Source organism: Trachypithecus francoisi, unplaced genomic scaffold (genome assembly GCF_009764315.1).
Source record: "Trachypithecus francoisi isolate TF-2019V2 unplaced genomic scaffold, Tfra_2.0 Lachesis_group7, whole genome shotgun sequence".
Classification (NCBI taxonomy): Eukaryota; Metazoa; Chordata; class Mammalia; order Primates; family Cercopithecidae; genus Trachypithecus; species Trachypithecus francoisi.
Window position 1 is genome coordinate 35,016,322 of NW_022681472.1, and position 72,089 is coordinate 35,088,410.

The window sequence follows — 72,089 nt, forward strand, 5'->3', positions numbered from 1 at the left end:
AGAAATTTTACTGTGCTTAGTTACTAAAATTTGGACATTATTTGTGATTGCATCTGATATTATCCTAACACAATGATAATATAATATAACTTACATTAAAAACACATGCACAAAGCAATATACGTTTTTGTAGAAAATACACAAATCAAAAAATAGATACATATTAAATAGAATGGTTGCCCAGGAGAAGAGATTCGAGGATAAAAATAGACATGGGGTTACAGAGACCAGCAATGATAAAATATCTTCTAGGGTACAAACCGAAGAAGAACATAACTCTGCTCCTGAGGTGCAAAGGAAGGGGGAAAAGTGTGATTGTGCAAGAAATCTAAAGGAATTTGAAATTTATGTGACTGAGCAACTCTCCAGTGGAAGTGAATAAGCCAGTCCTAGAATTTGACCCTACATGGGGTAATACGAAGCCATTGCTGAAATGCCCTTTCCTCAGAGGGCACAATGGTGAGGGATTATGGAGCCCTCTGGGACTGAGTTGGACTGGGTGATAAAAAACAAAAAGACCCAAATCACAGCTAGGAATACTGGTGGAAAAGTTGGTGATTCCAGTATCAGGGATCTGGGTCTTAATCTTAGCCATCACAGATTTGTGGTGCATTGTTGAGAAATTTACTATATGATCAATACTTTAGTTGTCTAAGCTATAACATGAGTATAATTACTACTTTATCTATTTTAGTGAAATATAAGAGATAGCATACATAAGTCAAAAGTATTTTTATTCAAATGATGATATCTCAAAATATAGTGCTGGTGACAGTGATATGTGTGTATATGTATATAGGGAATGAGAGAAGCCTACAACTTCAAGATGCTCAGTAGCTGCAAGAATCTGGCCACAAATTGGTTTAATTATCTCACAAAATCATCTCATGAGGATAGATATATAATGTCCCTCTGTAGAACTAAAAATAGTGAAAGAAGCCTCAGGTAAGTGTAGTCTACATAATTCATGATGTTTCTGCTGTAGATCACCTAAGGGAGATGCTCTTTAGATGATCACAGAGATAAGAGTAACAAGAGTATTCAGTGAAAGAAAAACCCAGAATTAAAAATATCAGAAGAAGGAGAACTGGCCTGGAGAATATTCTATAAATAGAGTTCCTCTCTGAGCCAGTTACCTAGAATAGTTAATATCTCTAATTCATGGCTTCTAAATATTGGGCCCGTGGCTCACTGAAGTTTCGGAAATAGAAGGCAAAATTACATGTATATGTAGTTACATGCATTTTTCTGGGGGAAAAAGTGACTTTCCTCAGATTTTCAAAACAATTACTTTAAAAAGGCCTAGAATAGTGGTGTTTAATTCCAGTTTAGTAATTTATACATATATTTAGTATGCCAAGCACCAAATGGGAAACACAAGTCCTATTGAATCAAGGGAAATACTGGGCGGAAAAAGATGTCAAGGCCAGGCTGGAGGACTAATTTAGTTAGCCTCTGGTATGGTTTGGATTTGCGTCCTCCCCCAAATCTCATGTCAAATTGTAATCACCAATATTGGAGGAGGGTCCTGGTAGGAGGTGACTGGATCATGGGTATGGACTTCCCCCTTGCCCTTCTCATGATAGTGAGTGAGTTCTCATAAGATCCAGTTGTTTAAAAGTGTGTGGCACCTCCCCTTTCTCTCTTCTCCTGGGCCAGCCGTGTCAGACACGCCTCCTTCCTCTTGGCCATCCGCCATGATTGTAAGCTTCTTGAGGCCTCCCCAGCCATGCTTCCTGTGCAGCCTGCAGAACTGTAAGCCAATTAAACCTCTTTTATTTGTAAATTACCCAGTCTCAGTTAGTTCTTTACAGCAATGCAAGAACAGAATAATACAGCCTCTAAGTAGCATCTATCATCCTGGATTTGTCTGCTTTTCTGTTTAAGTGATATTTAAGGAATCATCCCTGACGCTTTTTGAGTTTTGTCCTATTTAAAGTGAATTGCTATTTTAGGTTTAGAAATTATCTTATTTAATACTAAGTCTATCCTTTTGTCCTTCAAGAATTTTTGCCAAAATCTACACCTATGACCTCAGCTAAGCAGCTCCTCTGAGAATGATGATTTACACTCCCTGCAGAATTTTACATATGGCGATTGATTCACTGATTTCTGCCTTAACTCATTTTTTCACTCAGGAACAAGTTGAGGCTGGGATTTGGGTGATGGTCAAGAGTAAGTTCAGGTGTGAAGTTAAGTCATAGATAGTAATAAAATTTAAGAGAAGCAGCTAACCTCAGAGATGTTAATTAACTTTAAGGTTGGGGTTAAATTCAATGTTAGGTAAAGCTCAAATATATGTCATTGAGGGGTGCATGTGTGTGTGTGTGTGTGTGTGTGTGTGTGTTGCAATTCACTACTTGGTAAAATATGAAGATAAATGGATTGGCTAATTTAAATCCAGAAAAAAGATGGGACTGTCCAAATGTCCTGGATATTAAATCACCAGATACTCCACTGGAGTCAGAAGTAGTATGCAACACAAATATACAGGTGCTAAATGACATGAAACAATTGACATCATTCAGAGAAGTGTATTACAGCTGGAGAATAGGATAAATTTAGAGGAGCCTGAGGAGGTAGGAAGGGAGTGGATCACAAGGTATCTGATATTCTGAGGATCTTTATCTTGATGACGAAGGCAGTAATGGTTACTGAAAGAGGCTCCCCATCTTGCAACTCTAAGAGTTTGCAGCCCCTTGGAAATCAAAGTGAGTGATGGAGGTGGTTGACCTCCAATCTGACAGCACCTGAAGAGACTTGCCAACATCACAGAGACCCTGTGGCACCTAGCCTGCCTCTCAGCCCCATGTTGCCTTCAGGAACTTTATCCTGACTGACAAGAGACAGGTGTCCTGCTCAGTCTGCTATTGTGAGCTCCTGCAACACTGTGCCTTCAGAGGCTGTTACACTCCTAGGTCCTTTCCTGGCCTTTGGTACTGTGAGAAATTCTCTCAGTAGGCTTCTGCTCATAGGCTGGAAAAATCCAATTCCTGTAGTCATTCCTTTTAAAAATTCCAAGTGAAGACAGTTACCCAAACCATTATAGATCAAGGTATCCTCTCTCCACTTCCTTCAAAATTTTCATGTAATAGAATTAATTCTAATTGTGCAAACCTTCTCAAGGAAGCTGAAGCTGTCTGAATTCGTCAGTTATGCTCAATGGAGCTAGAAGAACCAAGCCTGCAACAGGAATACGAGTGTAGAAGGGAATTGTGCCATTGCCAAAGCACAGAGGATGCAGCAGCAACCACAGCTGTGTTAGGCAAAGGAGACAGTAGGGGAAATAAGTACCTGGTAAGAGATATGAAGTAACATGGAGGGTAACCAGCAGGTACTTGTAGACTATGTTTCCGTTCCATTTATTCAATAAATACTTATCGACCATATATTATGTACCAGACACTGTTCTAGAGCTACCAGCTACACTGGTAAACAAAAGAGACAAAAGTACCTTCTCTCCAGGCTGCATTAGAGTCCTGGCAGTTATTTTGGTGGGTTGCCTGGAGAGACAAATGGCTCTGCAAGTGCATAGATGTTCAAAGCTGACACATCCGCAACAAAAGAAACCATGAAAATTTCCTATACACAATACTCCACTGTGCTGAATGCCTAGTATCTTCCATTTACCTTTCCAGAACTACTCTTCACTCTTCTCTACGCACTGTCTACCCTGAGAAGTTTAACCTGCATAAATTCTATCAGTAGGTATAAGCCTGTGCCCACTTGCTTCCTGTTGAGTACTGTTGATGGGAAACAGATTGGAGAGGAAGAAGAGGGTGGGATCAGGTCATTTATTTCCCTGCCGCCTTCCTTCCCAAGTTGTCTAGAGCTGGTGGTGGCCCTCAAAAAGGGGTGCATGCCATTTCTTTCAAGGAAGTCTTCTCTACGTGATGCTCTCCTTCCAGGCTCCAGTAACCAAACCTTCATTCACCCTTTCAGTCCTAACCAGGGAGCAGAACCTATGCTCCTGGCCAGCCTCCTCCCCTGTGGATCTCCTGCTAGACCTTGCCTATTTTATCAATAGTCCCTTCATGTAGGAGGTTGAATAATGGCTACCCATTCATCTCTGGAGCCCACAAATTTTATCTTACATAAAAAAATTATCTGTCAATCTGATGAAATTAAGATTCTGGAAATGGGAGGATTATCCTGGATTACTTGGGTGGGCCTAAAGGCAATCACAAGTGTCCTTGTAACAAACAGAAGAAAAGATACAGGCAGAAGAGGAGGAAGCAAGATGACCACGGAGGCAGAGATTGAAGTGAGGCAGCCACAAGCCAAGGAATACCAGAAGCCACCCAAAGCTGGGATAGGCACAGACAGATTCTCCCCCAGAGTCTCCAGAGCATGACCGTGACAACACCATGATTTCTGTCCAATGATACTGGTTTTGGACTTCTGGTCTCCAGAATTAAGAATAATATTTTCTTGTTTTGAGCCACCAAGTCTGTGATAATTTATTACCTCAGTCAAAGGATCTAATATACTTTGTTAATAAATTCTCCTCAAATTATCCTGATTATTCTGATGAGACCTTATCCTATTATTATTTGATGTGGGGTTTTTATCATAAGTGTTTGGAGAAGAGCAAAGTCCCTAAAATTACATATAAAACTATGAGTATACCTAGGTAAATCTATTAAAAAGAAGCCTGCTAATTCTCATCAGACTCTCAGAAAAGCTTCTTCTAGCTTCTTCTGTCCCAATAGGTTACAAGTTAAAGTGTTAAGCTGAATTTTGTCAGTTACCAGCCCTTATTGTATCAGTGGAAAAGTGGTAGAGCCCTTGACCCCACCTGGTATTCTGGACAAGACACAGTCCGAGGGCCAGGCTGGAAGAACAAGTTGACTTTTTAATGACATTTAGCACCTTAGATTTTATGCAAAACTACTCTTGTGTTTCCGAATTTTCTATTACTCTGACCTTTTCAGGATATTGTCCTGTATCAAGGAAACAATATTTTATGTTCTAGAAAATCTTTTGTTTAAATCTAAATCCATGACTTTCCTGAAAAATTTGAGCCAAACTTAGACCAGCTAAGCAGCCCAGATGGGACAGCCCAGTTATGTATGGTCACACACCCACCAGTAAAACATTTGAGGCATGTGTAGCTCTTCTTTAGGGATTCACACATTCATCTATTTATTCTCGTAGTAGTTGAGAAAATTGAACCAAAGATGAATAACGTATAGTCTTTGTTACAAAATTATCAGCTACACAATTTAGTAAATTGACTTATCATAACAGTGTCCCAAAGTAGGCAGTAATGAACCTTGTGATGGGATCAAAGAGTGAGAGATCACCAAAGGGAGATACCAAGCAGCATCTCAAATATAGGTAAGAGTCCTCCAGGCTGCAGCGCACACCACACCAGAGACAGGAAAAATGCCCCCAAACTTTAAGCTGTCACCATTAAACTCGTTTTGATCAAGTCATAAACTGTGTTTTCGAACTGTAGTGAAAAATGCATGGATATACCACCATGTGTTTATCCATTTATATGTTGTTTCCATTTTTGTCTAATACAAATAAAACTGTTATGGATACTTGTGTACAAATGTTTGAATGGGTGCGTGCGTTTTCCTTGGGTAAATACATGGGGTGGAATGGCCGAGTATATGCTTAACTTTTTAAGAAATTGCCAACTCATTTTCCAAAGTGGTTGTATCATTTTATATTTCTACCAACAGTGTATGAGTTCATGTTATTCCACACCCTTCTCAACATAGTATTCACAGTCTTTTTCATTGTAGACATTTTAATAGATGTGTAGTGGTATCCCCTTTTAGTTAGCATTTCCCTAATGAATAAAGATACTGAGAATTTTTTGTGTTTACTGTATACATACAAAATGTATTTGGTAAGACAACTGTTCAGATCTTTGCCTTACTTGTTAATTGGGAGGTTTGTACATTTATCAATGAGTTGTTAAGTGTTCTTTGCATATTCTAGATACATGTCTTTGTTGGATATATGTTTTGAAAATATTTTCTCCCATTCTGTAGCTTGTTTTTTTTATTTTTTAACTCTTGAAAACAAAATGTTTTTAATGTTGACAAAATCTAATTTGTGTGTGTCTGTGTTTGTGTGTGTTCTGTATAGCTAAGTGAGGATGAAGAACCATCAATAACCTCTTCCTCTGACTCAGGAGAGGAAGTGGTGAAACAGAAAGTAATAATGAATAATTGCATATAACTATAGGGAAGAAAAGCTTAAAAAGCATAACTTAGAGCCCAAATTGTCTCTATGTAATATGATATGCAACTATGCTGCTATATGAAATGGGAGTAGGATATGGGATAAAAATTACAAACATCTTAAAAAGAACTAACATTTAGTGAGAATTTACTATGTGCCAGTGGCTATTCTAAATACTCTTCTTGGCTTAACTCATTTAATCCTAAAACTCTCCAACTCTTCAAATATTTAAGCTAACCCCAACCACTCACCATCACAAATTCATCATCCCTAAATATTTGGAACTTAGCACAAAATCTCATATCCTTTTCTACACTGCTTTATTTCCATTCTGTATCAGCTTACCCATAGAATTCTGGCATGGTAAGATCTCCTGAGCTTAATTTCTGCCTCCTAACTGCTGAGTTTCAGGGGTGGACTTCACCTCTCTGATATTAGAATTCCAGCTCTCTCTTTTATGTATTTGTATAAGTTTGGGGTACAAGTGCAATTTTGTTACATGGATACATTGCTTGGTGGTGAAGTCTGGGTTTTTAGTGTAGCCATCACCCAAATAGTGTACATTGTGTCCATTAAATAGTTTTTCATCATCCACCTTTCTTTCTGAGTCTCATCAACCACTCACCTTTCCGATTCTCCACTGTCTACCATTCCATACCCTATGTTCATGCATGCACATTATTTAGCTCCCACTTCTAAGTGAGAACATATGATATTTTACTTTCTGTTTCTGACTTGTTTCACTTAAGATAATAGCCTCCAGCTTCATCCATGTTGCTGCAAAAGACATGATTTTCATTCTTTTTCATAACTGAATGGTATTTCATGGGGTGTGTATGTGTATACATATACATATTTGCATATACACATATATGTGTGTATATGTATGAATGGTATTTCATGGTGTGTGCATATACATATACATATATAACACATTTATATACATGTATACGTGTGTGTGTATATATATGTGTGTATATGTATATCACATTTTTCTTATCCAGTCATCCATTAATGGATACTTGGGTTGATTCCATATCTTTGCTGTCGTGAGTAGTGTCACGATAAACATACACGTGCAGGTATCTTTTTGATATAATGATTTATTTTCCTTTGGGGAGATACCCAGTAGTGGAATTCTGGATCGAATGGTTGTTCTATTTTTAGTTGTTTGAGAAATCTCCATATGATCTTCCAGCTCTATCTATCTGAATCTTTCTATCATTCTTTGGATAATTTGAAGTCAAGTACATGGATATGAGCTACACAACCACACTCACAACTAAACATCTACCCAGCTTGGTGCTAGGTAAGGCTCAGCTCAGATACCTATGGAACTCAAGCGTGAATGGTTCCCATATCCTGACCACGCTATGCAAACTTTTACCCTGAGACTCCAGTACTCAAGTACCGCTAACATTAATTTGATCCCCATATTGACACATGCTGGGGAACGTAGTAATTCAAAAAAAATCTCCCACTGACCTGACCGTGAAAGAGCATTATGAAGTATCAATGTTCTCCGCCTCAGAATGGCTACTTAGGCCCCTCACATCTAGCTTCTTCCAGCTGAAAACCCAAATAATGTTATTTTCCACCAAAGCCTAAACATACTTAATTTTGAAAAAATAGCAATACTGCATATATGTCTTTTGAGTTCTCCCTTATCACTCAAAAGTGTCTAGTTATAAAAGAAAAAATCTTCATTGTATGATAATCTGTCTTTAAAATCTTAACTTGGAACCTCTTGCTTCTGATTTCTTTATCTTTGCCTCTAACAAAAAGATTGTGCTTTTACAGCGTCAGCAAACAGAGAGGAAAAAAGATGGAAATAGATCACCCCCCTACTGCAAGTACGGATAACATAGAACAAGCTAAAAAAAAAAAAAAAAGGTAAGACATACAAATATCTGTAATGAAAGAAGGAAATGAAGATGAGACCAAAGGATTGGCAGGAAGTGAGCCTACCTTTATAAATTAAGGCAGGGTATTTTAGAGAGAAGAGAAAAAAGAAAAATATATAATTAGCTCTCTGTTTCTGTATCTTGGGTCCAGCTAACAAAGTTTTATTCCAATCAGTTGCTACTCTTACGTCAGGGCTACACTAAACAATAGCAATCCTAAGACTATTTAACTTCTTGAAGGTCAGATTGGCCATGATATCAGGTAGACTGCCACAGTAGGATGGACCCTAGTAGTAACAGATAAAACCAATATCCTAGAAAAGAATAACTGTACATTTTTTTCTATTAATACATAAAATGAGTTCTAACGAGGCTAAAAACATAGCCAACAATAAAGTCACTAGGTTGTTCGGGCGCAGTGGCTCATGCCTGTAATTCCAACACTTTGGGAGGCCGAGGTGGGCGGATCATGAGGTCAGGAGATCAAGACCATCCTGGCTAACACGGTGAAACCCCATCTCTACTAAAAATACAAAAAATTAGCCGGGCACGGTGGCGGGCGCCTGTAGTCCCAGCTACTCGGGAGGCTGAGGCAGGAGAATGGCGTGAACCTGGGAGACGGAGCTTGCAGTGAGCCGAGACTGCGCCACTGCACTCCAGCCTGGGTGAGAGAACGAGACTCCTTCTCAAAAAAAAAAAAAAAACCCAAACAAAAACAACAACAACAACAACAACAAAAACATGTCACTAGGTTTAGTTCCTGACTTTTCTTTTGAAATAAATAAAGCTTTACTTTTAAAGTAAAATAAAGCTAGTTATTATGATCCAAATTATAAAAAAGAAAGAAGGCATGTATTTGATATACAATGAAAAGTTATTTTCAAGAAACGTATTCCTTTTAGAGAACAAGGAAACAGGAGCTTCAAGATCATAGTCTTTTAAACTTCCATGATTTTATAGAAGGAAATGACTCTGACTGATCATTACATGCAAAGAATTGAGTGCCAGGCTTAGAAGCTGTATATTAGAGGCACTCTAGAAATCAGTTTCTGTTTGGTTTTTGTCTTTGGTTTTTGTCCTCAGACGCAACAGATAACAATTATTCAAAGCTAAGTAATGCCATTAGGTACATTTAGGTGTATTATGCTCGTATGCATCAGTCATGTCTAGACCATGTTCACATTCTTCTGTAATGAGTCCCTAAACAGCCTCATAATAATGAAACAACTGCCCAGTTACTAACCAAACAGTAAAGGAGACTGAGCTATTAAGGGGGCTCCTCACCCCAAAATTAACTCTGGAGAAATGTTACAGGAGTGGAAGCAGCAATGTGAGAAACTAACTGAAAACTGTCAATATGTCACTTACAAGAAATTATCTCTTTGTAATTGGGCAAGTAAAAATGTGATTAAAGTGCAAGTGGAGGAATCAGATAAATCTAGGTTAAAATTCAGTCCTGCCTGTGTCCTTGAGAATTTTGCTTAATCTTTCTATGTAAGTTTTCTCAACCATAACATGGATAGACTATTGTAAGAATTAAACAAAAATATTTCTGAAAAATAATTCTCAATAAATATCTGTCCCTTTATAAATCTCTCGAATTCATCCAGGACCTGACAATATCTCACTGATCACAAAATGGTAAATTGAGTAGTTGAAACATGCAGTCTGTGAAAAGGGGTTTCTTAGAATTTTCTTTAAAGTGCCTATGGATGCACATTTCCCCAATCAAAATTCCAGAAAGGCGTTTTTGTGGAAATTGGCACATTGATTCTAAAATGTATATTAAAACGCAAAGTACTAGAAAAGCCAAAACAATTTAGAAAAAGAAAAATAATTGATGAACTTACATTAGCAGATTCTACCAAGTCAACATTGTATTTGGATGTAAAGACAGATATCAATCTATGGACCAAAAATAAACTAATGCATAAATGGTCAACTGTTTTGGACAACACAGTTCAATGGTACTAGAACAACAACTGGATAAACAAATAAAGAGAAAAATTAATTTCTACTGCTATCTCAAATAACACAAATAATGAAATTAATAACACATTTACAATTTGAGATAGATTATATATATAAATGTAAAAGTTAAAATTACAAAGGTTTCAGAACTATGGTATTCAATGCAAGAATCAATAACCACATATTGCCATATAAAATTAAACTGGATCAAAATTAAATGAAATTTAAAACTTGGCTATTCAATCACAGTACATGTATTGCAAATGCTCAATAACCAACATAGCTAAAGGCTACAGTATTGAATAGGACAAATGGAAAATTCTATTGGAAGGTGCTATTCAGAAAGAAAAAATATGAGAATGTCTTTGCAAGCTTAGGCTAGGTAAAGATTTCTTAAGTAGGACAGAAATAACCAACAATAAAATGTAAAATTGATAAATTGGATTTTCTCAAAATGAAAAAACTGTTTATCAAATGACAGTCATGAGAATGAATAGACAACACACAGACTAGAAGAAAACATTCACAACACATACATCTATAAGAGGGTTCTTCATGCAGAATAAAGACCTCCTTCAATTCTAAGAAAGAGGGCAAATAAGCCAATAAAAAAATTGAGAGAAGATCTGAGAAAACAACTCATAAAGGAAGTTATAAAAACGGTAAATAAGGATACAAAAAGTGCTCAACATTGTCAGTCATCAGAAAAATACAAATTAAAATCACAAAAACATCATTAGATCCTCACTATTACAACTACATATATAATGAATGACACATCTGTTATTGAGGAGGATATAGGGCATCCAGAACTCTCGAAAAGTGCTGTTGTGAGTGTAAAATGGTACAACACTTTGGAAAACCGCTTGTCAGTATCTTGTAAAATTAAACAAAGGCATATGTTTGCATGCACTATGAAATAGCTATGACCTGGCAGTTTCACTCAGGCAATATCCTTACCCAATGAAAGCACATTTTTTTCCCACACAAATACTGGTATACAAATCCTCCATAGCAACTTTGTGAATATTAGTTGTTAACTAAAAACAACCCAAATAACCTGCAATAGAAGAATAAATAATTACATTTTGGTATATTCATACAGTAAAATACTACTCAGCAATAAAATGAGAGAAACTGCCCATACGCAGGACAGCGTAGACGGATCTCGAAACTTTATGCTGAGATAAAGAAGCCATGCCCAAATAATAAACACTGTATTATTTTATTTGTAAGTTCTAGAATAGGCAAAATCAATCTATGATGATAAAAATAGGAATATTGGTTGCCGCTGGGAAAAGGACATTGACTGAAAAGGGGTAGTTGTTCATTTTCTGGAATGATGGAAGTGTTCTGTATCTTGTTTGAGGTGATGTGTTCTGGGGTAGATGCATTTATAAAAAGTCATTGAGCTGCATTTCTAATATGTGCATTTTACTGTATGCAAATTATTCCTCAATTTAAAAAAAGTTCTGGAGGAGTAAATAAAAAAAATTATGTGTGTAAAGGTGTATTCTAAATGTGCCTTTCTTCCTGATACCTGCAGTGACTGAAGCTCTAGATACGTGTGCTTTCTGCCTTCTCATACTCAACTCCCCTTGTAAGGAATTCATTATGGAATGCCCCATTATCCAGTTCCACAGCAGAAATTGAGACGTTGCATCCTGCGATTTCCAAAGCCTCAGCTAGTAGAGCCATAGCCCACTACTAATGCCTCTGCATTTGATTTATTGAATGCAGCTCATCACAAAGAGTTTGACAAACTCAACATGTCATACACAACTAGAGCTTTTCTTATTCCAACAGCAGTCAACTCAACGATTAGTCATCTCAGAGATCAAAAATCTACTTTCTCATTCTAGGCTTGTAAAGCTGAGCCCAGACCTCAGCACACATCTTAAAGCCTGTTGTCAATCTACTTTTTTTTCTTTCCTCATCTGTAAGCCTAACAATAAATAAATAATAATACTCAAACATCCACTTTGCATTTGTTTTATTTATTACTGTATGTTTAGGGATATCTTCTGGTTTCCAAGTGACCTGGTTATGCTCAAACATATATTGACATCAAGTAGGTTGCCATGGGAACTGAAGGCAACTGCACATTGAGATTTACAGGCAGGTAATTTAAGAAACCCTGGAGCAAAGGATGAGGGCTTGATAGTGTCCTAGTCGCCCCAGGGCATATCAAAATTAAATAAAGCACTAAGAATTGAAGTGAGGGGTGGTTATTATACAGTGAACAGTAACTGAAAGAATAAAGCATTTTTCTCTAGAGATGTCGTTGTCAGAATCTGCATTATATAATATTAGTTCGTTTGATGTAAAATATCAGATTTGGATTCTCTGTGTTTACCCAATAGATCAGAAAACTTAATAGTTATATAAATATGCTTTATCAACATTAGTTTCCCCCTTCCCACCAAATGGTTTAATTGTTTAACTATTGGCTTAGAATTAAAAGAGCTCTTAAAAGTAACTCACAAATTCGGGTTCAGTGACCTCCTTGATTCCAGGGAAGGGCCCAAGAATCTGTATCATTAAGAGCCCCAATGTGGAAACTACTGATCTTCTCACTTATCCTAATCAACACAAATAAATCCTTGCCAAATCATAAAAAGTGGTTTTCTGACCTATTTTTAAACACATGCAACGACATGAAGCTCACAACCTCAAAAGAACAACAGTTGTAAAATATGACTTCTATAAGATACAGATTGTAGGAGGTTCCATCTTCATTTGGTGTCTTTACTGCAGGTCAGCAAAACTGAGAGGAAGGTGAAACTTACCTTTTTTATGTTTCTACATACTTACTAGTATGTGCATTTCATGTTTGCATAAAACATCCCCATCATCAAAATCAGAATTTCTTATAATGGTATAGCTCCTTATGCTTTATTAAATGTTTCCTGATTCATAAAATACTTCCTGACATAAAAAATATTGCCCAAATTTAGACAAACTACTGTTAAATTTCAAAACATGCCATTCGAATATTTGATTCTTTAAAAAATTTAATACTTCCTATAAGCAAACTCATCATTACATAGTATTCTAGAAAGAATACAAGGTTTAGACTCAGAATAACTCACCTTGAGTCCTAAGTTTGCTGTGTACCTACTGTGCAATATTGGACAAGATATTTAATTTCTCTAAATCTGAATTTCTTTCTTTGAAAGGTGGTGGTGACAATCACGCCCAGCTCATGGGGTTGCTGATTATATTTTAAACAATAAAGTATGTAAAAGCATTTTTAAATCATAAAATAATAGGCAATTATAATGTTTAATATTTTGAAGCTGAAAATTATCTCTTGTTTCCATTATTTCTTCATGAGCAATGAACACTAATCCCAGAAAACATAAAATGGTAATACCAATTATAGAAATAAAGACTGGGAAGGAGGGGGCGGAGCAAGATGGCCGAATAGGAACAGCTCCAGTCTCCAACTCCCAGCGCGAGTGACACAGAAGACCGGTGATTTCTGCATTTTCAACTGAGGTACTGGGGTCATCTCTCTAGGGAGTGCCGGACAATCGGTGCTGGTCAGCTGCTGCAGCCTGACCAGCGTGAGCTGAAGCAGGGCGAGGCATCGCCTCACCTGGAAGCGCAAGGGGGAAGGAAATCCGTTTTCCTAGCCAGGGGAACTGAGACACACAACACCTGGAAAATCGGGTAACTCCCACCCCAATACTGCGCTTTAAGGAAACAGGCACACCAGGAGAATATATCCCACACCTGGCCGGGAGGGTCCCACGCCCACGGAGCCTCCCTCACTGCTAACACAGCAGTCTGCAGCGATCTATGGGCAAGGCAGCAGCAAGGCTGGGGGAGGGGCGCCCGCCATTGCTGAGGCTTAAGTAGGTAAACAAAGCCACTGGGAAGCTCGAACTGGGTGGAGCTCACAGCAGCTCAAGGAAGCCTGCCTGTCTCTGTAGACTCCACCTCTGGGGACAGCCCACAGCTGAGGTCCAACAGGGGAAGCAGCGGGGGCGGTGCAGAGGCGAACGACTCTGTCTGACAGCTTTGGGGAGAGCCGTGGATCTCCCAACGCGGAGATTGAGATCTGAGAATGGACAGACTGCCTGCTCAGGTGGGTCCCTGACCCCTGAGTAGCCTAGCTGGGAGACATCCCCCACTGGGGGCAGTCTGACACCCCACACCTCACAGGGTGGAGTCACCCCTGAGAGGAAACTTCCAAAGGAAGAATCAGACAGGTACACTCGCTGTTCAGCAATATTCTATCTTCGGCAACCTCTGCTGCTGATACCCAGGCAAACAGGGTCTGGAGTGGACCTCAAGCAATCTCCAACAGACCAACAGACAGTCCTTCTGACTGTCAGACGGAAAACTATCAAACAGGAAGGACACCTATACCAAAACCCCATCAGTACATCAACGTCATCAAAGACCAGAGACAGATAAACCACAAAGATGGGGAAGAAGCAGGGCAGAAAAGCTGGAAATTCAAAAATAAGAGCGCATCTCCCCCTGCAAAGGAGCGCAGCCCATCGCCAGCAACGGATCAAAGCTGGTCAGAGAATGACTTTGACGAGATGAGAGAAGAAGGCTTCAGTCCATCAAACTTCTCAGAGCTAAAGGAGGAATTACATACCCAGCGCAAAGAAACTAAAAATCTTGAAAAAAGAGTGGAAGAATTGACAGCTAGACTAATTAATGCAGAGAAGATCATAAACGAAATGACAGAGATGAAAACCATGACACGAGAAATATGTGACAAATACACAAGCTTCAGTAACCCACTCGATCAACTGGAAGAAAGAGTATCAGCGATTGAGGATCAAATGAATGAAATGAAGCGAGAAGAGAAACCAAAAGAAAAAAGAAGAAAAAGAAATGAACAAAGCCTGCAAGAAGTATGGGATTATGTAAAAAGACCAAATCTATGTCTGATTGGGGTGCCTGAAAGTGAGGGGGAAATGGAACCAAGTTGGAAAACACTCTTCAGGATATCATCCAGGAGAACTTCCCCAACCTAGTAGGGCAGGCCAACATTCAAATTCAGGAAATACAGAGAACACCACAAAGATACTCCTCGAGAAGAGCAACTCCAAGACACATAATTGCCAGATTCACCAAAGTTGAAATGAAGGAAAAAATCTTAAGGGCAGCCAGAGAGAAAGGTCGGGTTACCCACAAAGGGAAGCCCATCAGACTAACAGCAGATCTCTCGGCAGAAACTCTACAAGCCAGAAGAGAGTGGGGGCCAATATTCAATGTTCTTAAAGAAAATAATTTTAAACCCAGAATTTCATATCCAGCCAAACTAAGTTTTATCAGTGAAGGAGAAATAAAATCCTTTACAGATAAGCAAATGCTTAGAGATTTGGTCACCACCAGGCCTGCCTTACAAGAGACCCTGAAGGAAGCCCTAAACATGGAAAGGAACAACCGGTACCAGCCATTGCAAAAACATGCCAAAATGTAAAGACCATCGAGGCTAGGAAGAAACTGCATCAACTAATGAGCAAAATAACCAGTTAATATCATAATGACAGGATCAAGTTCACACATAACAATATTAACCTTAATGTCAATGGACTAAATGCTCCAATTAAAAGACACAGACTGGCAAACTGGATCAAGAGTCAAGACCCATCAGTCTGCTGTATTCAGGAGACCCATCTCACATGCAGAGACATACATAGGCTCAAAATAAAGGGATGGAGGAAGATCTACCAAGCAAATGGAGAACAAAAAAAAGCAGGGTTTGCTATCCTAGTCTCTGATAAAATAGACTTTAAACCATCAAAGATCAAAAGAGACAAAGATGGCCATTACATAATGGTAAAGGGATCAATTCAACAGGAAGAGCTAACTCTCCTAAATATATATGCACCCAATACAGGAGCACCCAAATTCATAAAGCAAGTCCTTAGAGACCTACAAAGAGACTTAGACTCCCATACAATCATAATGGGAGACTTCAACACTCCACTGTCAACATTAGACAGATCAACAAGACAGAAAGTTAACAAGGATATCCAGGAATTGAACTCATCTCTGCACCAAGTGGACGTAATAGACATCTATAGAACTCTCCACCCCAATCAACAGAATATACATTCTTCTCAGCACCACATCGCACTTATTCCAAAATTGACCACATAATTGGAAGTAAAGCACTCCTCAGCAAATGTACAAGAACAGAAATTATAACAACTGTCTCTCAGACCACAGTGCAATCAAACTAGAACTCAGGACTAAGAAACTCAATCAAAACCGCTCAACTACATGGAAACTGAACAACTTGCTCCTGAATGACTACTGGGTACATAACGAAATGAAAGCAGAAATAAAGATGTTCTTTGAAACCAATGAGAACAAAGATACAACATACCAGAATCTCTGGGACACATTTAAAGCAGTGTGTAGAGGGAAATTTATAGCACTAAATGCCCACAAGAGAAAGCAGGAAAGATCTAAAATTGACACTCTAACATCACAATTAAAAGAACTAGAGAGGCAAGAGCAAACACATTCACAAGCTAGCAGAAGGCAAGAAATAACTAAGATCAGAGCAGAACTGAAGGAGATAGAGTCACAAAAAACCCTCCAAAAAATCAATGAATCCAGGAGTTGGTTTTTTGAAAAGATACAAAATTGACAGACCGCTAGCAAGACTAATAAAGAAGAAAAGAGAGAGGAATCAAATAGACGCAATACAAAATGATAAAGGGGATATCACCACCGATCCCACAGAAATACAAACAACCATCAGAGAATACTATAAACACCTCTATGCAAATCAACTAGAAAATCTAGAAGAAATGGATAATTTCCTGGACACTTACACTCTCCCCAGACTGAACCAGGAAGAAGTTGAATCCCTGAATAGACTAATAGCAGGCTCTGAAATTGAGGCAACAATTAATAGCCTACCCACCAAAAAAGTCCAGGACCAGATGGATTCACAGCTGAATTCTACCAGAGGTACAAGGAGGAGCTGGTACCATTCCTTCTGAATTATTCCAATCAATAGAAAAAGAGGGAATTCTCCCTAACTCATTTTATGAGGCCAACATCATCCTGATACCAAAGCCTGGCAGAGACACAACAAAAAAAGAGAATTTTAGACCAATATCCCTGATGAACATCGATGCAAAAATCCTCAATAAAATACTGGCAAACCGGATTCAGCAGCACATCAAAAAGCTTATCCACCATGATCAAGTGGGCTTCATCCCTGGGATGCAAGGCTGGTTCAACATTCGCAAATCAATAAACGTAATCCAGCATATAAACAGAACCAAAGACAAGAACCACATGATTATCTCAATAGATGCAGAAAAGGCTTTTGACAAAATTCAACAGCCCTTTATGCTAAAAACACTCAATAAATTCAGTATTGATGGAACGTACCTTAAAATAATAAGAGCTATTTACGACAAACCCAAAGCTAATATCATACTGAATGGGCAAAAACTGGAAAAATTCCCTTTGAAAACTGGCACAAGACAGGGATGCCCTCTCTCACCACTCCTATTCAACATAGTGTTGGAAGTTCTGGCTAGGGCAATCAGGCAAGAGAAAGAAATCAAGGGTATCCAGTTAGGAAAAGAAGAAGTCAAATTGTCCCTGTTTGCAGATGACATGATTGTATATTTAGAAAACCCCATCGTCTCAGCCCAAAATCTCCTTAAGCTGATAAGCAACTTCAGCAAAGTCTCAGGATACAAAATTAATGTGCAAAAATCACAAGCATTCTTATACACCAGTAACAGACAAGCAGAGAGCCAAATCAGGAATGAACTTCCATTCACAATTGCTTCAAAGAGAATCAAATACCTAGGAATCCAGCTTACAAGGGATGTAAAGGACCTCTTCAAGGAGAACTACAAACCACTGCTCAGTGAAATCAAAGAGGACACAAACAAATGGAAGAACATACCATGCTCATGGATAGGAAGAATCAATATCGCGAAAATGGCCATACTGCCCAAGGTTATTTATAGATTCAATGCCATCCCCATCAAGCTACCAATGACTTTCTTCACAGAATTGGAAAAAACGGCTTTAAAGTTCATATGGAACCAAAAAAGAGCCCGCATTGCCAAGACAATCCTAGGTCAAAAGGACAAAGCTGGAGGCGTCACGCTACCTGACTTCAAACTATACTACAAGGCTACAGTAACCAAAACAGCATGGTACTGGTACCACAACAGAGAAATAGACCAATGGAACAGAACAGAGTCCTCAGAATAATACCACACATCTACAGCCATCTGATCTTTGACAAACCTGACAAAAACAAGAAATGGGGAAGGATTCCCTATTTAATAAATGGTGCTGGGAAAATTGGCTAGCCATAAGTAGAAAGCTGAAACTGGATCCTTTCCTTACTCCTTATACGAAAATTAATTCAAGATGGATTAGAGACTTAAATGTTAGACCTAATACCATAAAACCCTAGAAGAAAATCTAGGTAATACCATTCAGGACATAGGCATGGGCAAGGACTTCCTGTCTAAAACACCAAAAGCAACGGCAGCAAAAGCCAAAATTGACAAATGGGATCTCATTAAACTAAAGAGCTTTTGCACAGCAAAAGAAACTACCATCAGAGTGAACAGCAACCTACAGAATGGGAGAAAATTTTTGCAACCTACTCATCTGACAAAGGGCTAATATCCAGAATCTACAAAGAACTCAAACAAATATACAAGAAAAAAACAAACAACCCCATCAAAAAGTGGGCAAAGGATATGAACAGACATTTCTCAAAAGAAGACATCCATACAGCCAACAGACACATGAAAAAATGCTCATCATCACTGATCATCAGAGAAATGCAAATCAAAACCACAATGAGATACCATCTCACACCAGTTAGAATGGCAATCATTAAGAAGTCCGGAAACAACAGATGTTGGGGAGGATGTGGAGAAATAGGAACACTTTTACACTGTTGGTTAGATTGTAAACTAGTTCAACCATTATGGAAAACAGTATGGCGATTCCTCAAGGATCTAGAACTAGATGTACCATATGACCCAGCCATCCCACTACTGGGTATATACCCAAAGGATTATAAATTACTCTACTACAAAGACACATGCACACGTATGTTTATTGCGGCACTATTCACAATAGCAAAGTCTTGGAATCAACCCAAATGTCCATCTGTGACAGACTGGATTAAGAAAATGTGGCACATATACACCATGGAATACTATGCAGCCATAAAAAAGGATGAGTTTGCATCCTTTGTAGGGACATGGATGCAGCTGGAAACCATCATTCTTAGCAAACTATCACAAGAAGAGAAAACCAAACACCGCATGTTCTCACTCATAGGTGGGAACTGAACAATGAGATCACTTGGACTCGGGAAGGGGAACATCACACACTGGGGCCTATCAGGGGGAGGGGGGAGGAGGGAGGGATTGCATTGGGGAGTTATACATGATATAAACATTACGCACATGTACCCTAGAACTCAAAGTATAATAAAAAAAAAAAAGACTGAAATTTGGTGATAAATAAAGGTCACACAGTTAACATAGCTCAAATAATCATAATGACTACCATTTACTGTGTGCCAATCAAATGCCAAAAAATCTCCATTATACTATTTGATCCTACCAAGAAATCTATGAGATAGATCTTAGCTCCAGTTTAGAGATATCAAAGCTAGATGTTGTGAGCATATTGTTCTTACCCACCAGCATCATCTCAACCATGCTTCCCCATTCCATGGTATCCAAGGGAACTTTCTGCCACAGCTTCCTCACTCTCCCAGCCGTAAGAGTGGACATATGCAAAGTTTAGCCATTAAGACATCTGTTTATGTGTTTCTACACAAATTTTGGGAGGAAAGCTTCTATTCTGAATTGCTCAGAGAAGAGGATATGCATTTAAAGCTGCTGGTGGTCATCTTGCCTGGTGTATGCCACACACCTCTATGCAGAATAAAATCAAACAGAGATCACCAGCAAAGACAAAGCCCCACTAACATCATTTGAACCTGATCTAACCAAACCTAAACCTGAGTGTACCATTCCTCCAAACTCAAGTTGTAAGAGCAATGAATTCCCTTTTCATTAAGCCTATTTGAATTGCTGTGAAAAGTTCCTGGAAGGAAATAGAATTAGCCCAGACATTCAGAGAAAAACTTAAATGAGATTAATATTTACAGAGATATAGGTTCCTAGATGCTATGAACAGTGGGAAGCTCTAACCATTCCTCTGGCTAAAGGGACACAGAGAGGAAATAGTGTTACTGTAGCTCAGTGAGACTGCAACAGAGGAAAGCTGGACTCACAGGAATGTGCTCCTGGGGGATGCTGGATAGGCAGACATGAACACTGAAACAGGGAAGGAGCAGGGACGGAAAACCCTATGCATTACCTCCTGTCACTCCCTCATCTCCTGCAGGTGCCAAATTCCACCAACATTAAACTGGCAAAGGGGCCCAGCTGGGTAGTCTGCAGGGTCAGCATCGCAGCACAGAGAAGGTCAGGGACTACCTGGGGAGCAGGAGCAGGCAGAGAAAACAACAGCACTATTAGGTTTCTTTGAAATCAAAGCAGCCCAACTATTTCCTTGGAAACATGCCTAAGATGGAATAGCTAGTAAGCGCTGAGGCAGGATTTAATCCAAATCTGTTTCATACTGAAATCAATGCTCTTGCCACTGTTCCAAGCGTTTGATGTTCTGATCTGTCTCTATATTTGATTGGTTTTCACTCTGCAAGGTCTCAGTGACAGAGTGCTCATGCGTAAGCTCTGTAAAATTTATGGAGTTATCGATCTCTCCTATCCTTTACTGGCCTTTGTGATGTCCTACCATTCTGACTTCATCTTTGAGATGACACTATGCCGCTAACGGCATCGTCAGTCAGCAAACTAACTCACCAATTAGATAACACCAATTAGTTACTCTTCTCTTCACCACATCAAGGAAGCAACACTGGTATCATTCAATTCCACATCCGTTTGAGAGCAAAACGAAGGACGACTAGGTCCCCAAGTAGTCTGTTATCATGGCATCATTTGTGAACAAAAATAGGAATGTATATGAACCATGGGCAGAAGAAACCTTTAAGGAGCACACAGAACATCTGAACAAAATGGGAAATGTCATTATAGAAGGTTCAAACTAAAACCTGTATCCGTGGGAGATATATTTGAGTTTCAGATTGTTAATATACAGGTTTAAAATAACGGATGCCTAATTTTGAACAGAGACGTTACAACTGAGACTTACAGGCAGTACTAAGCTCTGCATCTTCAGGGAAATTAAATATGGTCACATGCATTCATTCATTAATTTAATTCATGCAACAAATATCCAATGAGTATCCATTATGTGTGAGACACTATTACCAGCCAATTTGGCCCTTATGGAGTTCACATTCCAGTGGAAAAATCAGAACATAGACAGTATATTAGATGCTGATACATGCTAAGGAAAAAATAAAAGCAGGGCAAGAGTTGAGGAAACCATTGCAATGTTAGAAACAGTGACCAAGAAAGGATTCACAAAGATGGTGACATTTGAGCAAAATGTAGATGAGAGAATGAATCATAGGAATATCATTATGAAGAAAACATTTCAAGCAGAGGAACAGCAAGTGCAAACATTCAGCAGTAGGCAAAGACCCCTTCAGGCAAAATGTAGAAATGTCTCATGACTAAAAATACATTCCCAAAATAGTGAATAATCTCAAACAAACACTCACACATATATTCTATGTAATTTATTTTTGGACTAAGCAATATTAATATAACCACATACTCACACAAATTGTCCTACACACAAATACTCATCTTGCAAAATGTATTTGAGTTTCATCCGGTATATAATGAAGAGTTCTATACATACCCAAAGGTAAAATTCTGAGTAAAGTGAGTACAAAGACTAATATAAGACATGTGCTAATGGCTTCATTATTATGGCACTCTGCAGTTCAGAGCAGTACCCAGATACATCTTCTGAGGCTCTGTAAGTCTTTATTCAAACCTTATACTACAGACATTCCGGTGGGTATTACATTTCCAGAAACATACACTAGATATACAGAGTAACAATGGTACAGAACACCAAAAAATGCTGGGTAATACGTTCTTAAACAATGTTTAAAGCAAAGTCAAGTTGGCAGAGGAGAAAAACAATTTGAGTCCAGAAATAAGAAAACAATTCCACAGAGATAAGCTGGCCCTGGAAACAGCATTTTCCCTAACAACATCTGATAATTCTTGCATGCCTAGAGCCTGAATTTAACAGTAACATGAGGACAGCGGACAGGAGTAATAGCTTAAGGGCAGATGTGAGACCACACATAAAGTTAAGATTGGTAAAATTAAGATTGCTGCACTTAAACTGGGGAGGTGGAAGTTGCAGCGAGCTAAGATCGCACCACTGCACCCCAGCCTGGGAGACAGAGGGAGACTACATCTCAAAAAAAAAAAAAAATGATTGCTGCAGGATGATATGTCAGGGAGTGAATCAAAAATAACCCACTCCACAGAGATTTGTCTGGGTTAGTCTTGATTATAGATCTAAGGACAAAGAAAGAAAAATAAAAATGATCCTACTTCTAAGTAATCTAGATTATTCACTAGATTAGTCTTACTCTCACAAGAACAGCCTGGAGGTAACCAAGCACCCCCGTGTTTCAATTACCTGCTACTGGGTCTCTCTCACGACACGTGGGGATTATGGGAACTACAGTTCAAGATGAGATTTTGGTGGGAACACAGCCAAACCGTATCACAGACCTATAAATATTGTAGTTAGTGGACATATACAGAACATAAATAAAGCGCATTTAGTACTTTTACAGAAATAAACATGGGATTGAATGTTTAAGGAAGTGACTGTTAAAATTGAATTTGAAAAAGAACCAACTAGAGAAATTTAAAAATAAAAATACAATAATTAAAATTAAAATGGACAAATCAGTTGAACAGTAGTTTAAAAGCTAGAGGTAGAATTTCTGAATCAGAAAGTTTCTGAAGAAATTGCTCAGAATGTATATAGTAATCATCACCCTCTCACTGACTAACCCAGAGCTACTTCCGGTCCTGCAAGCTCCATTCACAGTAAGTGCCCTATACAGGTGTACCAGTTCCTTTTTATTTTTAATACCATAGTTGTATCTACCTTTTCTATGTTTAGAGAAGCAAATACTTACCATTGTGTAACAGTTGCCTCCTGTATTGAGTACAGTAACATGCTGTACACTTTGGAGCCCAGGAGCAATAGGCTATACCAAATAACCTATGTGTGTAGAAGGCTATACCACCTAGGTTTGTGTAAGCAAATTCTGTGATGCTTGCACAAAGACAAAATTGACGAGCAATGCATTTCTCTGAAAGTATCCTGGTAGTTAAGTGATGCATGACTGTATAATGATTGTCAGATGAATATTTTAAACACAATCTATCTATATGCTAATTACAAGAGATATTTAAAACCTAAAAACAGAAAATTTGAAAGCTAAGGGATAGTTTAAAAATGGGAAATAACGTCGGTTTAGCTATATTGCTATCAAAAAATGGACTCTAAGTCAAAAAGATTAAGAGGCTCAATTCATGGGTAGTACATAATAGTCTGAATTTGTATGCCCTTAGTAAATTAACTTTTAAATCTATAAATCAAAAAGTAATATAACAACACTGAGAAGGCATAAATCCAACACAATAGTGAAAATTTTCTCTCAGTCCTGTCAGTTTTAATAAACTATGTAAAAAAAAATCAGTAAGAATAACGAGATTTAAAAACTTGATAAAATAATTCTCATGGACATATGTAAAATAACGATAGATTGGGTAACAGACCATAGTACATTTATACAACAAAATAATACACGCCCAAGAAAAGTAAAGTAATTATACCTAGATGTATCAAAAGGATACATCTGAAGAAGGAAAAAGCATAATACAGTCATCCCTCAGTATCTATGGAGATTGGTTCCAGGACCCCCGGTACACCAAAATCTATGGATCCTCAAGTCTCTTTTATAAAATGGCATAGTATTTACATATAACCTATGCACATCCTCCTGGATAGTTTAAATCGTCTCTAGATTAGTTACAACACAAGGCCCACATATCACTTCATTTGCGTGGAGTCAATGTAGTACTCAGTGCCTGGCAAATTCAGATTTTGCTTCTTGGAACTTTGTGAAATTTTTTTTCTGAATATTTTTTACTTACCGTTGGTTGAATCCACAGAGGTAGAACCCATGAATATAGAGAGCTGACTATAGAGTTTTTAAAAACCAAATCTCAGAAGAACAGACATACTGTGAAACCGTGTATATAAAGTTCAAAAATGGGCATATTAAACAACATATTTAGAGACAGAATATATGTGGTAAAATAAAAGAGAAAATGAACACTATGTTTAGCACAAAATCCAGGAGAGTAGTTCATTCTGGGTGGGAGGAACAGCACATTCAGAAGAGAGCTTGCAGAGCTTCAAAGGATCTGGTACAGTTCTGGTTTTTAAAATAGATAATTGATGCCTAAATGTTCACTCCTTTTATTATAATTTTGGTTGCTATTTAAACTGCAGTTGTACATGTTATAGATGCTTTTATGTCTGATATACTTCACATTGAGACATTGAGAAACACATGTACAAACACACACAGAGCCTAATGGAAAAGCTGTACTGAACAGAGTAAGTGACTTTCTGGAGCCTACCTACTAAGCCGTAGTCAAGTCTCACATCCAAATCACAAATTTTCCTGCTTGAGCACAAATCAGCCTCATCCTACAGAGGACAACTCACCATGTTAGACCTACCTAAAATGGAGTCTTTTCTACAACGGTTTTGATGATAAAAATGTCATGATCAAGAATCTAATAATTTTTTAATTATTATTTTTAATTATGGATACCTAAGTTGTACATATTTATGGGGATACATGTGATAATTTGATACAAGCATGCAATGTATAATGATCAAGTCAAGAAAGCTGGGATATTCATCACCTCAAGCATCTATCATTTCTTTGTGTTAGGAACATTTCAATTCCTAACACAGAGTCTTACTTACAGTTGATTGAATCCCTCAGTAACTGAATATTATATATTTAATATTCAAATATTGTATATATACAATATTTGTGTATATACAATATTTGAATAGCTCAGTTATTTTGAAATATACAGTAAATTATTATTAACTAAATGACACAAATAGTTCTCAGATGTGGATGGAACAAATGTGATGACTTTTACAAGCAATACTGACAACAGGCCTGACTTTGCCCTTGTGCTACAACGTGTAGCTAGACAGAAAAAAACAGAAATAGAAACTCCATTGGAAAACCAGATTATGAAAATGCAGGCGATTTCAAGAGTTCTAGAAAAGACTTCACACACAGAGAAAAAACGTTAAGTTGGGAGACATTTGAGGAGCATTAGAACTAAGACTTACCTTAGTGACTGAAGGCAGAATCCATTAACAAGTTTCAAGCACAAACAGGAACTTGCAGGGTGTCAGGGAGGAAGCAATCATTATTATGTGTAAAGATGTTTCAGTTTTAAAAAATTTTGATCTTCAAATCTTTGCAAAATTGATATATATTCAGCCTTATTTTACAGAAAGGAAAACTTATATTAAAATATGTTAGAAATCCTTTTATAAAAACTATTCAGTAAAATGTCTATCCTTCAACATTTATCAGTACAAACATGGGTAAGAGTCAGAGTCACTGAACTACAATGGGCTGAATTTCAAGCATTAAACATTTAGTACCTTATTTTTATTCATACATATTTTGCCCTAATTTCTAAATATAGTTGAGAAATTTACTTTAATTATCTCTGTTCTCCTGTTATTCTCAGCACCATGCTACTCCATGGTGTGAAATTTATAACGAGAAGGAAAGCTAATAAAACATGTGGGCTCAGAGACTGAAATCAAATTCAAGATGTTAAACTAGTTTTTTTTTTTTTTAAGGTTTTAGAGGATTTGGGTTGGCTTTAATTTTAGGATGTTTTAAAATAAATTTCTCCTCTTAGTAGAATCAAGACATAGAACTATATCAAGGTAACAGAGTCAAAGTTGAACCAATAAGTGCTGCAGCTCTGTGAAGGTCAATAAATAAGAGATCTCATTGCCCTTATGTGGTACACCATGGCTGATTGGAATTAGAATGGCCTGAAAAGATATTCTCTATTAAACACAATTTTTTCTGTTTTTGAGACAAGGTCTTACTCCATCAGCGAGGCTAGAGTGCACTGGTGCAATCATGGCTCACTGCAGCCTCAACCTCCTGGGCCCAGGTGATCCTCCCACCTCAGCCTCCCGGGTAGCTGGGACTACAGGTGCATGCCACCATGCCCAGCTAATTTTTTGTATTTTTGGTAGAGGCGGAGTCTCATCATTTTACCCAGGATACTTTTGAACTCCTAAGCTCAAACTATCCGCCACCTCAGCCTCCCAAAGTGCTGGGATTACAGACGTAAGCCACTGCACCAGGCCTGTTACACAAATTCGAAATGAAATGTTTAGGCTACTTTACCCGAAAAGCATCTTCATGCCAAGTTTATAGTTTCTCATTGGGCATAATCTTTTTTAGTTTCTGTTTATATGCAGAACTTACAAATTCATGAAATTAATGGGCTAGATTCCACCCCTGAGGCATGTGATAAAACACTCTCTTCCCTAGAGGAGAGTGGGTTAACATGAATTTATTCTGCTACAGTAAGTAATTCCAAATATGCACATGGGCAGGGTCTTTTTTTAATATTATATTTTCTCAAGTATATTTCCCATTTGACATTCAAACTCCCCCACGCCCTACCCACTTTCAGCCAGTTAGGCTACCTCTGTAGGATTGCCTCAGAAGAGAAGCCTGTGAAGGCAAATAGGAAAATGAGAAGAAGTTGAGACTTAGGCCAAAATTTTGAAAAAGTGAAGATTACAGAGAATGAGACTTACCTTTGAGTCTACAAAATGTGCACCCAGAGAAGAGTTTGGAAGAAAGTAATGGAAAAGGAGGCAATGGAAACAAAGATATTGGAGAGGTTGGGTGATGGAGAAATTTCTAAAGTAAAGGGCTACATGGAAGGACATATTCAAACAACTAGAAGTTGTGCAAAAAAAGGTCGATCTATGCTTGCAGCCTCTACTTAGGTGAGTGTGAACATAAATAACTGACATCATTGGTCTTCAGTTGGGACATCCTTCTGACAACAGCCAGTGCTTCTTCAGGAGACAACCAGCAGGAGTAATGCCCTCTGTGACCTGAGTCTTCAACAAGTTCCTATTGAACTTATTCCATATAGACAAATGCTTTACTACATGCCAGAACAAGAGGAAGTGAACAAGAAAGAAGACGGGTGTTATGAGACACACAGTATCTGGTGAAGGAGCAGGTAAGGAAAGTGCCATTAGATACTTGACTGGTAGTGGCAAGATCTGGAAAAAGTAAGTTCCATTCTCCCTCAACAAAAACTACTACGACCACTACATCTCCTTTCCAGCCAAGCTGTGCCCAGGAAAAAAAAATATTATGACAATGTTTATCATGCTTATGAGAAAAAGATATTCTCATACATCACCTCATTCATCTTTACAAGGTCTGTGAGGTAGGCAGGTCAAGTTCTATTGTTATCCCCAATTTACAGATGAGTAAAACTCAGGCTCTGTGATTATGTGATTTACCCAAGAGCACCGAGGCAGAAGGAAGTAGGTGAATCAGGACACATCTGGTACCAGTGCTTTCATTCTCTATGGTTCTATCATTTGTTCACTACTGCTTTGGCCCTACACAGAGGTAAAATAGATAGTCACCTATGGCTTAAGAGGCACTGACAGGCCCACCCTTCCAAAACGTTTCTCCCCAGACCTTCATCAATTCCGGAATACCTGCCTTAGAGACATTCCTCTAAATTCAGGCAAGGTCTTTAGTTGTTCCTTGGCAAAATGATACCACCCACCAACCCATTCATTCAACACAGCCTCCATGAACTGAAACTTCCATGGGACAGCACTACAGCTAGAGAAGTTTAAATGGGAGAACAGGCAATGTGCCTGCTAGAAAGTAGGGACTCAACAAATACAATTTTTTCTTAATTGAAAAAAAATCCAGGGGCGGAGCAAGATGGCCGAATAGGAACAGCTCCAGTCTCCAACTACCAGCACAAGCGACACAGAAGACCGGTGATTTCTGCATTTTCAACTGAGGTACTGGGGTCATCTCACTGGGGAGTGCCGGACAATTGGTGCTGGTCAGCTGCTGCAGCCCAACCAGCGAAAGCTGAAGCAGGGCGAGGCATTGCCTCACCTGGGAAGTGCAAGGGGGAAGGGAATCCCTTTTCCTAGCCAGGGGAACTGAGACACACAACACCTGGAAAATCGGGGAATTCCCACCCCAACACTGTGCTTTAAGCAAATGGGCACACCAGGAGATTATACCCACACCTGGCCGGGAGGGTCCCACGGCCACAGAGCCTCCCTCATTGCTAGCACAGCAGTCTGCGATCTAACCGAAAGGGCAGCAGCGAGGCTGGGGGAGGGGCACCCGCCATTGCTGAGGTTGAAGTAGGTAAACAAAGCCGCTGGGAAGCTTGAACTGGGTGGAGCTCACAGCAGCTCAAGGAAACCTACCTGTCTCTGTAGACTCCACCTCTGGGGACAGGGCACAGCTAAACAACAAAAGGGGAAGCAGCAGAGACCTGTGCAGACGCGAACGACTCTGTCTGACAGCTTTGAAGAGAGCAGTGGATCTCCCAACACGGAGGTTGAGATCTGAGAACGGACAGACTGCCTGCTCAAGTGGGTCCCTGACCCCTGAGTAGCCTAACTGGGAGACATCCCCCACTAGGGGCAGTCTGACAACCCACACCTCATAGGGTGGAGTACACCCCTGAGAGGAAGCTCCCAAAGTAAGAATCAGACAGGTACACTTGCTGTTCAGCAATATTCTATCTTCTGCAACCTCTGCTGCTGATACCCAGGCAAACAGGGTCTGGAGTGGACCTCAAGCAATCTCCAACAGACCTACAGCTGAGGGTCCTGACTATTAGAAGGAAAACTATCAAACAGGAAGAACACCTATACCAAAACCCCATCAGTACGTCACCATCATCAAAGACCAGAGGCAGATAAAACCACGAAGATGGGGAAGAAGCAGGGCAGAAAAGCTGGAAATTCAAAAAATAAGAGTGCATCTCCCCCTGCAAAGGAGCGCAGCTCATCATCAGCAACAGATCAAAGTAGGTCAGAGAATGACTTTGACGAGATGAGAGAAGAAGACTTCAGTCCATCAAACTTCTCAGAGCTAAAGGAGGAATTACGTACCCAGCGCAAAGAAACTAAAAATCTTGAAAAAAGAGTGGAAGAATTGATAGCTAGAATAATTAATGCAGAGAAGGTCATAAATGAAATGACAGAGATGAAAACCATGACACAAGAAATACGTGACAAATGCACAAGCTTCAGTAACCGACTCGATCAACTGGAAGAAAGAGTATCAGCGATTGAGGATCAAATGAATGAAATGAAGCGAGAAGAGAAACCAAAAGAAAAAAGAAAAAAAAATCCAAAAACCCCCCATAACATGTTTTTGACCCCATAACGTAATTCATTTGCTTTCCAAAGAATATACAAATAAATAGAATAGCTACGAAGAATATAATTTTTGTAAGACTAACAGTAAAACAAAATTTCAGAAAACTGTAAATCTCAAGAAATCTGAGTCATTCTAAAAATAATGAGCATCTGAAACCAATATCATAAAGGAAAACTGTTTGGTAACTTCAACTCTCCTATCAGCGGTAAAATACTAAAAATTACTTTCACCAAAATCACTAAAGTTATCAGGTCCCCTAGCTTTGTGGCATATAAGCATAAAGAATAATACACCCTGGGAATATGTAAAAACCTAGATTAATATTGAATGAACAGCAAAGGATAAACAGGACTTTCTGCCCTGCTCTCACTAAAGACAAACACAAACAGTAAGCTGAGAAGGAGACATGAATCAAACCAATGAATGCATGCATTGCTTACTGCAGTACCAACAGGGCTTTTAAAATGTCAAAAGAAAAGTATACTTTAATAAAAATACATAAAAACTGTACTGAAAAATTAATGTAACACACTGTGCAAATAATCCCCTACATGAATAGAAAATTGAGATTAACTTTGTGCATCAGTAAACTTCAGGTGACAAATCACTATGACAATGTCTCTCCCTCCTTCAAATATCATTAGAGGTCTTTGGGGGAGAGTCGATACATAATGGGGGTCAAAATGTTTAACTTGTGCAACTTGGATATGCACAGAAAATGGTATTTTGCTTGTTTTTTCATGAGTCCTCATTCTCTGGTTAAAGGGAAAATTCTTAATGGATATCTAACACAGTTTAAGGCTAGTCTGATTTAATAACTTGAATAGTCCTTTCAGGCAATATTCAATCTTTCTTGTTGGAGAGAGAATCTCAGTCTCTCAGATTTCCTCTGCCTCCCCCTACTTATCTCTGAAAGAAGGCAATTTAGTGTATGAGTGGGGAGAAGAGTGTGAATGAATAGATACAGTAACCTTGAGCATGGTGTTCTAGTCTCCTAGATGATGTTGTCTTGTTCATCTGGCCGCTACATTTGTGGCTGGAGTCTGCAGCTGGTCTCTTTCTCTCTCCCAACTTGTTCACAGCCCAGTGTCCTCCCTGAACAATTTAGTCTCACTTTGTTGCCTGCTGGCTCCAAAACCCTGAAATCCCCTGCTAGCCTCTGCTATTTAGACCTCAGCAGACACCAAAGCAGTCTCTGAGGCTCTGCACCCAAACTCCTTGGGATCTGAGTGTGGCTCAGGAATGCGAACCCTAGGGTCCTCTGGCTCCCTAAAAGCTCTGCACTGTGAAGAGAATGAAAGTATGTTTGGTACAGGAAAAGTTAGGGAGGTTCTCTCTTTGCAGAGCCCCAAAAGGAGGTCAGGAAGTAAAGCCTCTTCCTTTTGCCTCCCTCACAATGCGCATCCTGAGTCTACTCTCCCCAGTCCAGAGAGAGGAAATACAGGAACACATCCCATCAATGTACGCCTTCTCTCTCTCTCTGTGACCCCTTCCTGTCATCATTTCTAATGGCTAGAAAAGAGGTGGGCCTTGTTTTTACTTCTATATGCTGTCTCTCAGACACATGGCTTTGCTGTCATGCATGGAAAGGTGACTTCTCTGCTATGGGATCCTCTGGGTTTAATATCTGATATGTCAGAGAAGGGAGTGGAAAGGGTTTGGAAAATCATCTTTCAAGATCATGGTCTGGTTTATAATGCTTTTATTTTGCTTTAATCCTGTTTGTGTATGTCAGATGTTATATATCACTGCTTCTTTCTCTTCATCATTCTTTATAATGAATTCTCCTCCTCCTTCAGGCAGATGGCTGCTTCACGTTAACTGGAGCAAACGTCATGGAGCCTAAAAGGTAAAAAGGCACATTAGTAATTTCAACAATTGTACCACTTATCCTCTTGTTCATATATATGCCAGGCTGTTCCCAAAGTAATCATTACATATTAATTCAGTATAGAGGATGATACATTTTGCTCTGTGTCCCCACCCAGATCTCACCTTGAATTGTAATAATCCCCACATGTCAAGGGTGGGACCAGGTGGAGATAATGAATCATGGGGGCAGTTTCCACCAGGCTGTTTTCTTCATAATGAGTGAGTTCTCACAAGATCTCATGGTTTTACAAGGGTCTTTACCCTTTGCTCCCCAATCATTCTGTCTCCTGCTGCCCTGTGAAGAGGTGCCTTCTGTCATGATTGTAAGTTTCCTGAGGCCTCCACAGTCATGCAGAACTGTGAGTCTATTAAACTTCTTTCCTTTATAAATTACCCAGTCTTGGATATTTCTTCATAGCAACATGACAACAGACTAATAGAGATGGATATGCAAAGCTCTCATTTCATATATACATTCCGTTACATAGGAATTCTCAGAACATGAGTTTCTTTTTGTTGTTGTTTGTTTCTAACATATGAAGTCTAGGGTAGATTATTTTGGTGATCATTATTTCTCTGGTATTACCGTAAAGAAAAACAAGTTCCTAACTTCACGACAAATGTAATAACTGTGCGGTAACAAATATTAACAGGTTTTACAGATGATTGGAGTAAATGGAAATCTTGGTAAATAAAATGTTGGTATGGGAAGAGTGTGTACCAGGGACAACATAGCTGCCTTTGAAACGTGTATATGGTTTAGAAGTGGAAGACACATTTGATCTATATGACTGCAAGGAGCAAAATTGAGATCAAGGGAAGAGTTAACAGAAAAGACAGCTTTCTAAATATCACAGCCAACTAAATGTGGAATTGGTTGATGTCTTGAGAGTCAGTGTTTATATCATAACTGGGGTTACCAAAGCTGGGCCGGGTGACCACATAGTAAGGACATCATATTGATTATTTAAGGATGTTAAGCTTATTTCCAACACCCAGGGCTTCTATGCTTCTTAGAGTCTTTAAAGCCGAGACCACAGAAGATAAAAGATAAAGAGCCAAAGAAACATGAATACTGCTGGCAGGAAAATTGGCCATGGCCATTCTTTGATGATAATCAGTGAGCCATTGACTAGGAAAAAGTCAAAATTAGCTATTTATGACAGAATAGAGTCTAAATCACAGTTTACAACAAAATTGGTGAAAGCAAAGCCGTAGAAGGAAAACCATCAGGTTTCAGCAAAAGGTATTACAAAGAATTAAAGAAAGTAAAAACCACTGATTTCCTGATTTGGTGGAACATGAGAGAAAAGCACCATTGACAAGAATTCTGAAAATAGGGAAAGAAAAAGTGTAAGGTATAAAGCTATAATGTTGGTGGTGGTGTTAAATTTAAGATGGTGCCCACTTTTGAAGATTTACACTATTTTAGTGAGTCCCAACAAATCTCAGATTATACCTTTATTGGTTCTTTCTTTTTCTTCTTCAGAGTTCTGCCAGGAGTGATAACAGCAGACAGGAGAGACAGATCGCTGATAACTGTTAACAGGTCGTTAGCTAATAACAGTAGACAGGTGCTGGAAGGAAGTGTGGAAGGAGAGGACAATTTAAAGGATGTAAATAGGATGCTGCATCACTGGTCATCTTGTCACAATGTCAAGATCTACAAGCCACATTTGTCAGGTCAGTAGGATTTGTTAGTGCTAGATGACACAGGGATGTCTCCAAGTGGAAGTCAGGAGATAGGAATAAAGGCAACATGCATTGAGCAAGTACTAAGTGCCAGACACTGTCAGAAGCATTTTTCCTACTGTTAACTCTTTAGTCCTTCACTTCTACCCTAACAGGAAGGTATTACTATCCTCTTTTCATAGTTAATGAAAATGAAACTGCAGCTCAGAGAGACTATTCCAGGTCACACCATTAGTAATTGGTTTCTGGTATTTTAAATCCCAAAGCTCATGGTCTTTCCTTTACCTCATATTAACAAAATATGCTTAAGCATAAGCAGACAGAGATAAGTGACAAGTGATGCCAAAGACAGGAATCAGGTGGTAAAAATAAATCAAGCTGGAATGGATTAAAAACAATGAGGCAGATGGGAGGAGATATGTGAGGGAGACTGGAGGTGTCTAAGATTCACAGCCAAACAGTTCATTTGAACTAAGCCAGAAACTCAGAAGCCAGAAAGATCAAACACGGAAGAAGGTGAGGGAGTAAAAACCAAAGATTTTCTCAAAAAAGAACTCCAGATAAAAGCTCTGACACATTTGGGTGCTATTTCTACAGTCATGTCTTTAATTCTACATTCTTCTTAGGGCTTTTCATCTCCTGAACATGGGGTAAGAGAGAGCCTTTGACTTCCTCATATCAGTCTTCATTCTTACTTCATCAGCACTGTTGCCCATGATTATGAGCTATCTAAAGTCAAGCTGCATCAAGAGGCAAGAACTGAAATAAAAAGACTCATAGATTTTAGAAAGGGATCACCATCCTGTTTCTCATTCTCAAATAACTCAGGATTCATTTATCCATAGAATCCATGATCTTCCTCACAGTGAGTGATCCACAATTCATTGGTATCATCTGAACAAAAATAAAGAAGGAAAATACACAAAGTGATCAAGAAAGGATTGCCATCTGTTTGCATCAGGTTTCTCCATGCAGACTGATAGAACAGAGAGAACAAGAGAGATAAGAAAGGATTTATTAGTGGAATTGGCTCACTCATTATGGATGCTGAGAAGTCCCACAACAGTCCATCTGCAAGCTGGAGAACCAGGAAAGCTGATAGCATGGCTGAGTCCAAGTTAAAGGCCTCCAGGCAAGGAAGCCAATGGTGAACTTCAGTCTGAGACTGAAGGCCTGAGAACCCAGGCACCACTGGTGCAAGTCCAGGAATTCAAAGACTGGAGAACCTGAAGTTCTGATGTTCAGGAGCAGGAGAAGGGTGAGAGGGGGCAAATGTGCCTTTCCTCTGCTTTTTTGTTCTGTCCAGGCCCCCATCCAGTTGTATAGTGCCCACTCATGATGAGGGTGGATCTTCAACTGGATGAAGCAGGGATGCCTTCATCCTCACTGACTCACACAACAATCTCCTCTTGAAACACTCTCACATACACACCTTGGGCAGACCAATTGTTCTAATCAAAGGCAAAACCTCCTGGCTTTCCCTTTCAGTAGAACAGAGGCAGGCTCAGTGCCCAGTGAAGCATTGAGAATAAATAGTGCTTTACCAGCTGAGTATTCCTTAATCCAGTCGAGTTGACGCCTACAATAAACCATCGTACCATCTTACAGGCTGCAGCACTGCATGGTCAAATTTAGTAATTTTTATCAACTATAAGCTCTATTTGCATTTGGACAAAAGCCCTACTTTAATCATTTTCCAACTGAAAGCGTGAAAGAAAAGTCTTAAAACTAAACAAGTCAAAGGATGTGCTATGTAAGATGCTCTCAAAGAATATGGTAATTATCACAAATATAATGTCCTATAATTATGTTCTCAGGAATAGGTCTATTCAAAGAAGTCATTCGTACATGTGATTATGCATGACAGCTAAGTGGAGTAGGCATTAGCAAGGTTGTCAATGTGCAAGTGCTATTTCTACTAGGCCATATAATTTATCAAATGGAATTAAACATCTCAAAGGAACCAACTTATCTTATTTCCCTAATGCATAGCAAACATCAGTGTATCCATACTTTTGATATAGTTTCTTCCTTTATTGAAGTACATTGCTCCTAATAATAAGACCCATTTTTTTTTTGGGGGGGATTTTGTTTTTAAGGGTAAAATTTTTCACGGTTACTATTTCCTGTTATAATATGGGTAAAGCGCATTGAAAAGATTCGTATTACTTGGAGGAAGAGTAATACCCACTAGAAACTGCTTTGATTCTCCAGGAAATTAAAATATGGTGTATCCTCAGACAGGCAATGAACATGCTCCTTGCACTTTCTCAAGGCCAAACTAACTCCTATGCAAACATCTAAGTGCAGCCACATGTATAAATACACATACACACACATTTCCTCTCTCTCTCTCTCTCTATCTCTCTCTCACTCTCAGAGGAAATCCAGAGCATCTTTGACTAGGTATCTACTATACCTTAATAGCATATGATTGAGATATAAAATTACCATTGTATAAGACCTTTTACAGACATCATTCTAAGCATCAGGGTAACGGCCCTGTGGCATATTCATGCAGATTTTTCCTCTGCTGGCTTTTCACAAATGACTCTGTCAAAGCATAACATGTGGCTTCCATAATTGAATGTTATTTACATCTTAATGAAAAGGGGCTGTGTAACCATCACAATGCTTGAAGTTCATGATTTCTGCACTACGGACTCAAGAATAATTTTTCTCTGTTTCCAGGAAAACCATTTCCTGGTTTGCCCTGCATTTGATTAGCAATCTCACTCAGGGTGAGCAGAGCCAAGGAGCATTCAATGTGCCCAACCCCTTTCAGCTCTCAAAAACAAGAAGAAGAGAGAAGGCTGGAGCTTGGGCTTGGCAATGTCTACATCCCACTCCCACAGAGATGCAGGGACCTCTCGGTAAGTGCTTGCCTGCCACGGAAGAGCCTTAAGGCATGAAAATTGGGATCACTGCAAAGCTGAAGGAATAGAATAGAATCTTTGAAGTAGTATGCCATGATATAGTAACTATTTCTAAATGAACATAAAAGAAAATTTCATATAACGCCGTAGATGCCATCCTCCAAGAATTCCAGGCTCAACTTAAGAAGCCCACAGGCCCACACAAGAGGAAAGCTGATTTTTTTTAAAACCTGAAGAATCTTTAGAAAGCAACTCTCTCAGAGTGACAGGAGGCCCTGTACCTTCTAGGAAGAATCCAATTCACCCAGAATTTGGATATTATTCAAAGATAGCATGAAAGGAAAGTAAATCTTGGGGCCCCAAAACCACTAAGCTAAAGGGAAAAGTCAAGCTGGGAACTGCTCAGGGCAAACCTGCCTCCTATTCTATTCAAAGTCACCCCTCTGCTCACTGAGATAAATGCATATCTGACTGCCTCCTTTGGACAGGCTAATCAGAAACTCAAAGGAAGGCAACCATTTGTCTCTTATCCATCTGTGACCTGGAAGCCTCCTCCCCCTTCGAGTTGTCCCACCTTTCCAGATTGAAACAATGTTCATCTTACATATGTTGATTGATGTCTCATGTCTCCCTAAAATGTATGAAACCAAACTGTGCTCTGACCACCTTGGGCACATGTCATCAGGACCTCCTGAGGCTGTGTCAGGGGGGCGCATGTTCAACCTTGGCAAAATTCACTTTCTAAATTACCTTGACCTCTCTCAGATATTCGGGGTTCACAATAGGAACTGCAACTTCCAAATATCCATTAGTATCCCACAGCAAATCAAAAAGATTTATTTGTTTCAGACCTTGGGTGGAGCAGCCTCCCCACGTTATCCATTATGCCTGCTTCTGTCTCCCTCTTAGTTTCATTTGACAAGTGTTTATGGAACACCCTCTGTGTCCCTGTGTCAGTGCTAGGCATTATGAGAACACCTCAGATGAATAAAACGGTTCTGGCTTCAAAGAGCAAGAGGCCTAGTAAGAGAGACAATCCTGTAAAGAAGCAGTCTAATCCAGTCTGGCAATAGAGAGGTATGTTTTCGTAACTGCTTATAGTGCAATGAGTAGTAGCTTGATTGCATGGGAAAGGCAATCGACTTGAAGTTAAGGAGATCAGATTCTGCATTCCATCATATCTCAATGCCTGATGTGCTGTTTAGGGAAAATCACTAATGTCTCTGATTCTGTTTCTTTTTCTCTAGAATGAGAATGGTCATGCCTACCTTTCCCCTTCCCAGTGTTGTCTTTGGGATCGAATGAAATGTATTGAAAGAGCCTTTAGAGAATGGATGGTCTCTAATGATGGTTAATTTTATGTGTCAACTTGACTAGGTTATGGGATATCCACAGAAACATTATTTCTGGGTATGTGTATAAGCATGTTTTCAGAAGAGATTAGCATTTGAATTGTGGACTCAGTAAAGTAGATTGCCTTACCCAATGTCAGTGGGCATCATCCAATCCCTGAGGGCAGGAATAGAACAAAAGGCAGAGGAAGAAGGAATTTGACTCTTTTTTTTCCTGCTTTGCTGCTTAAGCTGGAACATCGTATCTCCCCTCCTCCCCTCAGACTTGAATTTATACCATCAGTTCCTCTGGTTTTCAGGCCTTTTGACTCCAGCTGAATTATACCACCAGCTTTCCTGTGTCTCCAGCTTTCAGATGGTAATGATGGCATTTCTAAGCCTCCATAATCACATGAGTCAATTCCTCATTCTAAATCATCTACCTAGATGGAGAGATGGATAGATGATAGACTAGATAGATAGATAGATAGATAGATAGATAGATAGATAGATGATAGAATAGATATGGATGATATAGATACAGATATATAGAGAGTCATTAGTTGCTTAACACCAGGGATCCATTCTGAGAAATATGAACATCATGGAGTGTGCTTCTACAAACCTAAATGGCATAGCCTGTCACTCAACTAGGCTATATAATCTAACCTATTGCTCCAAAGTTACAAATCTGTACAGCATATGCCTATACTGAATATTGTCGGCAATTATGACATAATGTTAAGTACTTATGTATCTAAATCTACCTAAACATAGAAAAGATACAGTAACAATATAATATTAAAGATTAAAAAATGATATGCTTTCACTTACCATGAAGGGATCTTGCAGGACTGAAGTGGCTCTGAGTGAGTCAATGAGTTGTGAGTGAATATGAAGGCCCTGGATATTACAGTACACTTTTATAACTGGCAGGGCAGTAGGCACGTTTACACCAGCACCACCACGAACAAGTAAGTAATGCATTGCACTACGACATTATGACAGTGACAGTATTACCAAGTGATAGGAATTTTCCAGCTCTATTATAATCTTATAGGACCACTGTCATAGATACAGAATATTGTTGGCCAAAACATTGTTGTGCAGTGCATGACTATAGATATAGATATATAGATATAGTTGTAGCTGTAGATATAGATATATAGGTCTCCTATTGGTTCTGTTTCTCTATAGAATACAATGACTGACTAATACAATGGTGTTTCATAGATCTGATAGCTAATAGTAATACTGGTGAACTAGGAGAGGTCCCCAAACGCCTGTGGTACCTTGACCTAGGCTGGTGTTCCGGCTCTTGACACTATTGTGAAAAAGAATTCAAAGACAAGTCAGAAAAAAGTGAAAGTGTGGATATTTATTGCAAAATGCAAGTACACACTCAAGAGAGTGTGATTGTACTCAAGAAAGTGAGCTGCACCCAATGGAGTCTGGGGCTTCTACCTTTATGGGATTCTTTAACCAAGGGTAGAATATTCATTAAGATTTCTGGAAAAAGGTGAAGATTTCTTGGAACTGAGGTGTCACCCATTTTTACACCAAATATGGACGTTTCTGGAACTGTTATGTAACTGGTGGATGTGTGATTTAGTATGTTAATAAGCATAAAATTAAGTCCTAGGAAAAAGCTAGGTCAACTCCAGCACCATGTTGAGTCCAGTTGGTCACAGTCAGCTTGGTCTGTATCCTGTTTTTCAAGGTCTTATCAGCCCTTAGTTTATGCAGCTGTTTCAACAGTTTCATTTTTGTTAGTCACATGAAACTGCTGCCTGGAATTCTCTATTCTCCTGCAACCACCCTGTATTATTCCTATCTAAATAAGAGCTAACGTTAATTAAGCAGTCTGTGCCAAGCACTGTGTTAAGTAATGTAAATCTTATTTAAATCCTCATGCTATTAATGTCTCACTTTGGGTGATAGGAAACCTTATCTACTCAGGAACACGCCTCAGATGACACACTCACTCCTCACCACTCTGTGACCATGTTAATTCTCCACCATTTACAATCTCAATGACTTTAAACCAGTCCTTTAACCCCTTGGATCCTCAACTTTCTCATGAGTAAAACAAAAATGATCTCAAACAAATTTCTTAGACCAAATACTATTAAATGCTGCAGTAGAAGTAAAGCTGTGTAGGGAGCACAAAAGAGGAAAAATCATTAATACATAATAGTCAGGAGTTCGTCATTGTGATATACAACCCAATTCATTATCCAACTTTTTCGTGTGCTTGCTTTGTCAGCTCATCCTTCTGTGTTTTTATTAACACTCTTAGTCCTACTGGCAACTATTCCCTAGACTCATAAATGTTTATCAAATGTTTTGAATGGATAAATGAATCTTTCCTGATAACCTGGGACAATTTTGGTCTTCTTTTTTCTTCTGATTACTTCTTAACATTCCCAGACTTTTGGAAAAAGTTGCTGTGGTTTGAATGCGTCCCCAAAAAGCATGTGTTTGAAACTTAATCCCCAAAGCAACAGCGTTGAAAGATGGAGCCCAGTGGGAGGTGCTTAGGTCATGGAGGCTCCACCCTCACGAATCAATTAATGCTGATTATAAAAGGGCTTGACGCTATGAGTTCAATCTCCTGCTTGCTCTCACTCTCCTGCTCTTCTACCTTCCACCCTGAGATGTTGCCTTATGAAGGTCCTTGCCAGATGCCAACACCATGATCTTGGACCACCCAGCCTCCAGTACTGTGAGCCAAATAAGTATCTGTTCATTGTATATTACCCAGTCTCAGGTGTTCTGTTATAGCAGCACAAAACAGACTAAAACACAAGCCAAATCCCCTTGTTATATATACTCACAACTTCTCTTGTACATTATTGTGACTGTCTGTAGAAGTCTATTTTCTCCAGTAGGTTTTCAGTTCACATCTGTTTTATTTACCACTGAGTCTCCAATGCCTATCTCATAGCAGGTTATCATTAAATTTTTAAAAAACAATAAATGACTGCATTTTCTAAAGCCTGTTTTTTTAATGACCTAGGTTTTGGCCATCCAAAAATAAATTCTACAACTAAAACCCTTACTGACCTGGTATTGCTGCTCTGTTTAAGATAAAACAGTGTGCTTGAATTCAATATTTATAAATATCAAAAGATGAGATATGCATTATGCTAAATAAAATTCATGTGAGGCCATGATTTTGGACTAAACTCCTGCACTAGGCCCCAACAGACCAGGCCAAACAAGAATGAGTCACTCATGCTAAGTACCACATGATGAAACTGAACTTTGAAACAGGCTAGTTTTCCAGAAAAGAAGGGATTATGGGGCCCAGTTTACCTAAACCAGCACAATATGAAAGTTCCCTCTATTTTAACCATATAAGGAAAGTCTCTTTGAAGGTACCAATCTGCTTTTTGTTCCCTGTTTCTGCTTTCTTAGTACTTTTCCGCCTTTAAAGCCAACCTCTTCTGCTCAGTGCAGTGGAACACCCATTCTATTTTATAGAAAGAAATGTTGCCTGATTCTCAAATCACAGATAAAAACCAATTAGATCTTTGAACTAAATTTATTTGTAAGTTTGCTTTTCAACATGGTTTTAAGATATGTTTTCGTAAAAAACTAGAGATGCACACACAGACACAAAACTGAGGTAAGGATGGTGTCTTTGTTTTGTATTATTATAAAGGCTGGTAATTTATTAAGAAAAAAGGTTTATTTGGCTCACCGTTTTGATGGCTGGAACATTCACAATTGGGCATCTGAATCTGGTGAGGATCTCAGGCAGCTTCCACTCATGGCAAAAGGTGAAGGAAAGCCAGCTGTCCAGAGATCACACAGTGACAAAAGAAGCAAGAGAGATAAGAGATACAGGGAGAGGTGCCAGGCTTTCTTTAATAACAGTTTTCATGGGAACTAATAGAGAGAGAATTCATTCACCCCCCCACTCCGGGGAGGGCATTAATCTATTTATGAGGGATCCACCGTCATGACCCAAACAACTCCCATTGGCCCCACCTCCAACACTGGAGAGCAAATTGCAACATAAGATTTGGTGGGGACAAACAAAACATATTCAAACTATAGCAGATGGTTTCTAAAAACTGCCTCAAAGTTGCATCCTAACGATGAATCATATTTAGTCCAACCATCTACAGATTCTATTTCAATATCTTGGTCCTAGATACTCTGAGAGACACTACTAGAATCTAAAATATGAAAGAGAATAAATGAAATACAGCTTTGCTTTCTAATGCAGGAGAGAGAAAGAGACATTTCAGAAAGATTTCTAAATGTTTTCATCTTTTCAGGTTACCCTTGAGTTAAGCAGAATGAATCCTAACATACTTCAGGTAATTCCTGCCTGATGCTTTTCAAGTCAAATAGCATTAAACATTTGAATCATAAAACCAGCTTCCTTTTATCTCATTCCTTGCCTACTGTATCATTCAAGGTTCAACTAGGAAAACAAAAAAACACTAGCAGGTATTTAAAATACAAGAAATACAATACAGGAATTGTTCACACAGTTGGAATTGTTAGAAGTCAAGGAGGAGTTAGGAGGCAAACTCAAGGATTTGCAACTGCAAGGAACCATGGACACCTCTGGGCTAAAGGGAAGAGGGAGTATTACTGAACCCTCATGGCCAAGGCACTTGATGGACGTTAGAACCAGGCAGGAGACTCAGCGAGCACCAAAGAAGCCACCTGAGCCAGACCCAGATTATGAAACACACTCTATTTTTTTCTCCTCCTATCTTAATCTAAGGAGCACAGATTCCAGAAGTCAGATCCCCCGCCACAGAGAAAAGACATAGAGAAAACCTAGGAACCAATGTGAGAACAAACAGACCCAGCACCTATCAGCACTTACCTTATTGATTCAGGAAACCATATGGATAAGCAGATCATCAGTAAGCTGATGATCTAGTTTCCTAAGTCAATAAGGCAGATATCTGATCATTTTGATAGTTAATTCTCCTTAAGGACTAATAAACTGATATTCTGATTTAAAATATTTTATTGTTGGTAAGAAACAAAATAACAAACAACAAATATTAACAAATATTAAAATAATAAATATTATTATTAAAAAATAAACAACCAAGTATTTTGTTGTGGGTAAGAAATCTCTTCTAAAGCTGTTGTTCTTAAGTTCTATTATTTTTATATTCTTTTCATATTTAAAGTTTCTGTTTCAAAAGATAACACTAACGTGTACATTATTGTGAAAGATACGTCATTTTTTAAAAAATCCATTCAGTGTTAAGGATTATTCACAATAATAGGTAAAAGCTAAGGAACTTGATATTTCTTGCCAGTTTGCTTATTCAAAGTGGGAAGTGTAAGTAAAGCTAAGATCTAAGGAAAAAAAATAAACAAAGAAGATGCATAATAATATTCAAAGGACTAGAATGCTGCTAAATTTTCTGACAAATTTTTTGTGCCAAGTAATAATCATTTTTGAAAACGAAAGCCTTTCTTAAGGCATGCATAAAATCACTGTTGTCAAAAAGTCTCACAGGAATTTAAATCACTTGGTTATTCAGAAAACACATCTTGGAATGTACAACATGCACCAGATCAGCCCAGCTCACATTAAATATTCATTTTGATTGACTACTTCAATCACTCTACTATAAATCCCTGGCTTGCTCATGGCCATATTTCTTCGGTCTATGACCTCATGGATCATACAAGTAAGATAACTGCCAAGTGTAGCCATTATTTTTTGAATAGAGTCTTCTTGACTTCTGGTAAGTCATAGTACAAGGACTTCTTTCTAAAGGGTGTGTGAGTCAACTTTCCATAATTTTAGTGCTTTGTCCTTTCCCACTACAGCTGATATTTCCAGTGTCAGGGTTCATTTTCTTTTCAAATCACCAGGGTTTAGATTGTCATTAAAATCACCAGGAAGCCAGTTTAGACACTCCCATTTCTAATTCTACGGAAGCAGGCTGCCTTGTGAGGTGTGTGGAATCAGAGTCTTAAGCCGCTAATGCCCATTAAGAATCCTCCGGCAATTTTCTCATGATTAGGAATGGCCATAGAACTGGGGAAATTACATTCTTACTCCCTCTACCACCTCTGCAATTTTAAATGTGTTAGATCTTTTCTGCTTTTCCTACTTTAAAAACGTAAATTAAGTAGTTCAGTTGTCCTGCCTGTATTTCTAACCAGGAGGACAGAGTTAGAAAGGAAAGAGTTTCATCAATTCGGCATAGTCCTTAGACATCGCCTGTCCCTAACCCAACAAGCCAAGGAGGAATGTATAACTCCTTAGGAATATTTAAGCCACTTCCCTCAGAAATTATGAATCCCTAATGAGGTCAGGGACGAATCAGCTTACTTCTAAAATGTCCAAAGATGCCCCCAGTAGTGCTGTTTTATTATTTAATGTACCTCTAAACAGAACCAAAGATGATAAACGGACACCACAGCATGGGAAAGTAGTCAAGGACAATGACATGTCAACCTAGAGACAAGTTTTAAAATGCCAATCAGCCCAGGTGAAGAAGACAAAGTAGAATTGGAAAGAAAAATAATTTTTTTTTACCTAGAAGTGAATATAGATGTGAAGTATTTATTTCTATCAGCTTCAGAATAATCACTAAAAATTTAAATAAAACTGCTGCCATTTTCCTACTTTTGAAAAAAGAACAAATGCGCACTTACTTTATGGTTGCTGTTTGATATCTTCATTGTGATATCAAGCAATGCTAAATTGCTTGAAACTAAGTAGTTTTAGAAAAGTCAAAAAGCAGGGTATAAAATTGAGAAAATCTCAACTCTCGTACTTTTTTTTATATTTTCTGCTACCTGAAATGTCATTAACCAGCAGTACCTTGCCCTAACTTTTCAATTAGAAATGGCCCAAATTGGCTGGGCGCGGTGTCTCACGCCTGTAATCCCAGCACTTTGGGAGGCCGAGGCAGGCGGATCACGAGGTCAGGAGATCGAGACCATCCTGGTTAACAAGGTGAAACCCCGTCTCTATAAAAATACAAAAAAAAATTAGCCGGGCATGGTGGTGGGCGCCTGTAGTCCCAGCTACTCGGGAGGGGAGGCTGAGGCAGGAGAATGGTGTGAACCTGGGAGGCCGAGCTTGCAGTGAGCCCAGATGGCGCCACTGCACTCCAGCTCCAGCCTGGGCAACGAGCGAGACTCCGTCTCAAAAAAAAAGAAAGAAAGAAAAGAAATGGCATCATCTTATTTTTTTTCTTATTTTAAACGTCAAGTCTTTTCAATATTTTCTGACCTTGCTATACATAACATACACATAACTATGGCCCTATACACATGCCCCCAAGGCAATATCCTGCGGAGAGCTGTACCCAGTATCCCACACTGGCTGGTGGGAACACAGGTATTCCATCTGCTGTGTTGGAATTACGATAATGCCATCTGCATTATGATAATGCCATCTGCCATGGTTTTCATGTGTACCTTCCAAACTTCAGGTGTTGCCAAGGTGATGCTATTAAGAAGTGGGGCTTTCAAGAGGGGACTAGGTCATGAGGGCTTCTCCTTCATTAGTGGTGTTAAGGCTCTTATAGAAGAGGCTTTGTGCAGCCTTTGGCTAGGTGGCTAGCTTGCTCTTCCACTCTTCTGCCATGTGAGGGCACAGAGTTCTCTCTTACCCTTCTTCTTTCCACCATGTGAGGACCCAGCAAGAAGCCCTAACCTGCTAGCACCTAAGCCTTAGATTTCACAGCCCCTAGAACTGTGAGAAATGAATTTCTGGTCTTTATAAACAGAATATCTCAGTTATTCTGTTATAGCCGTGCGAAATGGAATAAGACACCATCCTTTATATAAACCAAGCCACAGCAGAATACAGAATTATCTTTAATTGGTTGAAAGCTAAATGTGTATTTACTAAAGCTTTCACTTTCGCTAAGGATATAGAGCCTCAAGACAACATTATTTCTATACCAGAACAAACTAAATCATCTATAAGATTGTAACTTTTTTTAAGCCTATTAGATAGATGAGGTTGCAAGACCACAAAGGAAACCAAATTACAGAGTGACAAATGGCTCCTGCTTCAAGCCAAGGAGTAACAGATTCAGACTTACCCTCCCACCTGAAACAATTAAAATTACAAAATACAAATTTAAAAGTACAAATAAAATTACACAATACGAAATTTCATATAAAAAATATATGAAATACTGTTTTTTAAACATCGGCCAACAGGCAATGGAGGAGAGAGATCCAGCGGAGAAGGAAAACAGAGTGAGCCTTACAATTGCTGCAGTTACTGCCTGGAGACAGTTTCCAGGTCACAGTGCAGAGAAATGGAACCTGAGTGGAGCCAAGAATTCTCCCTGAGTTGGGAGTTCAGGTAGCTTGGAGTTTCTGGGGCAGAATCCACATAGGAGGGGGCTGTCCATAGAGAGAGTTCCAGAGATCTGCAGAAGGACCCTCACAGTCGTTAGCTGAATACTAATCAGTGCATTCGTGTGAGAAAAGAACTGAAGGCTGAAAAAGAAGCTCCTAAAAGGATTAGAGGAACCAATCCCCAGAGTTTATACTTTGTGTCAGGAATACCTGTGTTCCCACCAGCCAGTGTGGGATACTGGGTACAGCTCTCTGCAGGATACTGCCTTGGGGGCATGACAAAATTACCCCTGAACTAAAGGCTACTCTGTTCTAGCCGAACAAAACTAGAAAGCTTAGAAAGCACCAAATTGTTTCCAGGTTAACTTAACTGCACCCCAGAATATACTTTAAGACTATGTATAGAAATAATAAATTAATAAAATATCCATCAGAAAAAAAAATAAATAATCTCTAAAATTTTCTAATATTTGATTAAAAATATATAAACCCAAGACAAAAAAAAAAAAAGAAGAAAACATTAGTTGTTGTCATAGGCTGCTGTCATTTGGTATCCTGTGGTTGTCCTCTCCTGTGTAAGGGATGACAAACTCTTTTGGATGTTTTTCACAAACTTAATAAATAAAACTGATGTCACATCAACGAAATAAAAGCCCTGATGTCACATCAACAAAATGCTGTTACTGAAATCACTACTACTATTTCTTAAGTGGCCATCCAATTTATACTTACTCCCCACCCCACCCCAGCACACATGCACACATGCACACACACACAGGCACACACACACACCACTAACCTAAACTCTCTAGCACATATAATGATAAAAATCCCTTTGTCCTGGACTTCCTGCTGGCCAGTCTAGGCAGAGTGTATGCAAAAGCCAAAACCTCTGGGTGCACCTGGATTCATGGCATATTTGACTAGCTTGGATCTGGATAGAAGCCTGGCTGTGTCTATCCTCCAAGTAGGTCTGGTCATCATACCAGATGTCTTAGTCATACTCAGTCTCATCCACTGTTGCCTAAGACAAACAAAACAGATTTGGCTCAAGTACCTATTGTATTGGCATAGAGATAAGCAATCAGTGGAAACAAAGATAATCTAGAAAATAGACCACACACATCAATTGGTTTTTGACAAATGTAGCCAGGTATTTCCGTGGGAAATGATTGTCTTTTCAATGAATTAGTGCCACCTATATGCCTCCAAAAAAGAACATTAACCTTCACCTTATGCCATCACAAAAATCAACTCAAATGTAAACCCTAATACTATGAATCTTCTAGAACTGAACATAATATATCATTGCAATCTTTGGCTGGGTAAACATTTCTTAAGAAAGAAACAATAAAAACCATGAAAGAAAAAAAAAAACGATAAATTGAACGTCATCAGTTTTCTTTTTCTTTGATACAGCATCTCACTGGGTCACCCAGACTGGAGTTCAGTGGTGCTATCTCAGCCCACTGCAACCTCTGCCCCCCAGGTTCAAGTGATCCTCCTGCCTCAGCTCCCAAGTAGCTGGAACCACAGGCATGTACCACCACTCCCAGCTTCTCTTTGTATTTTTTTGTAGAGGTTGGGTTTCAACATGTTGGCCAGGCTGATTTCGAACTCTTGAGCTCAAGTGATCTGCCCACCTCAGCCTCCCAAATTGCTGGGATTACAGGCGTGAGCCACCATGCCCAGGCAAACTTCATCAATTTTCTACTTTTCAGAAAATAGTAAAGAAATAGAAAAGCCATAGTGTAGAAGAAAATATATGCAAAAGAAAACACATATCTCATAAAGGCCCGGGTCCAACATATATGAAGAATGCCTTCAAAACAATAATAAATGAACAATCTAATTTCTAAAGCATACAAAAGTTTAACAGCAGTTTACCAAAAAAGATATATATATAGAAAATAAGCACACAAAAACTATGCCATATTTAGCCATATAGAGAAGTGTCTAAGTGCTACAGTGAATGCCTAAAATTTAAAACACTGACAGTAGCAACTACTGGGGAGGATGTGAAACAGCAAGGATTATCAAACATTGCTAGTTAGAATGCAAATAGTATAACATCTTTGTCATATTATTTGTCACTTTCTAATCAAATTAAATGTAAAATACAATGTGACTCAGAAATCCCACTGCAATGTATGTCAAACGAAACATATGTTCACACAAAGACATGTACATGAATGTTTATAGTGACTTTACTCATAGTAGCCAAAAAGTGAAAGCAATCCAAATGTCCATTGACTACTGAGTGGGTAAACCAATTGTGGTAAATCAATATGATAGAATACTACTCAGCATTAAGAAAACTACTGATGAAACTACCACATATGAATCTCCAGAACATTGTACTAAGGGAAAGAAGACAGATGCAAAGGACTACATGATATATGATTTCATTTACAAGTCATTCTGGAGAAGGTCATACTGCAAGAACAAAAAGATCAGTGGTTCCCTGGACTGAGATTGGGAAAAGTTGATTGGCTACACAGCACACATTGGAAATTTGAAGGTGGGTGGGGGGCAGTTATTGTAATATTCTAAATCACGACTATGGTGAAGGTAACATGACTGTGTACATTGTCCAACTTGTTAACAGTATGCATAAACAAGGTGAATTTTACCATATGTCAATTATACTTCAATAACATAACCAACAAAAACCGTTATTAGGACCACACCCATTAGAATAGCTAAAACTAAAAAGGCAATACCAAGTGTTGGCAATGATGTGGAGTAATTGGAACTCTGACATGTTGCTGGTGAGGGTGTAAAACAGCCTCTTTTTCACAAATTGGTTGGCAGTTTTCCTTAAAAGTTAAAGATACGCCAACCATATTTACCCAAGATGAATAAAAACGTATGTCCACACAAAGACTTGTACTCAAATATTCATAGCAGCTTTATTCTTGGTAACTGAAAACTGGAAACAACCTAGGTATCTATCAACACATGCATGGATAAAATAATTTAGTAAATCTATGCAATAGAGTACTATCAAGCAATAAAAAGGGGGCAAAAACACATATGTAACGTAATATGGAAAAATCTAAAAAAAATCATTGAGTAAAAGAAGTCAGACTGGGTGTTGTGGCTCAAGTCTGTAATCCCAGCACTTTGGGAGGCCGAGACGGGCAGATCACAAAGTCAGGAAATCGAAACTATCCTGCCTAACACGGTGAAACCCCGTCTCTACTAAAAAACACAAAACACTAGCTGGGCAAGGTGGCGGGCGCCTGTAGTCCCAGCTACTCCGAAGGCTGAAGCAGGAGAATGACGTAAACCCAGGAGGCGGAGCTTGTAGTGAGCTGAGATCCAGCCACTGCACTCCATCCTGGGCTACAGAGCAAGACTCTGTCTCAAAAAAAAGAAAAAGAAAAAGAAATCAGACATTGAGGAATACATACTGTATTTTTTCCATCTATATAACATTCTAGAAAGTGCAAACCAATCTAGAGTGACAAAAATAGATCAGTGTTCTCCTGGGGTCAAGGTTGATGGATTCCTAAGGAGAACAGGAATCGTATGGCCTGATGGAAATGTCCTCTATCATAATTGCAGCAATAATTTCATGGGCATATACCTCCATAAAAACTCATAGAATTGTAGGTTTTAAGTAGATTTATTTTATATACATTATACCTCGATAAAGATGATTTTTTAAGCCTAATTGTAATAGGAGGATTAAGTTAATGCGATTAACTCAAGGTCTCACAAAATGTTTCTCAGCTTTGACCTTAATCAGATTTCTCTTTTACTCAGTAGGGAAGATATTACAGGATCAACTCCCAAAAAGCGGACAACCCAACAGCTACCTATATAAAAGTTTCACTAAGAAAGAGCAGTAGGTCTTTATGAAAGCAGCAGGCACTTTGCAGAGGCAGAAGAACAAAGGCAACAGCAACATCTAGCAGCATATCCTTTACCATACTAGCAGCCTAGCCACGCTCAATGGCTCCAGAAACAACTGAAACAACTCCTGACTCCCTCAACTCCACATGGCTGAGCCCAGGAGAAGGTCACTGAAGCCAGAACAGTTCCACCCACTCACTCTTGATACAGGGTAGTCTCTCAAACATCCAAACGTGCCAGCCTAGAATTGTAGTAAACCGTCGTTTCACTTTGGAATGGTCTAAATTTGAGAACTTGCAAAGACAGAAACTTGTCTTTGAATATACCCAGTAAATCAATTCCTACACATTTCCTTGGACATCACAAATTTTGCCATATTTCATGTTTAAATTAACTAATTTTTATATTCTAAATGAGAGACTACAAAAGAAAATTTCACTCAGATGTGTCCTAAAAGTTCTCTGACATTTTTTTTTTTAACTTATGAACACAAAGAAGGAAATAACAGCCCCTGGAATGTACTTGAGGGCGGAGGATGAGAGGAGGGAGAGGAGCAGAAAAGATGACTACTGGGTACTGGGCTTAATATCTGGGTGAATAAATAATATGTACAACAAACCCCCATGACACGTGTTTACCTATGTAACAAACCTTCACATGTATCCCCAAACCTAAAATAAAAATTTTTTAAATAAAATAAATTTTATTTTAAGTTCAGAAGTACAAGTGCATAAGGAATACTATGCAGCCATAAAAAGAATGAGAAAATACGGATATGTACCACATTTTTCTTTATCCAGCCTATCACTGATGGGCATTTAGGTTGATTCCATGCCTTTGCTAGTGTGAATAATGCTGCAATGAACATACACGTGCATATGTCTTTTTAATATTAAGATTTTTATTTCTCTGTGTATATATCCAGCAATGGAATTGCTGGGTCAAATGGTAGTTCTCTGTTTAGGTCTTTGAGGAATGGTCACACTGTCTTCCACAATGGTTGAACTAATTTACACTCCCATCAACAGTGTAAAAGCATTCCTTTTCCTCTACAACCTTATCAGCTTCAGTTGTTTCTGGACTTCTTAATAATAGCCATTCTGACTGGCATGAGATGGTATCTCATTGTGGTTTTGATTTGCATTTCTCTAATCATCAGTGATACTGAGCTTTTTTCATATGCATATCAAACATTTTCCAACCTTTATTTTAGTTTTAGGAGGTTCATGTGCAGGTTTGTTTTGTGGGTAAATTGCATGTCACTGAGGTTTGGTGCACAAATGATCCTGTTACTCAGGTAGTAAGCACAGTACCCAAAAGGTAGTTTTCCAAATCTTGCCCCACTCCCTTCCTTCCTCCCTAGTAGTCCCCAGGGTCCATTGTTGCCATCTTTATGTCCATGTGTTTTCAATGTTTAGCTCCCACTTATAAATGAGAACATACAGTATTTGGTTTTCTGTCCCTGTGTTACTTTGCTTAAGATAATGGCCTCCAGCTGCATCCATGTTGCTGCAAATGACATGATTTCATTATTTTTCATAGCTGTATAGTATTCCATATGTACTATGTACCATATTTTCTTTATCCAGTTCATCATTGATAGGCCTCTAAGCTGATTCCATGTCTTTGCTATTGTGAATAGTGCTGTGATGAACATACACGTGCATGTATCTTTTTGGCAGAATGGTTTATTTTTCTTTGTATATATACCCAATGATGGGATTGCTAGTTTGAATGATAGTTCTGAGTTCTTTGAGAAATCTCCAAACTGCTTTCCACAGTGTCTGAACTAATTTACATTTCCACCAACAGTGTATAAATGTTCCCTTTTCTCCATGACCTTGCTAACATCTGTTAGTTTTTAATTTTCAAATAATAGCCATTCAGACTGATGTGAGATTATACCTCATTGTTTTTATTTGCATTTCTCTAATTACTAATGATGTTGAGCTTTTTTGTATACATATTTGTTGGCTGCATGTATATCTTCTTTTGTGAAGCATGTATTCATGTCCTTTGCTAATTTTAAACAGACAACCTGCAGAATGGGAGAAAGTATTCACAAACTACGCATCTGATAAAGCTCTAATATCCAGAATCTATAACGAACATAAACAATTCAACAAGCAAAAATCAAAACCTGTTTAGCCTTGGACTTTATGTAGCTGGGCTGCTCAGGACTAGAAAAAATGCAGGAACTTGGGCGTAGCACACAGACAGTGAACTAGGACTCTGGTTTTGGTTGTCCTGAGGCTGGTCTCATGCCCCGCGCAGGAGGCTCACTCTGACACAGACTCTTTGCCATTTTCTCAATTCTTCCCCTCCTCCAAAGGGACTCAGATAAAGCACAGACCTGAATGAAACAGTCTTGATTCTGTGGAGTAATTTCCTCTACGAAAACAGACCCATATCCAAAACACTGGGGCTGAAGAAGAGAAAAGAGCAAATTTACCCACTTCTGCTTAGATTGTCCTATTTGATAAGACAAAACACACCTATATAGCTCCACCTCGGGAGTAAAAAAGAAGAAAAGGAAGGCCACCAACTCTATGGCACTAAGTATCTCATACATGCTATGTGCTGATACATGAGGGGTGTTGTTCCATTAATGCACAACATAAAAAAGAATTAAACCTATTAACAGGATTTATTTTATATTATTTAATTACCAACATGTCTCTATGTTCAATTATAGTGCTATCGTTTCATTAGGCACATGCACTGAGATTTTCTAATTAAAACCCTCCCAGGTAACACAGTGCTTAGAGGATTTGATTAGCATTTTTATCTTTCTTTCCCTCATTGAAAGTAAAATAACCTATCTTTGTGTTTACGTCAAAAATAGTAGTCTCCTCCCTGAGTCTTTTTTGCACAAACACTGTTCACCACAATTTATGCAAGCTGCCTCAGGGGAGAATTTCACCTTGCACAATTCTATTGGAGGATGCTACAGCTTGATATTGAACATAATATGGATTCTCTTGAATCAGTATACATAGTTTAGGAATTAAGAGGTTTGGGGTCAGATTAACCTGGTTTCTAGCCTCAGCTTCACCACTAACTAGTTGCACCCCTGGAAAATTACTCAATTTTTCTGTCATTTTTGCATTTATAAAATTGGAACTATTGTGAGAAACAATGACTAAACATGTGAAGTGGTTAGCATAGTATCTGAAACATAATAAGTGGTCATTTTTATTGTTGAATTGTCATTTTGTTGTTGATGATGTTGTAATTGTTGTTGTTGTTGTTGTTACCAGGAATTGGATAAGGAAAATATTTAGAGATTTCAACTAAGGTAAAGGCATACCTCAGAGATATTGCAGGCGTGGTTCCAGACCACCACAGTAAAACAAATTCACAATCAGGTGACTCACACAAATTTCTTGGTTTCTCAGTATACATAAAATTTATGTTTACACTATACTGTACTCTAATAAGTGTGCAGTAGCATTATGTCTAAAATAACAATGTATATACTTTAATTAAAAAATATTTAACTGCTGAAAAATGCCAACAATCATCTGAGCCTTTAGCCAGTCATAAACCTTTTGATGGTGAGGGTTTTGCATTGCTGTTGATGGGTGCTGACTGATGAAGATGGCGGTTGATGAAGGTGGGGTGGCTGTGGCAATTTCTTTTTTTTTTTTTATTATACTTTAAGTTCTAGGGTACATGTGCATAACGTGCAGGTTTGTTACATATGTATACTTGTGCCATGTTGGTGTGCTGCACCCATCAACTCGTCAGCACCCATCAATTCGTCATTTATATCAGGTATAACTCCCAATGCAATCCCTCCCCCCTCCCCCCTCTCCATGATAGGCCCCGGTGTGTGATGTTCCCCTTCCAGAGTCCAAGTGATCTCATTGTTCAGTTCCCACCTATGAGTGAGAACATTGCGGTGTTTGGTTTTCTGTTCTTGTGATAGCTGGCTAAGAATGATGGTTTCCAGCTGCATCCATGTCCCTACTAAGGACGCAAACTCATCCTTTTTTTATGGCTGCATAATATTCCATGGTGATATGTGCCACATTTTCTTAATCCAGTCTGTCACTGATGGACATTTGGGTTGATTTCAAGTCTTTGCTATTGTGAATAGTGCCACAATAAACATACGTGTGCATGTGTCTTTATAGGAGCATGATTTATAATCCTTTGGGTATATACCCAGTAGCGGGATGGCTGGGGCATATGGTACATCTAGTTCTAGATCCTTGAGGAATTGCCATACTGTTTTCCATAATGGTTGAACTAGTTTACAATCCCACCAACAGTGTAAAAGTGTTTCTATTGCTCCACATCTTCTCCAGCACCTGCTATTTCCTGACTTTTTAATGATTGCCATTCTAACTGGTGTGAGATGGTATCTCATTGTGGTTTTGATTTGCATTTCTCTGATGGCCAGTGATGATGAGCATTTTTTCATGTGTCTGTTGGCTGTATGGATGTCTTCTTTTGAGAAATGTCTGTTCATATCCTTTGCCCACTTTTTGATGGGGTTGTTTGTTTTTTTCTTGTAAATTTGTTTGAGTTCTTTGTATATTCTGGATATTAGCCCTTTATCAGATGAGTAGATGGCAAAAATTTTCTCCCATTCTGTAGGTTGCCTGTTCACTCTGATGGTAGTTTCTTTTGCTGTGCAGAACCTCTTTAGTTTAATTAGATCCCATTTGTCATTTTGGCTTTTGTTGTCATTGCTTTTGGTGTTTTAGACATGAAGTCCTTGCCCATGCCTATGTCCTGAATGGTACTACCTAGGTTTTCTTCTAGGGTTTTTATGGTATTAGGTCTAACATTTAAGTCTCTAATCCATCTTGAATTAATTTTCGTATAAGGAGTAAGGAAGGGATCCAGTTTCAGCTTTCTACTTATGGCTAGCCAATTTTCCCAGCACCATTTATTAAATAGGGAATCCTTTCCCCATTTCTTGTTTTCGTCAGGTTTGTCAAAGATCAGATGGCTGTAGGTGTGTGGCATTATTTCTGAGGACTCTGTTTTGTTCCATTGGTCTATATCTCTGTTTTGGTGCCAGTACCATGCTGTTGTGGTTACTGCAGCCTTGTAGTATAGTTTGAAATCAGGTAGCGTGACGCCTCCAGCTTTGTTCTTTTGACTTAGGATGGTCTTGGCAATGGGAGCTCTTTTTTGGTTCCATATGAACTTTAAAGCCGTTTTTTCCAATTCTGTGAAGAAAGTCATTGGTAGCTTGATGGGGATGGCATTGAATCTATAAATAACCTTGGGCAGTATGGCCATTTTCATGATATTGATTCTTCCTATCCATGAGCATGGTATGTTCTTCTATTTGTTTGTGTCCTCTTTTATTTCACTGAGCAGTGGTTGGTAGTTCTCCTTGAAGAGGTCCTTTACATCTCTTGTAAGTTGGATTCCTAGGTATTTTATTCTCTTTGAAGCAATTGTGAATGAAAGTTCATTCACGATTTGGCTCTCTGTTTGTCTGTTACTGGTGTATAAGAATGCTTGTGATTTTTGCACATTAATTTTGTATCCTGAGACTTTGCTGAAGTTGCTTATCAGCTTAAGGAGATTTTGGGCTGAGACAATGGGGTTTTCTAAATATACAATCATGTCATCTGCAAACAGGGACAATTTGACTTCTTCTTTTCCTAACTGAATACCCTTGATTTCTTTCTCTTGCCTGATTGCCCTAGCCAGAACTTCCAACACTATGTTGAATAGGAGTGGTGAGAGAGGGCATCCCTGTCTTGTGCCAGTTTTCAAAGGGAATTTTTCCAGTTTTTGCCCATTCAGTATGATATTGGCTGTGGGTTTGTCATAAATAGCTCTTATTATTTTGAGGTACGTTCCATCAATACCGAATTTTTTGAGCATTTTTAGCATGAAGGGCTGTTGAATTTTGTCAAAAGCCTTTTCTGCATCTATTGAGATAATCATGTAGTTCTTGTCTTTGGTTCTGTTTATATGCTGGATTACGTTTATTGATTTGCGAATGTTGAACCAGCCTTGCATCCCAGGGATGAAGCCCACTTGATCATGGTGGATAAGCTTTTTAATGTGCTGCTGGATCCGGTTTGCCAGTATTATATTGAGGATTTTTGCATCGATGTTCATCAGGGATATTGGTCTAAAATTCTCTTTTTTTGTTGTGTCTCTGCCAAGCTTTGGTATCAGGATGATGTTGGCCTCATAAAAAGAGTTAGGGAGGATTCCCTCTTTTTCTATTGATTGGAATAGTTTCAGAAGGAATGGTACCATCTCCTCCTTGTACCTCTGGTAGAATTCAGCTGTGAATCCATCTGGTCCTGGACTTTTTTTGGTTGGTAGGCTATTAATTATTGCCTCAATTTCAGAGCCTGCTATTGGTCTATTCAGGGATTCAACTTCTTCCTGGTTTAGTCTTGGAAGAGTGTAAGTGTCCAAGAAATTATCCATTTCTTTTAGATTTTCTAGTTGATTTGCGTAGAGGTGTTTATAGTATTCTCTGATGATAGTTTGTATTTCTGTGGGGCCGGTGGTGATATCCCCTTTATCATTTTTTATTGCATCTATTTGATTCTTCTCTCTTTTCTTCTTTATTAGTCTTGCTAGCGGTCTGTCAATTTTTTTGATTTTTTCAAAAAACCAACTCCTGGATTCATTGATTTTTTGGAGGGTTTTTTGTGTCTCTATCTCCTTCAGTTCTGCTCTGATCTTAGTTATTTCTTGCCTTCTGCTAGCTTTTCAATGCGTTTGCTCTTGCTTCTCCAGTTCTTTTAATTGTGATGTTAGAGTGTCAATTTTAGATCTTTCCAGCTTTCTCCTGTGGGCATTTAGTGCTATAAATTTCCCTCTACACACTGCTTTAAATGTGTCCCAGAGATGCTGGTATGTTGTATTTTTGTTCTCGTTGGTTTCAAAGAACATCTTTATTTCTGCCTTCATTTCCTTATGTACCCAGTAGTCATTCAGGAGCAGGTTGTTCAGTTTCCATGTAGTTGAGCGGTTTTGATTGAGTTTCTCAGTCCTGAGTTCTAGTTTGATTGCACTGTGGTCTGAGAGACAGTTTGTTATAATTTCTGTTCTTTTACATTTGCTAAGGAGTGCTTTACTTCCAATTATGTGGTCAATTGTGGAATAAGTGTGATGTGGTGCTGAGAAGAATGTATATTCTGTTGATTTGGGGTGGAGAGTTCTATAGATGTCTATTAGGTCCACTTGGTGCAGAGATGAGTTCAATTCCTGGATATCCTTGTTAACTTTCTGTCTCGTTGATCTGTCTAATGTTAACAGTGGAGTGTTGAAGTCTCCCATTATGATTGTATGGGAGTCTAAGTCTCTTTGTAAGTCTCTAAGGACTTGCTTTATGAATTTGGGTGCTCCTGTATTGGGTGCATATATATTTAGGATAGTTAGCTCTTCCTGTTGAATTGATCCCTTTACCATTATGTAATGGCCATCTTTGTCTCTTTTGATCTTTGATGGTTTAAAGTCTATTTTATCAGAGACTAGGATTGCAACCCCTGCTTTTTTTTGTTCTCCATTTGCTTGGTAGATCTTCCTCCATCCCTTTATTTTGAGCCTATGTATGTCTCTGCATGTGAGATGGGTCTACCTGAATACAGCAGACTGGTGGGTCTTGACTCTTTATCCAGTTTGCCAGTCTGTGTCTTTTAATTGGAGCATTTAGTCCATTAACATTTAAGGTTAATATTGTTATGTGTGAACTTGATCCTGCCATTATGATATTAACTGGTTATTTTGCTCGTTAGTTGATGCAGTTTCTTCCTAGCCTCGATGGTCTTTACATTCTGGCATGTTTTTGCAATGGCTGGTACCAGTTGTTCCTTTCCATGTTTAGGGCTTCCTTCAGGGTCTCTTGTAAGGCAGGCCTGCTGGTGACAAAATCTCTAAGCATTTGCTTATCTGTAAAGGATTTTATTTCTCTTTCACTTATGAAACTTAGTTTGGCTGGATATGAAATTCTGGATTTAAAATTATTTTCTTTAAGAACATTGAATATTGGCCCCCACTCTCTTCTGGCTTGTAGAGTTTCTGCCGAGAGGTCTGTTGTTAGTCTGATGGGCTTCCCTTTGTGGGTAACCTGACCTTTCTCTCTGGCTGCCCTTAAGAGTTTTTCCTTCATTTCAACTTTGGTGAATCTGGCAATTATGTGTCTTGGAGTTGCTCTTCTCGAGGAGTATCTTTGTGGTGTTCTCTGTATTTCCTGAATTTGAATGTTGGCCTGCCCTACTAGGTTGGGGAAGTTCTCCTGGATGATATCCTGAAGAGTGTTTTCCCACTTGGTTCCATTTTCCCCCTCACTTTCAGGCACCCCAATCAGACATAGATTTGGTCTTTTTACATAATCCCATACTTCTTGCAGGCTTTGTTCATTTCTTTTTCTTCTTTTTTCTTTGGTTTCTCTTCTCGCTTCATTTCATTCATTTGATACTGACACTTTTTCTTCCAGTTGATCGAGTCAGTTATTGAAGCTTGTGGATTTGTCACGTATTTCTCGTGTCATGGTTTTCATCTCTGTCATTTCGTTTATGACCTTCTCTGCATTAATTATTCTAGCTATCAATTCTTCCACTCTTTTTTCAAGATTTTTAGTTTCTTTGCACTGGGTACGTAATTCCTCCTTTAGCTCTGAGAAGTTTGATGGACTGAAGCCTTCTTCTCTCATCTCGTCAAAGTCATTCTCTGACCAGCTTTGATCTGTTGCTGGCGATGAGCTGCGCTCCTTTGCAGGGGAAGGTGTGCTCTTATTTTTTGAATTTCCAGCTTTTCTGTCCTGCTTTTTCCCCATCTTTGTGGTTTTATCTGCCTCTGGTCTTTGATGATGGTGACGTACTGATGGGGTTTTGGTGTAGGTGTCCTTCCTGTTTGATAGTTTTCCTTCTAACAGTCAGGACCCTCAGCTGCAGGTCTGTTGGAGATTGCTTGAGGTCCACTCCAGACCCTCTTTGCCTGGGTATCAGCAATAGAGGTTGCAGAAGATAGAATATTGCTGAACAGCAAGTGTACCTGTCTGATTCTTACTTTGGAAGCTTCCTCTCAGGGGTGTACTCCACCCTGTGAGATGTGGGGTGTCAGACTGCCCCTAGTGGGGGATGTCTCCCAGTTAGGCTACTCAGGGGTCAGGGTCCCGCTTGAGCAGGCAGTCTGTCCATTCTCAGATCTCAACCTCCGTGTTGGTAGATCCACTGCTCTCTTCAAAGCTGTCAGACACATCAACAGTGTTTGGGAGAACACTGTTGATGTGTCCCACAGCTTTGAAGAACTGTGCTCTTTATGGTAAAAAACACTGATAATCACACAGCGGTCGGTCATTCTTTTGCCACATCCCTATAGACCATTGGGTTTGGCCAAACTCAGGTGGAAGTGGAGACCTTTCTAGGCGTCATTGTCAGCCCTGCTACTTGAAGGTACACCCCATAGGGTCGGAGGTGCTGTCCCCACTGCCCCACGTTGTCCCTGAGATCTAACCCCTCCACTGCTGGGGGTGAGCTGTGCTCTTCTGACTACCCCCTCCTGTGTAACGACTATAAAATAAAACTTGGTTTTGAATATTTAAAAAAAAAAAAAAAAGCTGTCAGACAGAGTTGTTTGCATCTGCACATGTTTCTGCTGCTTTTTTTGTTGTTGTTTTTTAGCTGTGCCCTTTCCCCAGAGGTGGAGTCTACAGAGACAGGCAGGTTTCCTTGAACTGCTGTGAGCTCCACCCAGTTCGAGCTTCCCAGCGGCTTTGTTTACCTACTTCAGCCTCAGCAATGGCAGGCGCCCTTCCCCCAGCCTCGCTGCTGCCTTGCAGTTAAATCGTGGACTGCTGTGCTAGCAATGAGGGAGGCTCCGTGGCTGTGGGACCCTCCCGGCCAGGTGTGGGTATAATCTCCTGGTGTGCCCGTTTGCTTAAAGCACAGTATTGGGGTGGGAGTTACCTGATTTTCCAGGTGTTGTGTGTCTCAGTTCCCCTGGCTAGGAAAAGGGATTCCCTTCCCCCTTGCACTTCCCAGGTGTGGCGATGCCTCGCTCTGCTTCAGCTCTCGCTGCTCGGGCTGCAGCAGCTGACCAGCACCGATTGTCCGGCACTCCCTAGTGAGATGACCCGAGTACCTCAGTTGAAAATGCAGAACTCACCGGTCTTCTGTGTTGCTCGCGCTAGGAGTTGGAGACTGGAGCTGTTCCTATTCGGCCTTCTTGCTCTGCCCCCTGTGGCAATTTCTTAAAATAAGACAGCAGCCTGATTTGCCACATCAGTTGACTCTTCCATGAAAGATTTCTCTGTAGCATACAATGTTGTTCGATAGTATTTTATACACAGTAGAACTTCTTTCAAAATTGGAGTCAATCCCTTCAAACCCTGCCTCTGCTTTATTAACTATGTTTTATACCATTCTAAATCCTTTGTTGTCATTTCAACGATGTTCGCAGTATCTTCATCAGGAATAGATTCAATTTCGACAAACCACTTTATTTGCTCAGCCATAAGAAGCAATTCCTCATCTGTTCAAATTTTATCATGAGATTTCAGCAATTCAATCACATCTTCAGACTTCACTGTACATTCTAGTTCTCTTGCTGTTTCCACCACATCCACAATTACTTACTCCACTGAAGTCTTGAAGCCCTCAAAGTCATCCATGACGGTTGGAATCAACTTTTTCCAATCTCCAGTTGATTTTTTGACCTCCTCTCATGCATCATGAATGCTCTTACTGACATTTAGAATGGTGAATTCTTTCCAGAAGATTTTCAATTTACTTTGCCCAGCTCCATGAGAGGAATAACTACCTATGACAGCTATAGTCTTACAAAATGTATTTCTTAAATAATAAGACTTAAAAGTAAAAATTATTCCTTGACCCATGGGCTGCAGAATGGATGTTGTGTTAACAGGCATGAAACAATATTAATATCCTTGTATACCTCTATCAGAGCTCTTGGATGACTAGGTGCATTGTCAATGAGCAGCAATATTTTGAAAGGAATCTTTTTTTCTGCCTTAGGTCTCTGTAGAGGGCTGAAAATATTCAGCAAATCATGCTGTAAACAGAAGTGCTATCATCCAGACTTTGTTCTATTTACAGAGCACAGGCAGAGTACATTTAGCATAGTTCTTGAGGGCCCTCTGAGGGCCTCTCTGTCTTGGACTTCATAGAATTGAAGAGAGTTAGGGCCTTATTCTGGATTAGGCCTCAGTTTAAGGGAATGTTGTGGCTGATTTGATCAGCTATTCAGACCACTAAAATTTTCTCTATATCAGCAATAAGGCTGTTTCACTTTCCTAGCATTTGTGTGTTGACTGGAGTAGCACTTTAAATTTTCTTCAAGAACTTGCTTACATTCACAACATCTCTATCAGTTTAGCACAACAGGCCTAGTTTTGGTCCTTTCTTGGCTTTTGACATGACTTCCTCACAAAGCTTAATCATGTCTAGCTTTTTATTGAAGTGAAAGGCAAGTGACTCCTCCTTTGAAAAGTAAGAGGACATTGTAGGGATATTAATTGGACTAATTTCAATATTGTTATGTCTCAGGGAATAGGGAGGCCTGAGGGAAGGATGAGAGATGGGGAAATGACTGGTAAGTGGAGCAGTCAAAATACACGCTTTTGTCAATTAAGTTTTCTGTCTTATGGGCAAGGCTTATGGTACCCCCAAGACAATTGCAACAGTAATATCAAAGATCACTGATCACAGATCACCATAACTGATGTAATAATGAAAAAGTTTGAGATATGAGAATTACCAAAATGTGACACAGAGACATGAAGTGGGCATACGTAGTTGGAGAAATTGTGGCGATAGACCTTCTGGACACAGAGATGTCACAAATCTTTAATTTATTCACATATATATATTATATATATGAAGCACAGTAAAGTTAAGCACAATAAACGAGTTATTCCTGTATATATTTCCCTAGACTAATAACAATATCAGTTTAATTTACTGAAGACCTATATCACAAGCATCTTGTTGCATAGATGGATTGTGACCCACTCAATTAATATTAAGGTTTGAGCAAGTTACTTGTGCTGGTTATTCTTGGACTGCACCACCCATTGCATTCTCTGTCCTTCCTGGCTATATTGTGTGCCCTAAAAGACTGACCTACACAGCCTCCATCATCTGAGCTCTCCTGCCTTCTACCTTTTAGAGTTAATTCCAGTCAATGGGGGACACCCACAGTAAATCTGAAGGTGAGAGGCAACAAGTGAGGAATGTCTTTCTTCACCACCTGCCTGCTCTGGATCCATCACTCTGGCCCCTCCACAGCTTTAACTTTTACTGATCTCTGTTCACAACCTTGTTTCCTCCCCTTGCCCTTTCAGGCCTTGGGGTAGTGTCAGCATCTCGTTTTTGCTACTGCCTGGAACTTGAACTTCCCTCCTTGGTTTGCCCATGCACACTTTTTAAATAGTCTCTTCATTAAATTCTCATCCAAATTTCATCTAAGTATGTCTCTGCTTCCTGTCGGGAACATGAGTGACTTGCCCCCTCTGCTGAACATAATTCCCTGTGGCTAACAAGGTTAATGTTCTTTCTTATTTTTTTTAATTTTCTTGAGCCCTCTTCACATACCAAGCACTGGGCTGAGTGCAAAATGCAAGGAAAAAATAATAGACTGGTCTCTTTAAATATATGTGTATATGCCACAGTCGTTCTCTTCTAAGACCTCAGTCATCATGGGGAGCTAGATCTATAAACCACAAACCATAATCTAGTGCAATAAATGCAGTATGTGCATGTGCAGAGTACAATAACATAAAGATTTATATCCTACCTTATTGGTGGGGGTAGAGGCCAGGCAGGAGAAGGAGTAAAGAATAATCAGGAAAATCTTTTTCAGCTAAATCTCCAGTAAGAAGAGGAATTTAAGAGGCAGAATTATGAGAAAGTTGCATTTCACGCATAGAAGAGAATGTGTAAAAGTAACAATGGCCTGGAGATGCATGGAATATTTAGTGAGCAGCAAAGCAATTTGGGGCAAGTAGAACATGGTGCTAAGGTTGGAAATGCTATGGAGTGGGTGGAGGCCATCATGAGGTGTTATGAAAGAATTTGATGCCAAGACAGAGTGAATAATAATTTAGTTTTTTCAAATGAAAGGATAAGAAGACTTAAGCATTTTTAGTCTATATAATATTTTCCCCCCGTAGATCTCCTTAGAGAAATAATAAATTATTTTGATTTAGCAATGAAAATTTCCATCATGTGAATCACATAATTGGCTCTGATCAAACAGCGAGATATCTTGTGTTTGGAAACACTTGAAGAATTAAGATTTATTAATGATAACAGCCTTCTAACAACCTGGCAGTAAAGACTTGGACATTCCTGTTATAAGATCCAGTTCATGATTACCTGGTTGCTATTTTGGAATGCATTGGAGTTTGCACATATGTGTGGCTAGAAATTGGTTAGGTTTTGAAATACTAAGCAACCTGAGCAAAAGGCTTCAGGCTGTGGCATAATTTGATCCCAGCTAAAATTTAGACTGTTAATTTTGCCAGCAATAGGAATAGGGTGACCAATTCCATGAATGAGGGTCTAAACTACAATAGTTGCCATTGGCATTAAAAAGCAAAAGACGTGTTGAACAGGCATTTCAGAGATGGTTAACAGAACTTCAAGACCTGTGAATGTAGGATTAACTGCAACTTCAATGTGAAGCATGTAGTTGAGACCAGTTCACAGACAGTGACACAGTTCACTGGGACAGGAAATAAAGGGAAAGGAGAGATTGAGCAGGGCTAGTTATGTTTCTTTTGAAAGAAAAAGTGTCACCTGCAGGTGTTATAATAATTGATTTTTAACAAATGAAATGACAATCACTTTGAGAAAAAAGGAAGTAATCATCTCACAATTTAAAAAAGTAAAAACCACACTGGAACAACACTGGGGGATTAATTAAAGTTAGTGATGTCTTTTCAGTGCAAGAAATTTCCAAAGTAAATGTTTCAGAAGTTTCTATTCACTCATTCTGTCTTCTTTGGGGTCCTCCCCGTATCACCAAGCACAATTACCATCTGAGCACACTAAACTTCATGGCACCATCGCATTCCACTCCTGTTTGTTACACGTCTGTTTCCCTAAACCACTTTCACGTATATCCATAGTGACCTCTGCAGTGTTTGGCACATGGTAAAAGCATTTAGTTACAAGTTTTTATGTCTTCAGAAAGACTTTTGTAAAATGCCAAAACTATGACACCTCTTCAGTGCTTCAGTATTCAATTCCAAAGTAATAGGCAAGATATTTATTTTTCCTTATAAAGTGTTAATATTTTTAAACCTGCTAAGACACACCTTCTCACTTATTACAAAAATGATTACATCCGACATTCAGTACAATCGAGTTTTTAAAAACAAAATTACCTGTAACAGAAATGCTCAATTTGAAAATCCAATGTTTTTCTCAAATAGTTCTTTAGCAAAATTCCTTGCAGCTAAAACTGTCAGACTTTAGGAACTCCACACATTATAATTACTGATTTCTCCCCTCAGATTGCCATGCTAATAAATATTAGATTTGAAACTGACAACACGAACATTGAACCACAATATATTCTAGTGAAGAGTGGTAAAGAGTGTGAGTACACACACACACACATTCAAACTCCAATACATTCCAATATAGCAACCAGGTAATTATGAATTGGATCTTACATAGGAATATCCAGGACTTTACTGCCAGGTTGTTAGAAGGGTGTTATCGCTAATAAATCTTAATTCCTCAGATGTTTCCAACCACAAGATATCTCTCTGTGTTTGATCAGAGCCAATTAAGTGATTCATATGATGGAAATTTTCACTGCTAAATCAGGATAATTCATTATTTCTCTAAGGAGATCTATAGGGGGAAAAGACTGTATAGGCTAAAAATACTTACGTCTTCTTGTCCTTTTTATTTTTTAAAAGCTAAATTAATATTCACCCTGTCTTGCCATCAGATTCTTTCACAATCTTACTTTTCTATTTTTCCTTTTAAGAGATTCTAAACATCCTGTTTTGTAGCATCTTATTAAAAGAAGTAAAATCTATTTTAAAAACATGGAATTTTGTGTTTAAAGACCTAAACCCCTAAAGAAAAAAAAGCAAGACAGGAAAAGGAGATGCTAGCTGACCCAGATAGATACACATGTTATAGGGCTGCTGTGATTAAAATGATGTGGTGTTGGCATTTGTTCAGGGAGGCAGCGCAGTAGAACAGAGTACAGAATCCAGAAACAGACACAATTGCTTTAGTATTCAATAAAGGTAGAGTCACAAAACAAGTGGAAAATATCAGCATTTTAATTAATGCTGCTGGAATAACTGGATAGCAATATGAAAAATAATAAAAGTTGAATCTATTTCTGACACCAAACACCAGGAAAATTCCAAAGTATTTAGAAATTTAAATGTAAAAAAATGAAATTACACAAATACAAGCATTTGTGAATTTCTCTATAACCTGGAAGTGAAGAAAAGTCTCCTCTCATTTAAAATCTAGAAGAAATAATGGAAATAATTATTAAATTTAACTGCATAAATGCTAAAACATATGCTTACTTCACAGGCAAAAATTTAAAAAACACAATCCTACTTTAAAATTTTAATATAAAGAGATAGTCTCTAGAAAGGCCAATACAAATGATCCCCATATACTTAGAGCTCTTTTTTTTAAGAGGTAGATTTCACTACGTTGTCCAGTCTGAACTCTCAAGTAGCTGGGAATACAGGTGCACACCACTGCCCCGGTTATGACTCTTAAATATATGAGACCCATAATTAAGAGAATAACTCACAATAAAAGAAATACTAATTGACATTATACCGATATACTATATTCTCTTTATCAAATTGATAAAAAACCAGGAGTTTAATAACACATTTACTGGATAAGGCTAAGGGGGCATAGGCTCAAAGGCATTACTAAAAAGAATGCAAAATCTTTTAAACCCTATTGAGGGTAATTTGACATTATTGAGCAAAATTGCATATGTATAATGTTTGCCCCTTCTCTAAGAATCTGTCCTAAAGATAAAATGGTAAAGCATGAAAAGATGTATAGATGTGGATATTTATTGCATATTTTGTAATGACAAAAGCCAGAGACTATCTAAATATGCATCAATAATAGATGAATTAAATTAACCCTGGTGTACTTATAATGGAACACTATACAGCCATAAAAGAAAACTTTAATAATGAATACTTTCTTATATGTGATCTCCAGAATATTTGTTAAGTGAAAACAGCAAGTTGGAGAAGCAATGTGTATATATACATCATATTACAATTTATCTAAGAAAGGAAGCACATGTGTGTGTGTGCACATGTGCACACAATGGGCTATTACGCTATAATTAAAATTACCACTTGTATGAGATGAAAGGTAACATGTAGAGGAGAAACAGAAGTCAGAGGCAGGAAATTTACAAGACAAACCTGAATATTTTATCATTCCAGAAAGCAAAGAAGTTATCAAAAAATATTGGAATAGTGTCAAAAGGACTCATGAACCAACTTGAAGTGGCTCCCACTGTACAAAGATGAGTCATCTGGAGTACCAATAAAAATAATAACATAATTGGATTGAAATGAATCAAACACGTTACAAATTCAGGAATTTACAATGATCGATTTTTTTGAATTGATCACCTTTGGAAAATGCTAGGAAACCATCTCATGATTCTGACAACTGGTAAATAAAGGGAAAGAATCATGCATATAACTTATCTTTCCAGTAAAAACTGTACCTCAGTGTATTCAAAATGTTGATAAGATAAAACTCCCTATGGAAGTATTCCAGTTAGCAAATAATGACGTAATAAAAGCATTTGAATATTAACATTTTGCAAACCCCTAAATAAATGCTGGATTTGAGAAATGATCCTCAATGGCAGCTAACACAACAGCAGACAACTGGACATTAGTCAACTCTTGATGGAAGTTTAGAATAGCACCTATGAAGCAGTCTTGACAAAAATATAGGCCAAAAATGATCATGCCTCTTGATCTCACAAGCAGTATAGGAAACACACAGGGAGCTGAGGAATAGGCATTTTTAAAAACAAGAATGCAATCAGAAATATCCCAGAAATAAGAAAGTGCACAAGGAAAATTACTCAGTTTTTCCAACTAGTCAATTGCAAGTATAGATGGATAGATGATAGATAGATAGATAAAACAGTAAGCTGTGAAAGAAAAGAATCCATAAGAGACCTACCATCAAAATGTGACATGTGCACTCTGTTTGGATTCTAATAGAAATAAACCATTAAAATAAAATCTATTTACAAACAAAACATGTATGACAAAAATATGGACTAGGTATTTAATGATGTTAAGGAATTATTGGGTTTTTTTCTGTTTGGTCTTTTGTTTTGTTATGGACATGGCATTATGCTATGATCTTTTGTAACAACAGTTCTTTTGTTTTAGAGACACATACGTACTTATGGATGAAATGTTATGAAATCTGAGTTGTGCTTCAAAACAATTCTGGGGGAAGAGATAGTAAGTAAGAATGTACAAACAAACGCAAGTGTGGCTGTGAGCTAGCAAGTGTTGAGACTGAATAATAGGTACATGCAGGTACACTGTACCTTTCTTTCTACAATATGTGCTTAAAATTATCCATAAAAATGGTTTTAAAAAGACCTACAAATCCTGGATACACCATTTCTGACTATTTGATACTAAGCAAGTCACTCATACATTTTGAGCCCCCACTTTCTTGTATGTAAAAATAGTGTAATATTAACAATTTTATTTATTGATTTGCCATTTTTACTTTTGGACCTTGATAATGGTTAATTGAAAAGAGGAAAAGGTTTTGGAAGCAGAAGAGACCCTCTTTTAAATATTTGTTGTTATTTTGTAGCATTAGGCAAGTACTCAACTTCTCTGAGCCTTTTCTTTCAGGTAAATTGGGGGTAATACCAGCATCATATCATTGTTACGAGAACTATGTAAAGTTGGCACTGTACAAATAACACTCTCTCTATTCCATTGAAGCCATTTGGATTCCAAATTGGAAATACTTACTCTCCTGATAGGTTTACTTTCATTATTATTGTACTAATGGTCTTTCTTAAAGTATTATTTAAATACTTTTTCGTGATCAGACTCCAGACCCCTCAAAAAGAAATCATTCATATCCTCCACCTCATGGAAGTATATTGCACATAGTGGAGGTCAATAAATTTTGATGAATTAAATTCCTTAAATAAATTAGATGCTGCCTTTACAGACTGATTAATCTCCTGAGACCACTGACACTGAATTCTGTTGTCATCATTTTTCAATATTTAAGTAATCTCTTTTTTTTTCTTTTTTTTCTTTTTTTTTTATTATTATTATACTTTAAGTTCTAGGGTACATGTGCATACTGTGCAGGTTTGTTACATATATATACTTGTGCCATGTTGGTGTGCTGCACCCATCAACTCGTCAGCACCCATCAACTCGTCAGCACCCATCAATTCGTCATTTACATCAGGTAAAACTCCCAGTGCAATCCCTCCCCCTCCCCCCTCCCCATGATAGGCCCCTGTGTGTGATCTTCCCCTTCCCGAGTCCAAGTGATCTCACTGTTCAGTTCCCACCTATGAGTGAGAACATGCGGTGTTTGGTTTTCTGTTCTTGCGATAGTTTGCTCTTAAAATCTCAGATTGTTTCCTAAACAAACCATAATGTGGCACGTAAAAAGCAGAACAGTATTTGTAGCTCAGGTTTAAAAACACAATTAACTGGGTGATGTATTGCCGTGTGATCAGCTATTTGATAACTGTTAGTTCCAGGCTTGTCAGTTCCTACATGCAATCACAAACACATTACAGATTCCTCAGTAAAAAATTAAATCAGGTTCATAATGGTCAGGAAAAATGAGTAGAGTCTCCAAAAGAGAGTGGACTCCAGAAGACCCTATTTGAGGCAATAAACAAACCAAGCTCAAATGTAGTTAAAAATATTCCCACTTGAGAGGAAAAACTCAATTCCAGTATTCTGACAACATGGTGACAGCATGGTTTTTACTTCTGAGAATTGTAATGCCCTTTTCTCATAAAACCTAGAGAAAGCCAAAAGCAGTTCAATTAAAGTGTCTGAATGTGTTCATCTGTTATCTATAGCTCAGTGGAACAGCTCTTCTGAGGCCTAAAGAGTTTAGCTGTGTACTTTTGCCAGAATATTCCCTAAAGCTTCTCTGAAGCTATTAACTGTACAGTTCACTGTAGTAAAACTCACTCCTCAGTGTCTCTCTTGACATTAGCAAGCAAACACTAGAGTGCAGTGCAGAGTAAAGGGAGATTTTCTCTCTAATTAAAAATAAGTTCATGATCTGTAATTTCAAAGTCCATCAAGCATAATTCCATAAAAATATATGCCGTACGCATGAGGTTATAGGATTTATATCAAAAAATAAAATTAAATCAAGCTCATTTTATGCCTTCCAAATTGAAACATTTGAAAGGAAATCATTGCAACATCATTAGTTTGCCATAAGGTGATGTATTCATACGTTGCAAAACTAGTCCTGCACTCCAACCTTCAAAGTCTCCACACAATTGTGTATGTCAAAATATAGCTGATGCTGTAACTCACAATTTTATTAACATTCTTAGTTTACATTAAATATTTTACATATTGTTATATGGATATTCTATTTTATCTCCTAGAAAAGTGAATGCCTAAAAAGGGATATAGATGAATTGTAATATATTCCATTAAGGTTTTCTTCAGATTACATTATTACATTCTAAAGTAAGTTGAAATATCCCAAGAATTTACATAAATAAAATTTCCTATAATTTTTATGGCTTTAAATAGAAAGGAGAGTTGAGAATACATCTGTGAGAGAGCAAAACATAAACCCACTGTGTTCCTAATGTTGCCATAGCAAGAAAACTCCCTGTGTGAAATTTTAAGAAAGAATCCAAGCAAATGCCTACAACCATTTCAGAGAGGCTGCATTCACTGCAACAAACTAGGATTTATTTATTTTCAGGAAAAAAAAAAGGTCTGTTAAAAGTCATTATAAGATTTTTCACCCATGAAATAAGAATCGTAATTCTCACCATATATATCACAGAAGATTTTTGTGACATTAAAAAATGAGCTAGTGTATTGTAAAGCACAAAGGAGCATAAAAATGTAAGTGATAACCAAGAGGATGATCATTTTCAGTTTATAGTTAAAAACAGAGAGATGTCACACTCAGCATGTAACAGAGTATTTAGCACGTTAAGTGTTTACCATTTTTGTAAGTGAAATATTAATCAGTGTTGGGCAGACACACTGTCAAATGCACAAAATTAAACACAAAATGAGCCTGAAGCATCTATTAGTGCCAGAATGTAATGAAGTGCTCAAATACATACACACACACACACAATGGTGAGTATGTCAGAAGAACACAGGAGGCAACTAAGAGAGTTCTCCATAATGAAAACTGAAACAATCTGATAATCAAAATAAATGAAATAGTATTGAATTATAACCCAAAGTGCAGAGGAAAATAAATGAGTCCACAGTGACACAAATAATTAAATAAAAATAGAGAAATAAATGGAAGAGCATAAAGAAATCTCTTGCACAAAATAATTCCAAATAATATACTGTATATAGGCACTCTACCCTCAAGGAAGAGGAGCCCAACTCCCCAGCCCTTAAGTATGGGCTGTGATTAGTGACTCTCCCTCAAATAGTACCAGGGGAAAGAGTAACTGTACAGTGGAGAAACCCAACAAATACTACCTCAGTCAGGGGATCAAAATCCACATCAATGGTGACAGGCCATGCCTATAGTGTATACCCTTTATATGATGTAATGAGAATGGCATTTTATCTCTTTGGTCTTCCTCCCCAAAACACACAACCCCAGTCTAGTCATGAGAAAAAAATCAAATTCCAATTAAGGAACTTTATACAAAAAGCTAAACAGCATCCCTAAAAACTGTCTAGGTCATCAAGCACAAGGAAAATTGGAGAAACTGTCACAATCAAGAGATCTTAAGGGACATGACAATGAAATTAAATGTGATATCCTAGATGGGATCTTATAACAGAAAAAGGAAATTAGGTTAAAACCAAGCAAAGCTAAATTAAGTATGAGCTTCAGTTAATAATAATATGTCAATATTCATTCATTAATTGTGACAAATGTACCATATTTATACAAGATGTTAATAATAGGGGAAACTGGATATGGAGAAGAAGAGGCAGGGAGTTACGGGAATTCTCTGTACTATGCTCACCTTTTTCCGTAAATGTAAAACATCAGTTTAAGAAAAATGTCAAAGACCTACCAAACATGCCTTTTTTTTCCTTGTAAGCAATGCAAGATATAGCAACTCATCCTCCACCAAGGAGGAGATACCTCAACATGCCCTTGACCATTGGATCCCCAGAAACCTCTAAACCACTAAAGTAGAAATTTCCTGAAATGTGGGGTTCATCTCCCATCCTCTGGTTGAAATATGTCTTACTAAGACATAAAAGTGCTTTACTACTTCCCGCACATTCTATCCAATCCTCAAATGTCCTCAAAGTTGTGGACCACAATAGTGTTTTGTCAAATACCAAGGCAAGCATGACTTTTACAGACTTGTGACAGAGAGCAGGAGAACTGACACAGGCACAACAAGAGAGAGTAATATTCATTCTGCCAGGTAAAAGTAAACAGTTTCTCATGGTCAGGGGAGAAAGCATTGACCAGGAATTAATAATTTAATTTTTATTTGAAGTATTTTATGAGCCAATTATATCACTTCTTAGACTCTCTTATATTCAAGGTTGACCTTTCACTATACAATGCTGCCATTACTTGAATCTTAAGTAGGAAACTATTGCTCTTAGCACAAATTCAGTAAAGAAAAAGTTTATCAAATTCCATCTGCCTTTGTGTAATGATGAATAAAGTATACATTAGCTAAACATTTACAAATAATAATAATGAAAAAGTGCTCAGCTCTGTACCCACGGGCAGTGAGGGAGAAAGGGGTGTGGAGGAGAAAGCTAAGTTACAATGATGAACTTCTTTCTAGAGAAAACAATTTGAAAATGGATTCAACATCAAGGAGAATTATATAGAATCTGTTATATAAAACTAGCTTAAGATTTTGAAAGATATGACTTCCATGGTTTTTTTTTTTTTTTTTGAGTTGTTTGTACTTTCTTCAAAAGACATTGATATATATGTGAACTGTTAAAAGATAATCATGGTCAAAAGTCTATCACAAACAATTGCAGATGAAAAAAAATACAGGTAACTAAAGATGATGAGATATTAATGCCAGTGTTGTTAAGGTCAGAGTCATACATCACTGACGGCAATACGATGGTATAATGCTTTTGGAGAGCCATTTGGCAATGCCTATCAACAAGAATAAAAATTTTCATCTCCTATGACTCAGTGATCCCACTTCTGGGAATTTATCCTAAGAAATTATATTAAATGCATAAAAATGCTATAAGTACAAAGGTTTTTATTTCATAACATTTTTAGCCTTACCAAAAAAAGACAATAAATGAAAAATTCAAGAA